The 72,089-nt window shown below is 44.5% G+C and overlaps 2 protein-coding genes and 1 long non-coding RNA gene across 3 annotated transcripts; 2 read left to right on the top strand and 1 right to left on the bottom strand.

Annotated features, from left to right (window-relative positions):
* The first annotated feature begins 23,572 nt into the window (after positions 1-23,572).
* ALYREF (Aly/REF export factor) lies at positions 23,573-26,276 on the top strand. Its single transcript, XM_073588200.1, has 6 exons — positions 23,573-23,910; positions 24,033-24,164; positions 24,345-24,492; positions 24,572-24,635; positions 24,719-24,899; positions 25,867-26,276. Exons 1-6 carry the CDS (start codon positions 23,683-23,685, stop codon positions 25,879-25,881), a joined length of 768 nt encoding a protein of 255 aa, XP_073444301.1. The 5' UTR covers positions 23,573-23,682; the 3' UTR covers positions 25,882-26,276.
* On the bottom strand, positions 25,991-31,581 carry LOC141100025 (uncharacterized). Its single transcript, XR_012234574.1, has 2 exons — positions 31,446-31,581; positions 25,991-28,221 (listed from the first exon to the last, which is right to left on the bottom strand). It is a non-coding gene; the product is annotated as an uncharacterized lncRNA (long non-coding RNA).
* Positions 31,488-46,087, top strand: ARHGDIA (Rho GDP dissociation inhibitor alpha). Its single transcript, XM_073588201.1, has 6 exons — positions 31,488-31,623; positions 40,852-41,058; positions 41,641-41,724; positions 41,820-41,896; positions 41,982-42,045; positions 44,636-46,087. Exons 2-6 carry the CDS (start codon positions 40,869-40,871, stop codon positions 44,833-44,835), a joined length of 615 nt encoding a protein of 204 aa, XP_073444302.1. The 5' UTR covers positions 31,488-31,623; positions 40,852-40,868; the 3' UTR covers positions 44,836-46,087.
* The last annotated feature ends 26,002 nt before the right edge of the window (positions 46,088-72,089 follow it).

The following is a 72,089-nucleotide window of genomic DNA, read 5'->3' as shown; positions in this document are numbered from 1 at the left end:
GTACAGCCTCTCTGGGGTCTGTACGGGCCTTTCGGGGGGCTGTGCCGGCCTGCCAGGGGGTCTGTGCAGGCTCCGGTGGTCTGTGCCGGCCTGCCGGGGGCTGTGCCGGCCTGCCGGTGGTCTGTGCAGGCTCCGGTGGGCTGTGCCGGCCTGCCGGGGGGCTGTGCCGGCCTGCCGGTGGTCTGTGCAGGCTTCGGGGGTCTGTGCAGGCATCGTCCGATGGGACTACAAGTCCCATCGGGCGATGCCTGCTACCATGACAGTGATTGACACATTAGCCAATGATGGGACAGTAGTAGTCCCATCATCCGGCTAATGTGTTGAATGTAAAAAAAAATAAAAAAAAAAAAAATTACATGCTACATACATGCTACATACATACAACATGCATACTACATACATGCTACATTCATACTACATACATGCTACATTCATACTACATATATACTACATGCAACATACATACTACATATATACTACATGCATGCAACATACATACTACATATATACTACATGCAACATACATACTACATATATACTACATGCATGCAACATGCATACTACATATATACTACATGCTACATACATACTACATATATGCTACATACATACTACATATATACTACATGCATGCTACATACATACTGCATGCTACATACATACTACATGCTACATACATACTACATATATGCTACATACATACTACATATATACTACATGCATGCTACATACATACTGCATGCTACATACATACTACATGCTACATACATACCACATATATACTACATACATACTACATGCATGCTACATGCTACATACATACCACATACATACTACATACATACTACATACATACTACATGCATGCTACATGCATGCTACATGCTACATACATAACACATATATACTACATACATACCACATACATACTACATGCTACATACATACCACATACATACTACATACATACTACATACATACTACATGCATGCTACATACATACTACATGCTACATACATGCTACATACATACTACATGCTACATACATACTACATGCTACATACATACTACATATATACTACATGCATGCTACATACATACTACATACATACTACATGCATGCTACATACATACTACATGCTACATACATACCACATACATACTACATATATACTACATGCATGCTACATACATACTGCATGCTACATGCATGCTACATACATACTACATGCATACTACATGCTACATACATACCACATATATACTACATACATACTACATACAATACATTCATACAATACATACATAGACATACAGTACATATAACATAGAGTAACATACTTACCAATACTTGTCACATTGTTCCCCGAAGCCATTGTCTTTTACGGAATAAATATTAACATAACAAACCACAAAAATACTCACCCACGATCCGAAGCAGTCCACGAGTGTGTCCCACGACGATCTTGGGTAGAGAACTGCAGCATCAGCTGATGGTTGCCGTTCTCTACGGGCTGCAGGAATCCAATGACGGAAGGTAGGTATCCTTCCGCACTGTATTCCTCCGCCACTTAAAAAAAAAAAAGTCCCTAGTCTCACTTTATGCCATTGCTGTGTGGGAATTTCCCACGCATGTAGCATGTAGTATGTATGTAGTATGTATGTAGCATGCATGTAGCATGCAGTATGTATGTAGCATGCATGTAGTATATATGTAGTATGTATGTAGCATGTAGCATGTATGTAGTATGTATGTGGTATGTATGTAGCATGTAGTATGTATGTAGCATGCATGTAGTATGTATGTAGTATGTATGTAGTATATATGTAGTATGTATGTAGCATGTAGTATGTATGTAGCATGCATGTAGTATATATGTAGTATGTATGTAGCATGTAGTATGTATGTAGCATGCATGTAGTATGTATGTAGTATGTATGTGGTATGTATGTAGCATGTAGTATGTATGTAGCATGCATGTAGTATATATGTGTTATGTATGTAGCATGCATGTAGTATGTATGTAGTATGTATGTAGTATGTATGTGGTATGTATGTAGCATACATGTAGTATGTATGTAGTATATATGTGGTATGTATGTAGTATGTATGTAGTATGTATGTAGCATGCAGTATGTATGTAGCATGTATGTAGTATGTATGTAGTATGTATGTAGTATATATGTAGTATGTATGTAGCATGTAGTATGTATGTAGCATGCATGTAGTATATATGTAGTATGTATGTAGCATGCATGTAGTATGTATGTAGTATGTATGTAGTATATATGTAGTATGTATGTAGCATGTAGTATGTATGTAGCATGCATGTAGTATATATGTAGTATGTATGTAGCATGTAGTATGTATGTAGCATGCATGTAGTATGTATGTAGTATATATGTAGTATGTATGTAGCATGTAGTATGTATGTAGCATGCATGTAGTATATATGTAGTATGTATGTAGCATGTAGTATGTATGTAGCATGCATGTAGTATGTATGTAGTATGTATGTAGTATATATGTAGTATGTATGTAGCATGTAGTATGTATGTAGCATGCATGTAGTATATATGTAGTATGTATGTAGCATGTAGTATGTATGTAGCATGCATGTAGTATGTATGTAGTATGTATGTAGTATATATGTAGTATGTATGTAGCATGTAGTATGTATGTAGCATGCATGTAGTATATATGTGTTATGTATGTAGCATGCATGTAGTATGTATGTAGTATGTATGTAGTATGTATGTAGCATGCATGTAGTATGTATGTAGTATGTATGTAGTATATATGTAGTATGTATGTAGCATGTAGTATGTATGTAGCATGCATGTAGTATATGTGTTATGTATGTAGCATGCATGTAGTATGTATGTAGTATGTATGTAGTATGTATGTAGCATGCATGTAGTATGTATGTAGTATATATGTGGTATGTATGTAGTATGTATGTAGTATGTATGTAGTATATATGTGGTATGTATGTAGTATGTATGTAGTATGTATGTAGCATGCAGTATGTATGTAGCATGCATGTAGTATATATGTAGTATGTATGTAGCATGTAGTATGTATGTAGCATGCATGTAGTATATATGTAGTATGTATGTAGCATGTAGTATGTATGTAGCATGCATGTAGTATGTATGTAGTATTTTTTTTTTTTTTTTAACATTTAACACATTAGCCGGATGATGGGACTACTACTGTCCTATCATTGGCTAATGTGTCAATCACTGTCATGGTAGCAGGCATCGCCAGATGGGACTTATAGTCCCATCGGACGATGCTTGCACAGACCCCCGGACATCAGCACAGCCCCCCGGCAGGCCGGTACAGACCCCCATAGGGTGCACGTACCACCGACAGGCCGGCACAGCCCCCCGGCAGGCCGGTACAGACCCCGGGCAGTCCACACAGCCCCCCGGCAGGCCGGCAGAGACCCCCGGAAGGCCCGAAATGACGGCGCATCATGATGCGCACACACCGCGCATCATGATGACGTCAGGCTGTCAATCAACTTTGAACTTCCGATTCCGATGCCGACTTCCGATATTGAAAAAATATCGGAAGTCGGTATCGGAATTCCGATACAGCAAGTATCGGCCGATACCCGATACTTGCGGTATCGGAATGCTCAACACTAGCCATGAGTAATGTAGAGAAGTACTTTTTATAGTTGTAGTACTCTGATCCAGTTCTCTTGGGTTTTCTAATCCTGATGTGTTTTCCATCCACCGCACCCAAACAGTTAGGAAAATTGCAGACAGTCCAGAATCTTTCTGTATTTTTAAGCCACTTTTCCACGGTGGGCAGGGGTATAAATTCTGGACAGAGAACGTCCCACAAAGCCCGGCAGGTGTCTTCAACTATAACAGACAAGGTGGATATTCCAAGACGGAACTGGAAGTGCAGAGAAGAGAGGGTCTCTCCAGTAGCCAGGAATCTGGACACAAAGTAACAACAAGAATTTATATTTGTGTATAGTGATTTTTAACACATCAAAAAAACAAAAAAAAGGGGCACACCAATAAATAAATATGCATCCTTTTCTTTAAAAATGGCCTCAAAAGAATGCAGCATACTTTTGTTAAGTACATGGCAGATCAAGAATTCTGCCAGAATATACTAGTACATCAAAGAACCAATACTATCATGCAGTCAGTGGTTTTGCTTACGTACCGTAATGCAACCAGGAGCCGCTCCTCGTTAGGAATCGCACGACGGAGCGGTGTGTCCTGTCTACGGATGACATCTTGTACACGACCAAGTACAGTGGGGAAAAAAAGTATTTAGTCAGTCAGCAATAGTGCAAGTTCCACCACTTAAAAAGATGAGAGGCGTCTGTAATTTACATCATAGGTAGACCTCAACTATGGGAGACAAACTGAGAAAAAAAAATCCAGAAAATCACATTGTCTGTTTTTTTTTTCATTTTATTTGCATATTATGGTGGAAAATAAGTATTTGGTCAGAAACAAGCAATCAAGATTTCTGGCTCTCACAGACCTGTAAATTCTTCTTTAAGAGTCTCCTCTTTCCTCCACTCATTACCTGTAGTAATGGCACCTGTTTAAACTTGTTATCAGTATAAAAAGACACCTGTGCACACCCTCAAACAGTCTGACTCCAAACTCCACTATGGTGAAGACCAAAGAGCTGTCAAAGGACACCAGAAACAAAATTGTAGCCCTGCACCAGGCTGGGAAGACTGAATCTGCAATAGCCAACCAGCTTGGAGTGAAGAAATCAACTGTGGGAGCAATAATTAGAAAATGGAAGACATACAAGGCCAGTGATAATCTCCCTCGATCTAGTGCTCCACGCAAAATCCCACCCCGTGGGGTCAGAATGATCACAAGAACGGTGAGCAAAAATCCCAGAACCACGCGGGGGGACCTAGTGAATGAACTGCAGAGAGCTGGGACCAATGTAACAAGGCCTACCATAAGTAACACACTACGCCACCATGGACTCAGATCCTGCAGTGCCAGACGTGTCCCACTGCTTAAGCCTGTACATGTCCGGGCCCGTCTGAAGTTTGCTAGAGAGCATTTGGATGATCCAGAGGAGTTTTGGGTGAATGTCCTATGGTCTGATGAAACCAAACTGGAACTGTTTGGTAGAAACACAACTTGTCGTGTTTGGAGGAAAAAGAATACTGAGTTGCATCCATCAAACACCATACCTACTGTAAAGCATGGTGGTGGAAACATCATGCTTTGGGGCTGTTTCTCTGCAAAGGGGCCAGGACGACTGATCCGGGTACATGAAAGAATGAATGGGGCCATGTATCGTGAGATTTTGAGTGCAAACCTCCTTCCATCAGCAAGGGCATTGAAGATGAAACGTGGCTGGGTCTTTCAACATGACAATGATCCAAAGCACACCGCCAGGGCAACGAAGGAGTGGCTTCGTAAGAAGCATTTCAAGGTCCTGGAGTGGCCTAGCCAGTCTCCAGATCTCAACCCTATAGAAAACCTTTGGAAGGAGTTGAAAGTCCGTGTTGCCAAGCGAAAAGCCAAAAACATCACCGCTCTAGAGGAGATCTGCATGGAGGAATGGGCCAACATACCAACAACAGTGTGTGGCAACCTTGTGAAGACTTACAGAAAACATTTGACCTCTGTCATTGCCAACAAAGGATATATCACAAAGTATTGAGATGAAATTTTGTTTCTGACCAAATACTTATTTTCCACCATAATATGCAAATAAAATGAAAAAAAAACAGACAATGTGATTTTCTGGATTTTTTTTTCTCAGTTTGTCTCCCATAGTTGAGGTCTACCTATGATGTAAATTACAGACGCCTCTCATCTTTTTAAGTGGTGGAACTTGCACTATTGCTGACTGACTAAATACTTTTTTTCCCCACTGTAAATACATGAAGCTTTGTTGGGACATCCGTGTGTAATCCGTAAATTTATCCGGGTTTGCCTGTAGCTCGCTGTAGAGGGTGTGGTACGCTCCACGGCTCTCCCGGAGTTCAACAATAGGATGAATCCACAAACGCCGCTGCCGTCTTCGCTGTCTCTCTCTCTTTCTCTTTGTTCATGGCAAGCAACTGCGTAAGCTTGAGCCATCCGAATGTCCAGATCCAAGTTGAAGTGAAAGCTCTTCCAGCACAGATCCATGTCTTCATCAAAAAACGCTTTGGAAAAATCAAGATATACCACATCCAATGACTCACCTTGGTCCAGTCTATAGCTTATCTCTTCATAAAAGCTGATTAGATTGGTTTGACAGGAGCGATTCCTCATAAACCCATACTGATATGGAGTTAAACAGTTAAGGCCCCGTTACACACAACGATGTCCCAGCAATCCCACCAACGATCCGACATGGATGGGATCGCTGGGACATAGACAGACTCACCAGCGATCAGGACCAGTGAGCACGCTGGTATCTAGGGTAAACAGCGGGTATCCAAGAGCCGTGCGGCTCTTAGCTACCCGCTGTTTACCCGAGATAACAGCGTGCAGCGTCGCTGATCGTTGGTCTCCCGCTGCCACACACAGCGATGCGTGCTGGCCAGCGGGAGACCAACGATCAAAAAATGGCCCAGGACGATCCTGCACGATCTGCGATACCCGGCGGGGGGGGGGCGATCGCTAGCGATCTCGCTGTGTGTGACGGGCCCTTATTCTCATTGAGATAATCCAGAATAACATCCCTCAGAAACCCTTCAAATATTTTACCAACAATAGAGGTTAGACTTACTGACCTATAATTTCCAGGTTCACTTTTAGAGCCCCTTTTGAATATTGGGAAGAGAAGTACGGCTGATTAGGGCGCTCAGACTAAGACAGATACTTGTTTTGGATGGAAAAGAAACTTCTTTACATGGTCATTATGTCTTCACAAAGCTTTTCGGCAGTGAATCTGCCTTCATCAAGTGAATATTGGTACATTTGCTATGCGCCACTCCTGTGGAACATGTGAAAATGAGGATGAGTGACCTCATTGAGATCAACATCCAACACTGCGGAGACACCATCACATGTTTCTCAACGCAGTGATGCTAGAGCAATGCCCCCATCCCTTATGGGAAATATGCAAAAACATGTAAATCAACAGCCGCGGAGACACCATCACGTTTCTCAACGCGTCTGATATATATAGCCAGGTAAACAGCCTCTGATATATACAGCCTGGCAGCAGCCCCTCATATATATATATAGCCCACTAGCCCAGCAGCAGCTTCTAATATATACAGCCCAGCAGCCCCTCATATATATATATATATATATATATATACAGCCCAGCAGCAGCCCCATATATATACAGCCCAGCAGAAGCCTCTCATACATATACAGCCCAGCAGCAGCCTCTGACATATAGAACCCCGCAGCAGTCTTTGATATAGACAGCCCAAATTTCTACAATATACATACATATGTACATATTTTAATCTTTAATTCCCTTTCAGGACTTCAAGGGTTGACAAGGTCATTTTGTTACTTTTAGATTACCATCATGGACAATCGTGAAGGAGATAGGCACATACATCGCCCAAGAATTTGGGAGTCTGGGGCTTCTAAAAGACATAAGGCAAAAGAAGCAACAATGAAATCAACAGAAGAGATAGCGAAGACAACAAAATTGGACAAGTTCTTCACTGTTCATTCAAGGCAAGTGTCGGAAAGGAGTAATGACCTTGTTGAATCTATCAACCTGACAATACTTCAGTGGAAATGGTTGTTGATCCTGGCAAAGAAAAGGCTGAAGTAGTAATGTGCACAACTGAAGAACACAAAGAAAAGGAGACTGCTAGTGGCACATCTAATGAAGGTGAAGTTGAGGGCCCACCAGGGGGCGATGACATTGGACTTTGGCCATCCATTATTTCGGAACAGATGCAAGATTATTACTGGCTGAAAAGGGGTGTATCAACAATCCAGCACTGTGATGAAAGTTTGTTCATTGCACACTCGGTTCAACAACCTAGAAAGGACCGCAATATTCTGAGGATGTGCACACTTGGGCTTTTCCGTCATCAAAATCATAATGGAGAAGTCATAACGAGGTATTGGTTATGCTTCTCTCCCTCTAAAGGATGCATTTACTGCTTCACATACAAATTTTTGTGCTTTATTACAGCATCTGAGTCTTCTCAGCTTTCGTCTAATGGATTCTGTGATTGGAAACATTCACAAGAACGTATAAAAAGTCATCGGAACATCTGAACTCTACAATTGCTTTCAATATGAGGTTAAAAGCGATTGGGCAAATTGATACGGAGCTAACACAACAGGTCGAGGCTCAGGAGCATTATTGGAGGTCAGGTCAGTATTGAAATGAGTAGTAAATGTTATTCAGTTTATTGCCGAGCGTGGCTTAGCATTTAGAGGAGATAACTAATTGGATGGATCACCTAGAAATGGAAACTTTCTGGGCATTCTTGAACTCATCGCCCAGTATGACGACTTTCTTGCACTGCATATCAAAACTCAAGCCAATCGTGGCAAGGGTCATACAAACTACCTGTTATCTACAATTATGGAAGAAATGATCAATGTAATGGGCGAACAAGTCCTCAGAGAATTTATTTCTCGAGTTAACAAATCAAAATACTACTCCATGGGGCGTGGCTATGTAGCGGTGAGGGAAGGACGCACGCTGCGGGAGCTCCTACTTATCCTCCACATAGCCTGCACTTACCGCCTGTATTAAGCTCAGGACTTGGCAGCGCATGGTGTCTGCTGGTGTTGGGACCCCCCGGGAGCTCTGAGGAGAGGCACAGGACGGCTCCGGTGTGCGGGAGCCTTGGAAGACGGGGGGTGGACGGAGGGGCCCACGGGGAGCAGCGGCCATCTTGGACGCGCGCTCTATCAGAGGGAGCGCGGCGTCCAGTTTACAGTGTTGCAGGGACAGCGACCTATATCCTGCAAGATCTGAGAGGAGTGCGGTGAGTGCCCTGAAAGACGGGCCCTGCATAATTCCCTCTCTCTAAGCTGAACCGCTGGCCTGCTAGTGCCATTACAGTGGGGAACCTGCTCCCTCTCCCATTGCTGCTGTCTCTGGGGGTGGATGTCCCTCCCCCTCCCCCCTGCCATAGGAGCCTTGGTGACATTTTGTCTTCATTTACACAAACTCTGCTCCCAGGCTGTAATTAATGAGTGTGGTCCCTACTGTGTATATATAACTGCAACGGGAAGATTTCTGGACTGTATAACTTCAGCTATACTGGGGTATTTCACAGTTCTTAATCATGAACCGATCTAAAGGATCGACGGCAACAGAAAAATTGAAGGAGTTTGTTAGACCCTACCCTTCTGAGAGTGCATGTACTCTACGAAATGCCCCCTCACAATCTCAGCGTAAAAATCGTCCCTCAGGGGGTGGAGAGGAGATTGAACAGGAAGAAATGACCCTTAAACAGGCATCTGAACAGCTCATGCAGGCTATCTCCCTCACTAGGACATCTCTGACGGAGAAAATAGAGGAAGTCTACACTGAGGTGGGGAGACTCCGTAATGATATGCAGGCCATGAGGGGGCGTATCACAGAGGCGGAGACAAGGGTGTCCCAGGTGGAAGACACCATTACGCTAATGGAGGCTAAGTTAACCAAGGGAGCGGGATCTATGAACGCCTGGAGGCAAAAAGCAGACGACCTAGAAAACAGAATGTGGCGGAATAACATCCGTGTCATTGGTCTGCCTGAACGCTCTGAAGGTCAGCACCCTGAGCAATTCTTAGAGGGCTGGCTTAAGACCTCTCTGGGAGATGAATTCTCCTCGGTGTTCGCCGTTGAGAGAGCCCACTGGGTTCCCACCAAGCCTTTGCCTCTGGGAGCCCCACATAGACCCTTCCTGGCATGTCTCCTCAACTGTAAAGATAGAGACACCATTCTCCGCCTCGCACGACAAAAGAGTCCTATCAAGTTCAGCAACGCCGTGATCTCAATCTTCCCGGATTTCTCCATGGAACTCCAGAAGCAACGTGCGCAATTCATCGACATCAAGAAACGGCTCAGGGAAATGAACATTGTATACTCCATGATCTATCCGGCTTGGCTTCGGGTTGTCCACAGGGGTTCCTCCGTGTTTTTCATGGATCCAGCGGAGGCTACCGAGTGGCTGCGGTCCCATAGAGCAGTGGTCCCCAACCTTTTTTGCCCCAGGGACCGGCTTCAAGCAAGACCATTCTTCCATGGCCCGGCAGGGCGGGGATGGAGGTGTGACAGGGGCGGGGCTATGGACGCGGTTGTAGTTTTGCAGTGCATACTTATTTAATTATAACATTTATAATGTGACTCAACTCACCATAGGTTTTGAATGAGAGGGAGTACCTGGCTTGTTTCTCTGTTTCAGTGGGAGCACTGGGTTACTTCTACTGATGACGTCACTGCTAATGATGATTGGAACCTACAAGGAAATGGAGCATTGAGCACTTAGAAAAAATTGTACTGGAGTACTGTACATGCTGATTATTTTCTAATCATCAGAAAATGTATGTGTGGTTCCCTCCGTCCTGTCCAGCTGTGTGGCTCCCCCTGTTGTATGTATGGCTCCCCTGTCCCATCCTTGCATACATGGCTCCCACCCTCCTCCCTCCCTTGTATATATGGCTCCGCTCCCACCCTCCCTCCCTTGTATATATGGCTCCGCTCCCACTCTCCCTCCCTTGTATATATGGCTCCACTCCCACTCTCCCTCCCTTGTATATATGGCTCCGCTCCCACTCTCCCTCCCCTGTATATATGGCTCTGCTCCCACTCTTCCTCCATTGTATATATGGCTCCACTCCCACTCTCCCTCCCTTGTATATATGGCTCCGCTCCCACTCTCCCTCCCTTGTATATATATGGCTCCACTCCCACTCTCCCTCCCTTATATATATATATATATATGGCTCCGCTTCCACTTTCCCTCCCATATATATATATGGCTCTGCTCCCACCCTCCCTACCTTGTATATATGGCTCTGCTCCCACTCTCCCTCCCTTATATATATATGGCTCCGCTCCCACTCTCCCTCCCTTATATATATATGGCTCCGCTCCCACTCTCCCTCCCTTATATATATATGGCTCCGCTCCCACTCTCCCTCCCATATATATATATATATATATATATATATATATATGCTCCGCTCCCACTCTCCCTCCTTTATATATATATGGCTCCGCTCCCGCTCTCCCTCCCTTATATATATGGCTCCGCTCCCACCCTCCCTTGTATATATGGCTCCGCTCCCACTCTCCCTCCCCTGTATATATGGCTCTGCTCCCACTCTCCCTCCCTTATATATATATATATATGGCTCCGCTCCCACTCTCCCTCCCTTGTATATATGGCTCCGCTCGGCTCCCCCATCCTCCCCCATCATACTTACCCTCACATCGCTGACCTTCCTTCCCGTCGCTGAACTTCCCTCCCTGCATCTCGCGGCGCTTCAGCTCCTGTGTGGAGCGGTCACGTGCTACCGCTCATTAAGCGGTACACTTGACCGCTCAGTACTGGATGAAGCCGCCGGGCCGACAGGGACCGCTAGGTGAGTATCAGCTGCTGCACCGCCGCCGGCTCCCCTTGTGTCCGCGGACCGGCAAGGGCACTGCAACGGCCCAGTGCTGGGCCGCGGACCGGTGGTTGGGGACCCCTGCCATAGAGGATCTCCTGTAAGGGAATCCTAGAGTGTCTACTTTCATCCGGATCCTTTCATTGCAGGCCTAATCGGAGCTCTCCTGGCGGGCACCCAGATATCTACAATACCGGACACTGCGTTCAGTGATGGTATCCCCTTGTTTGTTTTTTGATAGGGGCGCGGGACTTTGCTGCTATATTGCTAGGTTTATATTTTGTTTTCTTTTTTTCAAAAGCTTTAGTTTTAGCTTTAAGTGTTACTTAGGTAGAAGTTGCAGCCAATGGAAGTCTTGCTATTTATGTGATGTCTCTGAGTTCTACTTAGGCGCCGTTCCGCAACATGCCCAGATAAGTGGAGATGGGTTCTGATTTAATATGCATGACATAGAATGTGAGGGGTATCAAGACCCCCCGAAAAAAGGTTAAAGTATTTTCACAGATCAGGCACTATCACCCTCACATTGTGGCTCTGGTCGAGACACACTTGACCAGAGATACAGCTCGGAGTGTACAAAAACTGGGGGTTCAGTGGTCTATACACGCATTTCACACCAGCTACTCCAGGGGGATCTCATTACTAATACACAAGGACGTTAGATGAGAGGTCCGGGAGGCCCGGAGAAACTCTGAAGGACGTTTCATATTCGTATATGCACTGATCAACTCTAGGAAATATGTTATTCTGTGTGTTTATAATCCCCCTCCAGCGAGAACGTCAATTCTCCGGAAAGCACTGAGTTTTGCTTTGAATTACCCAGACACAGATGTCATTTGTATGGGGGACTTTAATTTGGTGATGAATAATTGCCTCGACAGATTGAGACTGGATGATGGGACACAGGGTGGGACCCCGACAGCAGCTACATCCCAATTATCACAGTTTATAGAAGGTAGTGGACGGTTAGACCTATGGAGAACGCGTCACCCAGAGACAAGAGCGTATACTTGCCATTCCTCCACTAGGCGTTCCTTATCCCGTATAGATTACATTTTTGGATCTAGTGGTCTGACAATGTGGGTGGATAGTATTGAACATGGAGGTAGAGGGATTTCAGATCATAGCCCAATCATTCTTAAACTCAGGTATGGCCCGCCAAGTGGTAGGATAACATGGAAATTAAACCCTTTCTGGCTGAAATTGATCAAGTCACCTGACAGAACAACTGACCAATTACATGTCTTCGTGTCCTCCCACCCCGGAATGTTAATTTATTTTGGGACACCCTTAAGGCGTACTTGAGGGGCTGCTTATCTTCTACGATCTCCTACTTCAAACGGGTGATGTCGGGGGAGGATGACGAAATAGAGCAACAATTGAAAGATTCGAGGCCGCTTACATATCCAATCAAACTAGTGGTAATAGAGTGGAGTGGTTGACTTCCCAAAGATTATATACTCAACATATAGACTTCAAGTCCAAACGTAAATTATTTTTTTACTCGCCAGTCCTACTTTGAACTAGGAAACCAGTCTAGTAAATATCTGGCCTATCTGGTGCGGCAGCATAATACAGCTAACACAATATTACAGATCCGCAGCTTAGATGGTACATTGGTGTCCTCGACGGAAGAAATAATGGGATGTTTCCATGATTATTATAGCTCACTGTACAGTTCGAAAAATGATATTGGTAGCCAGGGGTGTCTAGACTATCTATCAGATATAACGTTTCCCTCATTGAGTGCTTCTCAGCGGGCCTTTATGGACGGTGAGTTCACTTTGGAAGAGATAGAAGATGCCATGAGGGATATGGCCTCTGGGAAAGCCCCTGGGCCGGATGGGTTTCCTATTGAGCTGTACAGGAAATACAGGGGGATTTTGGTGCCACTTTTGTTGTCGGTGTTCCAGGGGATCTGGGGGGGGGTCATGCCGGAGTCCTTCTATGAAGCTAATATAATAGTGCTTAAGAAAGAAGGGAAGGATCCTCTGGACTGTGGATCTTATCGCCCCATATCTTTAGTAAATGTGGATTACAAAATTTTTACGAAGATTTTGGCTACTAGGCTAAATTCAATTATTTTGGAACTTATACATCCTGACCAGACTGGCTTTATGCCTGGTAAAAGTACGTCCATTAATATTAGACGGGTTCAATCGGTGGTCCAATATAGTTCCCTGATGCCGGACAATAGGTGGGCATTGGTGTCGTTGGATGCAGCCAAGGCCTTTGACTCCCTTGAGTGGCCTTTCCCCCACGCATGCTTGCAGAAATATGGTTTTGGGGATAGGTTTTTAAAATGGGTTAATACATTGTATATGAAACCTAAGGCCCGTGACATTGTAAATGGTTCCACTTCCGAGTCCTTTTCTCTGCACAGGGGGACTCGTCAGGGGTGTCCCCTCTCCCCGGCCCTCTTTGCTCTTGCAATAGAGCCTTTGGCAATTCCATGAGAACTTCCCCTAATATTATGGGGATAGAGATAGCAGATCGGGTGGATACCATAGGCCTATATGCTGATGACATGGTAAGATTTATGGATAGGGCGGAGGAGACGTTGACGGGGGTGATTGCCACTATAAACAAATTCAGTAGATACTCCGGCCTGTATATAAATTGGGAGAAGTCTGCTCTGATGCCTCTTTCTCATGCCCCGATGACACGACTTGGGAATCTCTCCTTGCTGCCTATTGTACCACATTTTAAATATCTGGGTGTTGAAGTTTCTCAATCCGGCACGCTTGATCTGCAACTTAATATATATCCATTACTAGAGATGGTTAAAGTCAAATTTGCGATCTGGAGCAAACTCCCGCTTTCTGTAGCTGGACGCATTAATTTAATTAAAATGATACTCCCTAAGATCAGCTATTTTCTCCAACATAGTGCTGTGGTGGTACCGAAGTCTTTCTTCACTAATTTAAATTCCCAGATTACGTCTTTTATATGGGGGGAAAACCAGGCCAAAGCTCAAGCTATCCACCCTACAAAGGCCAAAAAAAGGGGGGGGTAGCACTACCGGATTTTTTTCTGTATTATCTGGCTGGACAGGCCAGAGCTATAAATAAGTGGATGCCCGGTAATCATCTTCCTAACTCTGAGAGCCATCTGCTTCATGCCGCACATGCTGATTGCCCACTCGGGTTTTTGGAATTGGAGAAAGTAAAAGTCCCATGTCTGCTACCCATGCTTCGTCTGGCAAGATTAGTGTGGAGACAGATTAAGAGGGTGGTTGGATTTAGTGATATCATAGCTGAAATGCCCTTATGGAATAATAGTTATTTTCCGACACTGCTTGCCCACCCATCTGCTGAATTCTGGCCTCAGTGCAATGTCTCTACGATGGGGGATATATATGAATGTGGTACACTATTATCTTTTGAACAATTACAAGCTAGGTGTGATGTCCCGAGGTCGCAATTCTTCCGATATTTGCAATTAAGATCAGCCTTTCAATCGCACGAGATATGTCGGTATGAATAAGGGTACCGTTACACCTAGCGACTCACCAGCGATCCCGACTAACGATATGACGCGGTCAGGATCGCTGGTGAATCGCTAGGTGGTCGCTAGTGAGCTGCCACTCAGGCAGATCTCACCAGCGACATCGCAGGGGACGGGGATCGCTACTTACCTGTCAGACGCGGCGATCCTGCGTCCTCCCGCCCGGCTCCACGCGTTGCTCGTCGTCACAGCAGGAAGCGCCGCAGGAAGTGGCCGACGAGGAATGGTCCAGCAGCTTCTCGCGCAATCAGCGATAACCAGCGGGGCAGCTGGTCGGAGGTAAGTATCACATGCAGCGATATCGCTAGCAATATCGCTGTAACGTCACAAAATCGGTGACTTTACAGAGATATTGCTAGCGATATCGCAGTGTGTAACGGGGGCTTAATGCTATTTCGTCTCTACCCTTGATAGGCATTCTTAAATCACAAGGTCCCCAGGGTCTCATCTCCTCTCTGTATACACACATGCTATCGGTGGGGACGGAATCTGCCATATGCTTGGTTAGGGGGAAATGGGAAAGGCTCATCCCTGATACACGGGGAGAGGAGTGGGAGGAAATCCTGGAGTCACCAACTAAGGTGTCTCCGGCAATCAACAATAGAATGATACAACTTTATATTATAAACCAATTATATTTGACTCCGACTCGACTTTTTAAGATGGGCCGTTTCCAATCTTTGGAGTGTCTGAGATGTCATACATCAGATGCAGATTTTATTCACATGATTTGGCAATGTCCAATTATAGCACACTATTGGAAAGAGGTGACGTCATTATTAACCTCCCTGGTACGGATTCCTGTTCCTCTTGAGCCATTGGTTTGTCTGTTTGGGGTGTGGGATGATGAGACTTGGGGACATTATATGGGGATTTTCTTACGGGAGACATTGGTCATGGCACGGAAGATGTTAGCATTGCGGTGGATGGGGGGTTCGGATCCCTCCCTTAGGGCCTGGATAGAATTGGTGAACTCGATTATACCATACGAGCGTAAGCTGTACCAAAACAGAGGGTGCCCGAGTAAATTTGAGAAGATATGGGAAGGGTGGAATTCCTCTCATCTCACGCTGTAGGACAGAGATATCGCATGATAAATAGCTAAATATATAGACATAGACTGCAAATAATTGTTTTGTAGTAGTAGTAGTAATGGTTTAGAAGTTTGGCAGGCTTTATTATTTGAATAATAACACACAGACTATTATAAGGCAATTGACAGTATGTTTTATTCTATACACAACTGGTATACATACACTGTTTGACATTAATGCTCTGTGGAATGTATATGTGTTATATGGTATTTTCATCGTTGTCAGTTTGCATATTGTATACCCTGTCTTTGGTTCAATAAACGAATTTAAAAAAAAAATACTACTATATCTCTTTGGACTCCACACTCGATGCAGCTCACGTTGACCAACTAACCCTTGTATTGAGGTATATGGAGAAAGATGGCGCTGTGGAACTCTTGTAACATTCATGGCAAACAAAGGCCATGGCGCTCAAGACATGTTCAATGCCTTGTTGGAATTTTTGAAGAGACATGACCTAGACCTGGGAAATTGCTGCGGTCAAAGTTATGACAATGCATCTGCAAGGAGTGGCAAATACAACGGCCTGCAAGCCAAAGTGAGAGAGAAGAACAATCTTGCATCCTGGAATCCTTGTACGGCACTCCCTTTACATCTGGTTGCTAAAAATGCTGTAGAAAGCTGCTCGAGTGCTTTACATTTTTTTACTTCCTTGAAAAGCTGTTCCTCTTCTTCACAGTGTCAATGCATCGGCATCATCTCCTGATTGAGGCTTTGAAAAATATTGACTCAGCAACAGCATTGACTCTCAAACGTGTCACAACAACGCGTTGGTTCTGCAGAGCAGACGTTACTAAGGCCCTTAAGCATGACTATCAGCAGATTAAAGATGTACTTAAACAGATTGCTGATGACTTTGAAGAAAAAAGCTGTGTACAGTGTGAAGCAAAAGGACTGTTAAGACAAATGAATCAGCTTGAAATTGGTATTAACACCACCTTCTGGAATAAAATCCTGCAAAAAACAGATGCTACTAGTAAAAATCTGCAACACGCAAAACTCGATCTAAACACTGCTGTGGCATCACTGACCAGCTTAAAAAGCTATGTTGCATCAAAGCGTGACTCCTTCAAAATATTTGAGAAGCAAGGAGAAGAGCTGTCTGGTTCATCTGAATGTATTCAGATGATAACTCGACACAGGCGCCGAAGCGTGTGACTCAATCCATTGGATTATGGCCACACGGAAAACGCACAACTCAGCCCTTCTGAAAAATACAGAACAGAAACTTTCTTGCCTATCATTGATCAGTTTATCACTTCTCTTGACCAACATCTTCAAGCATAAAAAGATATATCAAGCAAATTTAGCTTTTTTTTTTAGCCATCTGAAACAACTGTCTTCAGATGAGCTTAAGGCCACAGCAAAGCAACTCGTCAGGTCTTACTCAGATGACTTGGACATTACATTTATCAATGAACTGTGTCAGTTTGTAACATTTGCCAATTTATTCACAGACGAGGAGCCAAAAGATATCAGCACTGAACTTTTCATGTACAAGCTTATCATGGAAAAGGGTGTGCAGGACACTTTCCCAAACACTGAGATAGCTCTAAGGATATATCAAATTTTGATGGTAACAAACTGCAGTGGTGAGCGTTCCTTCTCAAAACTCAAATTAGTTGAAAACAGATTAAGGACATCCATGAAGCAGGAACGACTTGTAAATTTGGCTATCATGAGCATTGAGTCAGATATACTGTGTGAATTGGACTTTAGTGACATCATTAGTGATTTTGCAGCACGAAAATCAAGGAAAGTGCCTGGATTGTAAAAAATGAATGATTTTACCTGAATTACTCTGTGTAAATGATTTTTGTAAATAAACTTGCGTTCTTTTCATTTTGTGTTTTTGCATTACATATTGCAACACCTTGAAAAATGGGCCTCCCACTAAAATGGGCCCCGGGCCACCCACTTCTTAAATCCGGCTCTGGTCATAAGTATTCAGACTCTTTGCTCAGTATTGAGTAAAGCACCCTTTTGAGCTAGTACAGCTATGAGTCTTCTTGGGAATGATGCCACAAGTTTTTCACACCTGGATTTTGGGATCCTCTGCCATTCTTCCTTGCAGATCCTTTCCAGTTCCATCAGGTTGGATGGTGAACATTGGTGGACAGCCATTTTCAGGTCTATCCAGAGATGCTCAATTGGGTTTCAGTTAGGGCTCTGGCTGGGCCAGTCAAGAATGGTCACAGAGTTGTTTTGAAGCCAATGCTTTGCTATTTTAGCTGTGTGCTTAGGCTCATTGTCTTGTTGGAAGGTGAACCTTTGGCCAAGTCTGAGGTCCAGAGGACTCTGGAAGAGGTTTTCATCCAGGATATCTCTGTTATTGGCCACATTCATGTTTCCTTCAATTGCAACCAGACGTCCTGTCCCTGAAGCTGAAAAACACCCCCATAGCATGATGATGCCACCACCATGTTTCACTGTTGGCATTGTATTGGGCAGATAATGAGCAGTGCCTGGTTCTCTCCACACATACCGCTTAGAATTATCACCAAAAAGATCTTTGTCTCATCAGACCAGAGAATCTTATTTCTCATAGTCTGGGAGTCCTTCGTGTGCTTTTTAGCAAACTCTATGCAGGCTTTCATATGTCTTGCACTGAGGAGATGCTTCCGTCAGGTCGACTGGGGGAGGGTTGCAGTGATAGTTTACTTTGTGGAACTTTCTCCCATCTCCCTACTGCATCTGTGGAGCTCAGCCACAGTGATCTTGGGGTTCTTCTTTACCTCTCTCACCAAGGCTCTTCTCCCACGATTGCTCAGTTTGGCTGGACGGCCAGGTCTAGGAAGACTTCAGGTGGTCCCAAACGTCTTCCATTTAAGGATTCTGGAGGCCACTGTGCTCTTAGGAACCTTGAATACTTCAGAAATTCTTTTGTAACCTTGGCCAGATTTGTACCTTGCCACAATTCTGTAGAGCAATAAACCGCGGTCAGGAGGGCGCCAAAGACGAGAGGGAAGTCTGTTTGATCTCTTTATTCCACAATGCGTTTCGACAGCAGGACGCTGTCTTCCTCAGGTGGGTACATGATTAGATAGGGAGGAGGGGATATATATATATATAGGGAACCAATCAAAATTAAAAATCATTTAAAATTAATAAAATCAATATAAAACAAATTAGAAACAATAAAATCACCATAAAAACAATGTGTATACCAGTACATATGGATATATGATAAATATAAGATATAATATAAAATATACTCGTCAAAGGATTTTTTTTTTCTCCAGAAATCATTTTACCTTGCTACATTCTCAATCGTGAGATTCAGAGCATCAGGGGCTAGTGTGCCTAATTTAAATATCCAATAACTTTGTTTTCAGAACATTATATCAGTATGGGTCTAGTAGCAAAAGGTTTAAAAATTGCACAATAATCTTCATTCCCCCAAGATAGTAATTTTACAAAACTGTGGGACTCAATTTTTTTGAAATGTTCTATGGAGATGATGAACCTCCTTATCATTAAGAGGAAATCCCTTGCTGAAAATGCCTCTTCTCAACAGGTTTTGTGACGTTATAGCGATATTGCTAGCGATATCGCTGTGTCTGATACTTACCTACGACCCGCTCCCCCGCTGGTTATCGCTGATCGAGCGAGAACGTCCTGGACCGTTTCTCGTCGTCAGCTTCCTGCGGCGCTTCCTGTGGAGAGATGAGCGACGAGTGTGGAGCCGGGCGGGAGGACGTCAGGATCGCCTAGTGTGACAGGTAAGTAGCGACCCCCGTCCCCAGCGATGTCGCTGGTGAGATCTGCCTGTGTGGCAGCTCACTAGCGACCACTTAACGATGTACCAGCGATCCTGACCGCGTCATATCGCTGGTCGGGATCGCTGGTACATCGCTAAGTGTGACAGTACCTTAACATATTAAGGTTAGTACCATTTCAAACGTGACCTCATCAGGTCTGTGGATACTGTTCAATTGCATTTTTATTTTATAGCACATACATCATCTTTGAGGAATCTCGGCTGGAAACTTCATCCCTTTATGTGGCTTTATTAACCCAGTGTCTTAGCATTAACAAGTGTCAAGATTGGACAATTGATAGATTGTGAACCTAAGAGGCTGTGTTTCCCTACTTCTCTTGTCTTTGTTTAACTAATATCGTTAATCCCCACTGGAATCTTTTTATGTGGCTGCATTAACTCTTTGCTACCACTAAATTGGACTTTTGCTAAACTGTGCACTAAAGAGACTGTTTTCCTTCCCCTTTTATATCTATTACTATTAATTGTTTTTGCATCATCAGCATGGATTACGTTAATTCTCGATCTGAGTCTCTTAGGGTCCTGTTTCACATAGCGACGCTCCAGCGATCCCGACAATGATACGACCTGGTAAGGATCGCTGGTGCGTCGCTACATGGTCGCTAGTAAGCTGCCAAAGGCAGATCTCTTTAACGACGCAGCAACCATCCAGCGATCTGTAGAACGGCCTCGGCGGTCATTGGTACCTTGTCACACAGCAGCGATTCTGACGGCTCACTCCTGCGTCCCTGAGTTGTGTCGCCAACAAGGTCGCTCGTCGGTGTTAAACACAGCGATGCTTGCTGGCCAGCGGGACGCCGACGACTAAAAAATGGCCCAGGACATTTGAGCACCATGAGTGATATCCCGCGAGGGGGGGGGGGTGGGGGTGTTTTCGCAGCTATGAGTCACATGTAGTGAAATCGATGTTGCGTCACATAATCGGTGACGCTTCAGCGATCTCGCTATGTGAGACGAGGCCTTTAGAATATCTAATATATTGGAAGCTATAGGGACATCCCTTCCCCCACGGGAACTCCATAATCCACAGAATTTGGAGGATAAGGATAAAAAAGAAATGTTTAGAATATTTTTTGAATATGAAAATCAGAGCAAGATCGAAATTACTAATAACATAGCCGCTCTGTTTTTAGAACATTATATCAGTATGGGTCTAGTAGCAAAAGGTTTAAAAATTGCACAAAAATCTTCATTCCCGCAAGACAGTAATTTTACAAAACTGTGGGACTCAATTTTTTTGAAATGTTCTATGGAGATGATGAACCTCCTAATCATTAAGAGGAAATCCTTTGCTGAAAATGCCTCTTCTCAACTTGCAACATTAAAGCAAAATCTTGTTAAATATTCAACTTCGATCGAATTTAGTGAGTTCAACAGCAAACTCTACATCAGACTCACTAAATTTGAGGAGGATTTAATAAGAAAAAAGGCTAACAAATTTATAAGGTATAATAAGGACAGTAAAAATGAGGAGCCTGTATCCATGGAGGTTAGTTCACATCACTCATTACTCCATGCCTCCCTAGTAAAAATATACTAGGGAGCAAGGAACAAGTTGATTCTTCACTTTTTTTAAAACAATAAACAACAAATGAATTATTATAAGGAACATAAAAAAACTCTTAAAAAATGTATCAATCATCACTCAGTTACAGACATCGAGTCTTTGCCTACTGAGCGAATGGTGGAAGCTGGGAGTGTAGCAGTTAATTTGGATCCCAGCCCCCATTGTGGCTCGGGTGTCGACTCCCTGTTGGGAACTGTTTGCAGGGAGACCCTCCTGAAACTGAATTCCCATTGTGATACAGGAAAGATGTATATCTTTGTACCGTGTTAGCCAGTAGATAGAAAAATATTCAGAATTGAGAGTCCTCAGTAGTTGATACCTTTTAATGGCTAACTGAAAAGATGGTAACACATTGCAAGCTTTCCAGACTACTCAACTTCACAAGATCACAAATTACAAAGAAGCAAATGAGATGAGAGTAGATTTTGTTGGCAACAATTTTATTTGGGCCTTTTCCCTAATTGGACACAAGGCCGATTAGGTTTCGGGTGGTTCCACACTCAGCATATTCTTTCTGTTGGTACGTGACCTTTCCATACAGTGTATTATATTATCAGATCACAGCATGGCTTCCACAGCATTTACCTCTAGACCACTCTGCCAGGTTCACATTCCCGCCCTGGGGCAAATAGCTGGTAAACAGGACCCTGCCCACAGCTTTGTGGCCAGATCTGGACCACCGATACCATGCAGGTATACTCTCAGCCTCCTGGTCACTCTCAGTAGGGGGCACATTTGCATACATGCTTCAGCCCCACCATCACCATGCAGATGACTGTGCCTCTGAGTTCTGATTAACCCTTTTACACCATCTAAAGCTATAGATATAAAGATCTTTCTGCATTCAGAGATGCCTGCTATATTTATTTTTCTTTTATAAAGAGGACGATGGTCATCAAAGGGCCATACGCACAATATCTGCAATGGGCTGTAGTTTTCCTTTCCATTTTCTTACCTGACAGACTATATATGACCAGTAATGATTGATCATATATATAGTAGTAATAAATGCCTCATATATGCAGATCCCACCTGCAGATAATACATTCTCTTATAGAGGGAAAGTGGCTCTTGTGACCCCTAATCTTCTCCTGGGCTTCATGGTATTCTGCTGGATCTACACTATACGATGCAGCCGGGATATGCCTTCATGTGTGATCACGTCTCATCCATAGTGGTGACACCTAATCATGTGCAAAAGACGAGACAGAGAACCAAAGCCAGATAGAGCGGCCTAAATTGGGACATGCGATACATGGCAGGACCTGATCCATCAAGGGGTTTTTACCAGAATTTTGGCATAAAACAGCTCGAAATATCACATTTTGAAGATGCGCAAAAATGTTGCAAATTTTCTTATTTTAACACCCTCCATTAAGACTGGCATACAAAATGTTCTTCAAATCAGAAAGGAGCACGGACCCCTAAAATATTACTTTTAATATTACCAAGTTAAGAACATTTGTAAACTCTCAATAACATGAAATTATTATTATGCATTTATATAGCGCCATTTATTCCATGGCGCTTTACATGTGAAAAGGGGAAATATAGACAAGTATAATAAAATGTGTAAGACAAGGGAGACACAAGTACATAAGGAGAGGGGGATCCTGCCCGCGAGGGCTCACAGTCTACAGGGATGGGTGAGGATACAGTAGGAGAGGGTAGAGCGGGTCGTGCTGCGGTTCAGTAGACTGAGCATCACTGCAGGCTGTAGGCTTGTCAGAAGAGGTGGGTCTTCAGGTTCTTTTTGGAGGTTTCTGTTGATGGTGAGATATTAGTGGGTGTAAATACGATACGCATGATCTATTATCAGGACTGTATTCCAATAAGCACTGAGCCCTTCACCAGGAGATAAGTGCAGTCTATCACACCCTACAGAAGGTGTCACTTATCACATGGCCTGGCTCCGTACACGTATATTCTATGCAGCCACTATGTATGTGGCCCATCAGAACGTCACGTGTTCTGGCTCTTCACCTCCTCTGCAGCTGATTGGCTGCGGCATCTCCTCAGCTCACGAAGCATGGAACGCAGAACGCCTGATGACGTAGGCGGAAGTGGCGTCGATAGTGGCGGGCTTGTGAGAGGAGGGGCTATATAAGCGCTGCTCAGTGCGGCCGTTGTATTGTTAGAACGGAAACCGCACCCGTGCGCGTGATTCTACAACACCGGGCACCCGCCACCGATACCACCATGGGGGACAAGATGGACATGTCCCTGGACGACATTATAAAAATGAACCGAACCCAGAGGACGGCTGGCAGGGGCCGGGGAGGGCGAGGGGCCCGCGGCGGCGCGGCCCGTGGTGGAGCAATAGGCCGCATTGGAAGCGGTGGCGGCAGTCGGGGAAGCGGAGGACCCGTCCGGACAAGGCCGATGCTAAACCGAGGCGGCAGGAACCGACCCGCACCTTACAGCAGGGTAGGAGGGCCTGCGGCCTAGCAGTGGGGAGGGGGGTGCCGGCCTGTGCTTTCCAGTGTGGAGGAAGGTGGGCTGGGCCTGGTATCGGGGTCCCTGTTCTCACATACTGAATTGTCTTCCAGCCCAAGCAGCTCCCGGACAAGTGGCAGCATGATCTATTTGACAGCGGATTTGGGGCTGGTGCAGGAGTGGAGACGGGAGGGAAGCTGCTGGTGTCCAACCTGGACTTCGGGGTCTCTGATGCTGACATTCAGGTATGCGCTACTTATGGGGGCTCCGTTCTAACCGTAATGACTTGTGGATTATTGTAGCTGTACGACGCCGCTGCTGTGCCTGGCCTGTAATGTTCCTATGTGCGGGGTAGTCTATTCCCAGTGTGAGTGGCAGGCTTGTGGGTTCTCTTGGGGTGCTGATCTCCTTGTTGGTGATTTCAGGAGTTGTTTGCGGAGTTCGGGACTCTGAAGAAGGCAGCAGTTCACTACGACAGATCGGGCAGAAGTTTAGGTACAGCGGATGTGCACTTTGAAAGGAAAGCTGATGCCCTGAAAGCCATGAAGCAATACAACGGAGTACCTCTAGATGGTAAGGTCCTGCTTGTCTTCCCATGGCAGCTTTCTTAGGGGATCAGGAGCAGTTTAGTGATCTGTCCTTGATTCTACAGGTCGTCCTATGAACATCCAGTTGGTCACGTCACAAATAGAAGCACAGAGAAGACCTGTACAGAGGTGGGTAGTAAGCTGGATGGTCGGCTGCGGATGGCGACACTTGTAGAAGGCTCTTGCCCTGTAGTAATTATATCTATTTCTAGTTCGCCTAGGGGTGGCATGACACGACCACGAGGGGGCTCAGCAGGGTTTGGTGCTGGTGGAGGAAACAGAAGAGGTGGCAGGGGAGGAAATCGGGGCCGTGGACGAGGAGCTGGCAGAGACACAAAGCAACAGTTATCAGCAGAAGAACTGGATGCACAGCTGGATGCCTACAATGCCAGGGTGAGTAATGGTGGCAGTGCTTGGCCAATGTATATTACTGTAGGATTTATGCCACAGTTGGGTTATGTCTCTTGCTGCATGATGGCACTGTCTGTAACTGTAATGTTAAGTCCTGGTTATCCAGAGGATGGGAAGGTTTCTAATTCACAGTAATTCTGAATGTGACTTGTGTGCCAAATAGGATGGTGATATAACATCAGCACTTCAGTCATTCTGCTGATACAAAAACTGGTTTCTCTATAGATGCAAGTTTTCATAAGAAACTTTAATTTTATTTTAAAATAAGCAGCAGAGGCACGCTATTAACCTGTATTGCAAAGAGTCATGCATGTAATCAAGCTCCCTCCACATGCAGTAGATGCAAGTAAAGATGTGAGCCTGAATCATCGTTAAACCATCATGGGTCTTGGGGGAAAGGGCAACTTGCCCCCTCTCCCACAGCTACCTGCCTATTCTAGTTTGCAGTTCCAGTAACAGTAGTCCCAAGGTAATTGTCAATGATGTAAATACCACTTATTTTTTATTACTACCAGATTGTAAACTACTTGTCAGAGTGAGCAACTACAGCAAGGTGTTGACTTGTGCTTTGGACTCCCAACACCCATTCTTCCTTGTCCATCCTTGTATTAAAACTGCCTATGTATAGGAGACTTGGTAAAGGGAATCTGTCAGTGGGATAAACCCTCCTAAGCAGTGTAAAGTCTCAGAATATGTAAATGAACTGTTAAATCTATAGCTGGACATGTATCTGCCTGAAGAACTTGTGAGGTTTGATCCTACTGTGATGCCCTCAAAAGTTTTTTTTTTTTTTTTTTTTTTTTTTTTTTTCCCCCCCCAAAAGATTGTGTACATGGTGACCACTGCAGCATTTGTGGTGTTTCTGCAGCTGTTCTCTATAACTTGCAGGCAGCTGATGCTGTGCCAGCTGTTCATTCTTGTTCTTAATCCCATCTCTGCTTCTCCACAGATGGACACCAGCTAATCCTTCCCCATGTTCCTGTGCTGCAGTTCTGTCTCTGGACATCATTTTCTTTCTATTCAACTGTTTTTGCTCTTATTTCTGATAGGTTTTAAACTCATGTAAAGTTGCATTTTTTTTTTTTTTCCTTTTTAATTATGCAGACCTGTATAAAAAAATTTTGTACAAAGTTATTTTCTGGGATATTTTACTGGCTGTCATGAGCAGGGCTATATTTAATAAAAAAAAAAAATCAAGGATTTGATATACTTGTTCTTTGTGGCACATGTCATGTGCACTAAAGGATGAACATTGGGGACATTATCCTGCTTCTCTATGCCAATGTTATATGCTCTTTTTGAAGTAATCTGCCAAGGGGCACTCACGTATTGCATTTATTAAATCCTATTGGGTCTGTAGAGCTTGGTTTGTCGTTTTTTTCTTTTTTTTTTATTAAATATATACTCGGGTTACTTTTTTTTTTTTTTTTTTTTTCTTTTTCATAAAGACCTATATAGGTCCAACCAGTAACTTGATCCTTGTACATCAACATGAGCAGTTGTGGAGTCAGAGGGATGCTTTCTCTGCAAAGGACATGTTCTTTCTGGCTGGTAACCTAATATACAAGGATTTGTCACAGCAGAATCTTACATGTGAAAGCTCTGTGTCTGCATCTGACTCCCAACTTTAACCACCTATATCACTATGTGGGTTTTGATGACGGCTCAACTCCTGTGGCTGTAAGGTACTGACTTCAAAGCTGCATGAGATGTTGCACGCAAAAAAACAACTGATCTACAACTACTCATCCTATAACTCTAGTAAATACCTTTTCAAATAACAATGGGACCACAGATATGATGCTGGTTAAAAAGTGAATAAAATCACCTGAAATCTGCAGTGAAACCACTACATGTCATAAAAAGCCTATAAGTGGAGACTTCTTCCAAGGAAGAATGGATGAAAATCCCTCAAACAAGAACTGAAAGACAAAGAAAAACTGAAAATACAAAACCACACAAGCGCTACCTGACCAGGCAGGAGAAAGTGACAGCTAGAATCCCCTCAGCTGCTAAGGTCAGTAGGGGGTAGGTGTCACCCTAATGACAAATTAACAAGTGTTAAATAAACTGACTGCGCTCCAGGAATGAATAGCACAGCAAACTTTGTAGATCTGATGAATAAAGAATGTATAGAGACTGGTAGCCATTCAAATAAATGCTGGCCCCAGATGGGACTCCAGGAGAGAATAGCAAAGAACAAACTACATAGATCTGATAAACTTTGAAAGACTCTTGTCTGGCTACAAACAGCATTCAGATGCTGTACTACTTTCAAAAGGGGGTGCTACTAGGTACAGACCATGCAGGTTGCCCAAACCTTTGCATCAGCCCATTTGCCTTTCTGTAATTTTTAAAATGTAAAACTTGCCTAAAATACAAAGGAAATGTGTTATCTCTAATGTTGGTTCTTTTACAGATCATTTCAGAACCCTTCCCACTAATAGTAATTATGATCAGGGGTGCTTAAACTTTTCCATGCCACTGTATGGTAGGAAAGGATTTGGGTGAATTTCTGTCTAGTAAAGGGTCTTATAGGAGCAGCTACATCCATCTTTAGGCACATAGTTTGACGTTGAAGACTCTTCAACACCAGTAGTATTCTTCCTAAAGTGTGTCTTATTTTAATACTAGCAGCTGCCAAAAGAATGGTCAGGTCACTTTTTAGTTAAACTGAAGTGGTTAAAAGATGGAACATTATTTTAACATTTATTATGCTCTTTTTCAAGCAATGATATAAATCAGATATATTTTTTGACCCAATATAACTTAACGTGAGATAGTGCTAGGTGGTATGTAGTTAAAATATAATTTTGAATATGTACAACTAAAATATCATCCTTCTGGACATAACATGCAAAGACAAAAATACCTTTATAGGGATACTGCAGAGAACAAGGGTTTAATATATCCTGCCTCTGATAGATCGATGCTCTTTACGGTAAATAAAGATGTGGCCGGTCAGATCCCTATAAAACGGTAGCCAACAAAACCATAATGCAAAGGTTGGCAGAGCTGGGGAGGAGACGGGGGCATGACATCTACCCCAAAAATGCTCTAGTCCCTGACTGCATTGCATGTCCGCAGCAGTGCATGGACTTGCACGCCTCCTACTAGAGGCACCAAATTCATTTAGTGGCATGCACCTGTTAATAATCTTGACAATGTGCCAGTATTGCTGTAGTGTCCACAAGAAGAATATGACCTTCTGCGGCAGAACTTAGGCACTCCGGCCTGGTTTATGAGTTGGGGTTTTATTTTCCAAGTAACTTCTTTTTCGTCTTGTAGTATTCTGCACCAAATTCTAAAAAAAAAAAAAAAAAAAAAAAAAGTGCCACATGTGAGCTGATTAGGTTTGCGCAAAGTCACAGATGCTCTTTATTTCCAGTTTTAACTATTTTGAGCCTTTTAAGAGCAAAAAGTGACACAGTCCTTAAAAAGAAAAAAAAAAAAGGTTGCATGTTAGTACTAGAGTGCAACTGCAATTTTTCGAAAAGTCGCAAGTGAAAAACCACAGCTGCATTGAAAACCAATAAAAGAGAAAGCCAAGTGAATTTAACTTAATAAAAGGGCTCAATTTAAATAATATATAAAGTGCAGACACAGAATTCACTATTAAAACTATTGTTCTCCAGAAATAAGGTGCAAAGACAATGATGAATCAAGGCCTAAGGTGGCACAAATTCAGTAATAACTACATGATGTAATCCAGGCTTTGTGGCTATCATTTGGCATCACATCTCTCAATGTGGCCTTACTATGACCTAAACTAGTGTCACAAGAATGGATGTCGTGGCCACGTGATTTTACATTGCCCCTTACAGATAGTTACCAGTAGATGGCGCTATAAACCCATCCCAAGACTGACTACTGTCAAATGAAGGAACCTCCTGGTGCCACCTAGTTGGGTATGTCACCTGAGTAAGGCCAGGACATACAATATTGTTTTAAACACAAAGAATACCACTGATGGATGTGGGAAAAATTGTATTCATGACCAGACCTGCTATGCCCTGAAATAAAGGGGAGCTCAAATGAGACTGATGGAGGGAGAGAAGTGAACATCCCTTCTGTCACTACCACGATAACTGCTGAATTCCTGGGTTATGTTCACCACAGCAGCATCTTTTAGGCTGCATTCACCCAAATGCATTTGTGATGTATTTTTGCTGCAATTCTTCCAATATGCTTTTTTACATTTTCTGAACATTTCGTAAAAAAAAAGCATCATATGATGACATTCTCAGTGAGGCATGAAGTACACATCGTGAGATCTGAGCAGAAGCTGCTGCGTGCACCCTGCACGACGCCTGTGTACGGACATGCCCAGGGGTGGTATTCAGCTGGTTCTCCCCGGTTCGGTGGAACCGGTTGTTAAAAAAGCAGCCGGTTCCCCGAACCAGAGAGATCCAGAGCCGCGATCCGGTACTCTGGTGTAGCTGAGCAGGCCTGCCAGGCAAGGAGCAGAGGAGGACTCTTGCTCTGCTTCCTAGCCCCGCCCGCCGGATACCGCGCATTGATACGTGCTCTGCTCTGACTCTACTGGTCTGGACAGAGCACAGCACACCCAGGCGGCAGCTATTGGCGGGTAACTGGAGCTGAGCTCGCTAGAGGAGTCACCACTGCCCAGTCAATGTGAGCTGAGCCCAGGCCAAGTGTGATTTGCGTTCTGTGCACACAGTGACCCGGAGGAGCAGGACGGGCGGTGCGGGACCTGCTCATCCAGTAGGCCTCCCTCAACTCAACCTACGCCAGGTCAGTTACTGTATGTGCTGCGGCCTATTGGGGACCTGTGCAGTGCTGCCTAGGCTATTAGGGACCTGTGCCTACCTATTAGGGACCTATGCTGCCTATTGGGGACCTGTGCAGTGCTTCCTAGGCTATTAGGGATCTATGCTGCCTATTGGGGACCTGTGCAGTGCTTCCTAGGCTATTAGGGATCTATGCTGCCTATTGGGGACCTGTTCTGCCTATTAGGCACAGGTCCCTGCCTATTGGGGAACTGTGCTGCCTACTAGCGACCTGTGCCTGCCTATTGGGGACCTGTGCCTGCCTACTAGCGACCTGTGCCTGCCTATTGGGGACCTGTGCAGTGCTGCCTAGGCTATTAGGGACCTGTGCCTACCTATTAGGGACCTATGCTGCCTATTGGGGACCTGTGCAGTGCTTCCTAGGCTATTAGGGACCTATGCTGCCTATTGGGGACCTGTTCTGCCTATTAGGCACAGGTCCCTGCCTATTGGGGACCTGTGCTGCCTACTAGCGACCTGTGCCTGCCTATTGGGGACCTGTGCTGCCAACTAGCGACCTGTGCCTGCCTATTGGGGACCTGTGCCTGCCTACTAGCGACCTGTGCCTGCCTATTGGGGACCTGTGCTGCCTACTAGCGACCTGTGCCTGCCTATTGGGGACCTGTGCTGCCTACTAGCGACCTGTGCCTGCCTATTGGGGACCTGTGCCTGCCTACTAGCGACCTGTGCCTGCCTATTGGGGACCTGTGCTGCCTACTAGCGACCTGTGCCTGCCTATTGGGGACCTGTGCTGCCTACTAGCGACCTGTGCCTGCCTATTGGGGACCTGTGCTGCCTACTAGCGACCTGTGCCTGCCTATTGGGGACCTGTGCTGCCTACTAGCGACCTGTGCCTGCCTATTGGGGACCTGTGCTGCCTACTAGCGACCTGTGCCTGCCTATTGGGGACCTGTGCTGCCAACTAGCGACCTGTACTGCCTATTAGGGACCTGTGCCTGCCTATTGGGGACCTGTGCTGCCTACTAGCGACCTGTGCCTGCCTATTGGGGACCTGTGCCTGCCTACTGGGGAAGAATGCTGTTTATTGGGGACCTGTGCTGCCTATAGGGAACAGCTCCTTGACTGTGCCCCTACTTGTATATGTTTGAGGAAAAGGTGCATGTAAATGGGTGTGGCTTAATAATGGGGGTGGTTTTCCTACACACAAACACAGAACCTGTTGTTAAAAATTTGAATCCCACCCCAGGACATGCCAAATGCACCACGCGTCTTCTCCCTGTGAGGGCACAGGAGGGGAACTGGTTGGCAGCTGCAATGAGATGTGTCGCTTTCTACCAGCCAATGCACAGTAGCGGGCAAAGGTTGCCTACATACACATGGTTCGATCCGGCTAGGACGATCACCAATACACTGTGCCCGATATATGCGACCACCCCACAGATAAGTGGTTTGCTTCTAATGTCAGCTGATTACCGGATACCAGACATGGATGATAGAAACAGCTGCAGTGCAGTCCTGGAGCCTAGGAATACATGGTGCTAGGCAGAGATCTACGCATATCGTGCATTAACCGCCGCATCATGGGAGTTCTAGTTTCCCCACAGCTGGAGCCCACAGAGTGCAGACCACTAAGCTGTAATTCCCAATCACCTGGCCCATTCTCTGACCCGGTCTCCCCTAGCACTATCTGGCCCTGTCCTGGGCTCTGCAGGGTACAGAGGAGACCAGCATACTGTAAGGCTTGCTTTACGGTCACGGCACACTGTGCTGCACTGACCTCACCCTCCTGAACTTGCATCGAGTCTGGCTGCCCGGGTGTACCAACATGGCTGCACCGGGGGGAAATGACGCACATCCCGAAAAGGAAGAGGAGAGCGCACGGCGGGGCGTGTCAGGCCATCATTCGCCATTCCTGAGGGTGGGAGTTGTAAGAGCGGGGAACCGGACCGGCAGCGGTGAGTGTTCTGTTCACATGGGTGCGGCTGTTCAGTGCTGCGGTGACAGCTGACTGAGAGCTCCCTGAGCTGGGATGATGGAGCGCAGCGGGGAGGCTCCGGGTTCTTCCACATGACATGTACCGACAGTACCAGTGTTAACAGCCTCTGCTCACCGTTGGCATCCTGCCCCCGTGTTACCGCTCTACGGATACACCTTGGATTATACACCATGTATTATACACCCTGTATTATACACCTTACATGCATATACACCCTGTATTATACACCCTCCATACATATACACCCTGTATTATACACCCTCCATACATATACACCATGTATTATACACCCTACATGCATATACACCCTGTATTATACGCCTTACATGCATATACACCCTGTATTATACACCCTCTACACATATACACCCTGTATTATACACCTTACATGCATATACACCCTGTATTATACACCCTACATGCATATACACCCTGTATTATACACCCTACATGCATATACACCCTGTATTATACACCCTACATGCATATACACCCTGTATTATACACCCTCCATACATATACACCCTGTATTATACACCCTCTATACATATACACCCTGTATTATACACCTTACATGCATATACACCCTGTATTATACACCCTCCATACATATACACCATGTATTATACACCCTACATGCATATACACCCTGTATTATACGCATTACATGCATATACACCCTGTATTATACACCCTCTACACATATACACCCTGTATTATACACCTTACATGCATGTACACCCTGTATTATACACCCTCCATACATATACACCATGTATTATACACCTTACATGCATATACACCCTGTATTATACACCCTACATGCATATACACCCTGTATTATACACCTTACATGCATATACACCCTGTATTATACACCCTCCATACATATACACCCTGTATTATACACCCTCCATACATATACACCATGTATTATACACCCTACATGCATATACACCCTGTATTATACGCCTTACATGCATATACACCCTGTATTATACACCCTCTACACATATACACCCTGTATTATACACCTTACATGCATATACACCCTGTATTATACACCCTACATGCATATACACCCTGTATTATACACCCTACATGCATATACACCCTGTATTATACACCCTACATGCATATACACCCTGTATTATACACCCTCCATACATATACACCCTGTATTATACACCCTCTATACATATACACCCTGTATTATACACCTTACATGCATATACACCCTGTATTATACACCCTCCATACATATACACCATGTATTATACACCCTACATGCATATACACCCTGTATTATACGCCTTACATGCATATACACCCTGTATTATACACCCTCTACACATATACACCCTGTATTATACACCTTACATGCATGTACACCCTGTATTATACACCCTCCATACATATACACCATGTATTATACACCCTACATGCATATACACCCTGTATTATACACCCTACATGCATATACACCCTGTATTATACACCTTACATGCATATACACCCTGTATTATACACCCTCCATACATATACACCCTGTATTATACACCCTCCATACATATACACCATGTATTATACACCCTACATGCATATACACCCTGTATTATACACCTTACATGCATGTACACCCTGTATTATACACCTTACATGCATATACACCCTGTATTATACACCCTCTACACATATACACCCTGTATTATACACCCTCCATACATATACACCATGTATTATGCACCCTACATGCATATACACCCTGTATTATACACCCTACATGCATATACACCCTGTATTATACACCCTCTACACATATACACCCTGTATTATACACCTTACATGCATATACACCCTGTATTATACACCCTCCATACATATACACCATGTATTATACACCTTACATGCATATACACCCTGTATTATACACCCTCCATACATATACACCCTGTATTATATACCCTCCATACATATACACCATGTATTATACACCCTACATGCATATACACCCTGTATTATACACCTTACATGCATATACACCCTCTACACATATACACCCTGTATTATACACCTTACATGCATATACACCCTGTATTATACACCCTCCATACATATACACCATGTATTATACACCCTACATGCATGTACACCCTGTATTATACACCCTACATGCATATACACCCTGTATTATACACCTTACATGCATGTACACCCTGTATTATACACCCTCTACACATATACACCCTGTATTATACACCCTACATGCATATACACCCTGTATTATACACCTTACATGCATGTACACCCTGTATTATACACCTTACATGCATATACACCCTGTGTTATACACCCTCTACACATATACACCCTGTATTATACACCCTCCATACATATACACCCTGTATTATACACCCTCCATACATATACACCATGTATTATACACCCTACATGCATATACACCCTGTATTATACACCCTACATGCATATACACCCTGTATTATACACCCTCTACACATATACACCCTGTATTATACACCTTACATGCATATACACCCTGTATTATACACCCTCCATACATATACACCCTGTATTATACACCCTCCATACTTATACACCATGTATTATACACCCTGTATTATACACCCTACATGCATATACACCCTGTATTATACACCCTCTACACATATACACCCTGTATTATACACCTTACATGCATATACACCCTGTATTATACACCTTACATGCATATACACCCTGTATTATACACCCTCCATACATATACACCCTGTATTATACACCCTCCATACATATACACCATGTATTATACACCCTACATGCATATACACCCTGTATTATACACCCTACATGCATATACACCCTGTATTATACACCCTCTACACATATACACCCTGTATTATACACCTTACATGCATATACACCCTGTATTATACACCCTCCATACATATACACCCTGTATTATACACCCTCCATACTTATACACCATGTATTATACACCCTGTATTATACACCCTACATGCATATACACCCTGTATTATACACCCTCTACACATATACACCCTGTATTATACACCTTACATGCATATACACCCTGTATTATACACCTTACATGCATATACACCCTGTATTATACACCCTCCATACATATACACCCTGTATTATACACCCTCCATACATATACACCATGTATTATACACCCTACATGCATATACACCCTGTATTATACACCTTACATGCATATACACCCTGTATTATACACCCTCCATACATATACACCCTGTATTATACACCCTCCATACATATACACCATGTATTATACATCCTACATGCATATACACCATGTATTATACACCCTACATGCATATACACCCTGTATTATACACCTTACATGCATATACACCCTGTATTATACACCCTCTACACATATACACCCTGTATTATACACCTTACATGCATATACACCCTGTATTATACACCCTCCATACATATACACCCTGTATTATACACCCTACATGCATATACACCCTGTATTATACACCCTCTACACATATACACCCTGTATTATACACCTTACATGCATATACACCCTGTATTATACACCTTACATGCATATACACCCTGTATTATACACCCTCCATACATATACACCATGTATTATACACCCTCTACACATATACACCCTGTATTATACACCTTACATGCATATACACCCTGTATTATACACCTTACATGCATATACACCCTGTATTATACACCCTCCATACATATACACCATGTATTATACACCCTCTACACATATACACCATGTATTATACACCCTCTACACATATACACCCTGTATTATACACCTTACATGCATATACACCCTGTATTATACATCTTACATGCATATACACCCTGTATTATACACATTACATGCATATACACCCTGTATTATACACCTTACATGCATGTTCACCCTCTATTATACACCTTACATGCATGTACACCCTGTATTATACACCCTACATGCATGTACACCCTGTATTATACACCTTACATGCATATACACCCTGTATTATACACCTTACATGCATATACACCCTGTATTATACACCTTACATGCATATACACCCTGTATTATACACCTTACATGCATATACACCCTGTATTATACACCTTACATGCATATACACCCTGTATTATACACCTTACATGCATATACACCCTGTATTATACACCTTACATGCATATACACCCTGTATTATACACCCTACATGCATATACACCCTGTATTATACACCCTGTATTATACACCCTACATGCATATACACCCTGTATTATACACCCTACATGCATATACACCCTGTATTATACACCCTACATGCATATACACCCTGTATTATACACCTTACATGCATATACACCCTGTATTATACACCCTACATGCATATACACCCTGTATTATACACCCTACATGCATATACACCCTGTATTATACACCCTCTACACATATACACCCTCTATTATACACCTTACATGCATATACACCCTGTATTATACACCCTCCATACATATACACCCTGTATTATACACCCTCCATACTTATACACCATGTATTATACACCCTACATGCATATACACCCTGTATTATACACCCTACATGCATATACACCCTGTATTATACACCCTCTACGCATATACACCCTGTATTATACACCTTACATGCATATACACCCTGTATTATACACCTTACATGCATATACACCCTGTATTATACACCCTCCATACATATACACCATGTATTATACACCCTCTACACATATACACCCTGTATTATACACCTTACATGCATATACACCCTGTATTATACACCCGCCGTACATATACACCCTGTATTATATACCCTCCATACATATACACCATGTATTATACACCCTCTACACATATACACCATGTATTATACACCCTCTACACATATACACCCTGTATTATACACCCTCTACACATATACACCTGTATTATACACCTTACATGCATATACACCCTGTATTATACACCTTACATGCATGTTCACCCTGTATTATACACCTTACATGCATGTTCACCCTCTATTATACACCTTACATGCATGTACACCCTGTATTATACACCCTACATGCATATACACCCTGTATTATACACCCTACATGCATATACACCCTGTATTATACACCTTACATGCATATACACCCTGTATTATACACCTTACATGCATATACACCCTGTATTATACACCTTACATGCATATACACCCTGTATTATACACCTTACATGCATATACACCCTGTATTATACACCTTACATGCATATACACCCTGTATTATACACCCTCCATACATATACACCCTGTATTATACACCTTACATGCATGTTCACCCTGTATTATACACCCTACATGCATATACACCCTACATGCATATACACCCTGTATAATACACCCTACATGCATATACACCCTACATGCATATACACCCTGTATTATACACCCTACATGCATATACACCCTGTATTATACACCCTACATGCATATACACCCTGTATTATACACCCTACATGCATATACACCCTGTATTATACACCTTACATGCATGTACACCCTGTATTATACACCCTACATGCATGTACACCCTGTATTATACACCCTACATGCATGTACACCCTGTATTATACACCCTACATGCATGTACACCCTGTATTATACACCCTACATGCATGTACACCCTGTATTATACACCCTACATGCATGTACACCCTGTATTATACACCCTACATGCATGTACACCCTGTATTATACACCCTACATGCATGTACACCCTGTATTATACACCCTACATGCATGTACACCCTGTATTATACACCCTACATGCATGTACACCCTGTATTATACACCCTACATGCATGTACACCCTGTATTATACACCCTACATGCATGTACACCCTGTATTATACACCCTACATGCATGTACACCCTGTGTTATACACCCTACATGCATGTACACCCTGTATTATACACCCTACATGCATGTACACCCTGTATTATACACCCTGTATTGTACACCCTACATGCATATACACCCTGCATTGTACACCCTACATGCATATACACCCTGCATTTTACACCCTACATGCATATATACCCTGTATTGTACACCCTACATGCATATACACCCTGTATTGTACACCCTACATGCATATACACCCTGTATTGTACACCCTACATGCATATACACCCTGTATTGTACACCCTACATGCATATACACCCTTTATTGTACACCCTACATGCATATACACCCTGTATTGTACACCCTACATGCATATATACCCTGCATTGTACACCCTACATGCATATATATACCCTGCATTGTACACCCTACATGCTGATACACCCTGTATTATACACCCTACATACAGGGTGTATCCGTATTATATACACCCTATACACGGATACACTCTGTATTATACACCCTATATACAGATACACCCTGCGTTTTATTCAACCTGTAGTATAGCTCAGAGCTGGTTTCTCAATTCTGCTGGCTGTCATTGCAGTCAGCAGTTAATGCCTAGCTCATACAGGTAGGCTTCCTCAGTACACTAAAGAGGCCGCAAGTATTAATGATAGATTTCAGCTCTGAAGCTTGCAGAAGTGTGAATGATGCTTGAGACTGTAACAGGCTGTAAGTCAGGGTCAGTACATGAAGAACGCATCACTCAATGTTTTATGTGACTGCGTGCCATGCCCTGCATGCTTGCTGCACTCATTGTGATCTGGGTGCTTGCTGTGCCCTGAGTGCTTTCTGTGTGATGCAGGTGCTCTGTTCACCCCGTGCGATCCGCATGCTCGCTGTGATCCGGGTGCTCTGTTCACCCCGTGTGATCCGCATGCTTGCTGTGATCTGGGTGCTCTGTTCACCCCGTGTCATCTGCATGCTCGCTGTGATCCGGGTGCTCTGTTCACCCTGTGTGATATCCGCATGCTTGCTGTGATCCGGGTGCTCTGTTCACCCTGTGTGATACCCGGGTGCTCTGTTCACCCCGTGTGATCCGCATGCTCGCTGTGATCCGGGTGCTCTGTTCACCCCGTGTGATCAGCATGCTCGCTGTGATCCGGGTGCTCTGTTCACCCCGTGTGATCCGCGTGCTCTGTTCACCCCGTGTGATCTGCATGCTCGCTGTGATCCGGGTGCTCTTTGCACCCCGTGTGACCTGCATGCTTGCTGCACCTCATGTAATTGGGGTGCTGGCTGGGCCCCGGGTGCGGCCTGATCTTCATGCTTGCTCGTGTAATTTTAGCAGCAGTCACCTGTCAGTCTTGTGCATGGCTTTTCTAATGTCTTCTTGAGTCATTGTGTACCTAGCGAGAGGGAACCCCGCTGTCCTGCAGACATGCATGTGTTGGGGTTACCCTCCAGCTCAAGCTGACATGATTCCTGTTTAATGGAAAAAAACCAAACCTGGTTCATCCAGGGATTGTGCATCCCTAAATCTTTATCGTCTGTCTTGTAGATCATACATTCTAGACCTGGTGGAGATCTGACTTCCCCCACTGATCTCGGGAACAAGGGGTCCTAGTTGCACAGTTATGTGATGGTGGCACACAGTGGCTGCTCATCTGTTGTCTCTTGCTATTTTTATGGTACATGGATTGGAGGCATCTGGCTTCTGAATGTTGATAGAAAATAAGCCGAAGATGGTGCAAAGGTTTGTTGTGCCTCGTAAAATGAAATGGGCAAGATAAGGAATCTCATTAGTGCTCAGCAATAGTACCGGCTACGGCCACAGATTGGCTGCAGTGGTTGCGTGACCTAAGTGTCGTGTGACCACTGAGAGAGACAGGAACGGCTCTGGTCCGTGTTTGCCTTTACCCTGACGTTGGTGCCCCAGTGCTGAAGATACTGTATGAGTAATCTGAGGCACACCGGCTGCTAGGACATAAATGCTTGTTAGGCAGAGAATCGCTAGCGACCAGAAGGTAGAATACAACCACTCATCGCATAATTCTGAGAGCTAGGTTGCCACAATGCATGGCAGCAGTGCCGCCGGGTCAGTTTGTGAATATTTCTATGGAGACATTATTGAACTGCACCAAATGTGAGGCATAGTCAGGTTAATGCTGCGGTGTCCGATGCTGCTGCCAGCGTCTGGATGAACAGCATGGTGGTGCTGCCCATCGGGGGGCTTCAGTCTGTCCATTCATCCTGAATTGAGCTGCTGCCCAGTGCTATGCGGATGCCCTATCTGTCCCATGCCATTGCTCATTTTGCCAGTCAGTCCTATCCCCACACGGGTGCACGCAGGGCCGGGGAGGAACGCTGCCAGGGAGCATTGTACGATGCTGTACTTCCTCTTTCAGGGGAAATCCTGTGACCTTGCTGCAGTCACATACACTACTGGGGCCGGCTCATTGTCTGCTGTCGTATGGCGGTGCTTGGCTCCTGAATGTGGAAGCGTACCACAACCCCTCACCCTATAGCAGGGCCTGATTCAGGGCTGAGACCGCTGCAGGGCTAGATCCCCCCAAACGTCCGGCTTTTATCCCGGGAGCAGTAATGTAGAATATTGGGGCAGTTTTATCCTTCAGGTCTTACATTTACACATTGGACAGTATGAGCAGAAACTGCTGCATCAGGCTGATCCGGACGACACAGGTGCATGTTACGCTGGTTTTCTCCATCCATGGCTGGCATTATCTACAACACCAGTGGCATGTGCCAGTCGGCACACAATAGTTGTTTGGTTAATATATTTGCTAGCCAGATTCTTTCACTTGGTAACTCTACCACTCCCAATGCTTCCCATTTATCTTCTGTTTGCAGTTTTAGGTGTTTGATTGTTAATCACTATATGAATGAAAGCTTCTACAAGTTTTGTTTCCTTTCTTCACGATTTCCCAGAGGTTTGCTTGCTGTCAGTGAATGAGGACACGGATTACATTCAGAAGTAGTAGGACTAGACTAGGTTCACATTAGTTCTAGCATTGTATGCTCTGTTGAAATCCCTGAAAAAGTGGATTCTGAAGGGAACCAACGCCTCTGTCCCAGCCGTATTCATTTTTTTTTTTTTGCACATGCACAAAACTTGACATTTGCTCAGGGCTGTAAAGTTAAGTCTGTTTTTTCCCCCACCCTCCCTTCTTAATAAAAGGGTGCCCTCTCTGAAACATGGCTGAGCACGAACCCACTTCAGAGCAACTTGCCCAGATTGCAGCAGAGAACGAGGAGGATGAACATTCTGTGAACTACAAGCCTCCAGCACAGAAAACCATTCAGGAGATCCAAGCCCTGGACAAGGATGATGAGAGCCTGCGGAAGTACAAAGAAGCCCTGCTGGGCCCTGTTCCCACCACATTGGGTAAGTCCAGGCACTTTAAAAGGAATCTGTCTCCAGCTTTATGCCAATTGGAATGCAGCATATAATGACAACAGGGCCCCTGATTCCAGCGTGGATCATTCAATGGGCTCTTTTCTGTGGTTTTGATGATTTTTCTGTTGCAGCTCTTCTCAATAAGATATGTCAAGCCCTGCTTATGCAGTATATTGACAGCTTTCTGCCGACACTGTACATAGGCAGAAAGCTGCTGATCAGTGGTGGGATTCATGTGTAACCAGAACTCATAAATATGGAGGACTACATGTCAGGCGATCATCATGGAGAGGACTAGCATAGCTGCTGCAGATAAGTGTTTTGTCAAAACTACAGCAAGCAGCCCATTAAGTGACACAGCAATAAAAACCTGGTAATTTTCTTTATGCCAAAGCTAACCACAGCATTATCCAAATCCTAATCTGCAGAAAGTTTGTACTGCATGCCTGTTCTCCCTGTCTATCCCTAAGACGCCTCCGTTATCCTATCTTGTATGAGAGAGGGGGACTAATGAATGGTTGCAGGTTATGGAAGAAACTATAAATAATATAGCTTTTTCTTTCCTATAAGATCACAGTGCTCCAAATGTCGTTGTCACCAAACTGACCCTGGTGTGTGCCGATGCTCCTGGCCCCCTGCAGTTGGATCTAACAGGTATGTGAGCCTTGCTGAATGGACAGTGAGCATAGTCATGGCGTCATCACACTCCAGGGGGTGACCTTTTCGTAATTGTTTTCTGTACACATCAGGTGACCTTGAGAAGTTTAAGAAGGAATCGTTCACCCTAAAAGAAGGGGTTGAATACAGAATCAAAATCAGCTTTAAGGTGAAGATGCTGAATGCTGGGTACGAGGTTCTGGGGATGTCAGCTGTCATATAATGAAACTTTCATTGTGTTTTTCGGCTTACAGGTTAACAAGGAGATAGTGTCCGGACTGAAATATCAGCAGCAGACGTACAGGAAAGGTGTAAGACGTAAGTATCTGCTAATACAGAATTCATATACATCCATTCTACTTCTATTTCAACTTGCTCACTTCATACGACGTGGCAGAGCTATCTTCTGATTTCTAATGTATATAAGGGCGGTCTGATCTTCCCACAGAAGTTAAAGGGAACTTTTTACTATGAAGATGCAGTCCAATCTGCAGGCTTGATGTTAAGGGGCAGGGGGAGCTGAGTAGATTGATATATAGCTTTTTGAGAAAAGATTCAGAATAACCCGTGTTGTAGTCATTTAATCCTCTGCTCTTTCTGGGATTTGGGTCCAGTGGGCGGTCTCATCAGTGATAGGACTGCCCACAGGACCCAAAATCCCAGAAAGAGCAGAGGATTAAAAAATGAAAACATAGATTATACTGAAACTTTTCTCACAGTTATATATCAACTATCTATTGAACCCGTTCTACGCCCGGGTGGCGAGCATTTTTTATTGGTATATCGTCTCCCATCCTGGTATGTGCTGCCCACCTCCTATCCTGGTATGCATGGTACCCCTCATCCCTATCCTGGTATGTATGGTCCCCCCCCAATCCTGGTAAGCATGGCACCCCATTCCTCATCCTGGTATGCATGGTACCCTCTCATCCCTATCCTGGTATGCATGGTACCCCGTCATCCCTATCCTGGTATGTATAGTCCCCTCACCCCCCCCAATCCTGGAATGCATGGTACCCCCTCATCCCTATCATGGTATGCATGGTCCCCTCACCCCCAATCCTGGTATGTGCATGGTCCTCTCACCCCCCATTCCTGGAATGCATGGTCCTCTCACCCCCCAATCCTGGTATGCATGGTCCCCTCGCCCCTCAATCCTGGACTGCATGGTCCCCTCACCCACCCAATCCTGGTATACATGGCACCCCTTACCTCCCAATTCTGGTATGCACGGTCCCCTCATCCCAAATCCTGGTATGCATGGTACCCCTCATCTCCCAATTCTGGTATGCATGGTCCCCTCACCCCCCTATCCTGGTATGCATGGTCCCCTCACCCCCCTATCCTGGTATGCATGGTCCCCTCACCCCCCCTATCCTGATATGCATGGTCCCCTGACCCCCCCCCAATCCTGGTGTGCATAGACCTCTCACCTCTCTATCCTGATATGCATGGTCCTCTCACCCCCCTTTCCTGGTATGCATGGTCCTCTCACCCCCCTTTCCTGGTATGCATGGTCCCCTCACCCCCAATCCTGGTATGCATGGTCCTCTCACCCCCCCTTTCCTGGTATGTATGGTCCCCCTCACCCCTATTAAACTGCACACGTACAAAAAAAAATTTATACTCACCTTCGGGGGAGGAGTGCAGCGCCGGAGTACGCGCATGCCCATACTTTGCTGTTCGGCGTCATATTGCTGAAGACACACTGCAAATGTGTCTTCAGTAAAATGGTGCCGGATAGCGCTATGCGCATGCGCAATTTTGATGCCGCACTCTGCCCCAGTCTCTGGCGAGAAGAGAAGCGCCGTGGCAACGCTCCTCCCGGTCAAGTAAGTATGTGCCGGAGATCGTGGTATGCATCCAGTGTCTACCACCATCTCCGGTGCCATACACACTCCTCTTACCTGTAACCGCTGGATGCCTTCTTCTGTCTGGAGCCAGACTGCGCAGTGATCGCCGCGGTCCCCGGTAGCTTTCAAATTAAGTTATATTTTTAAATGCCGCAGGCGTTTCAAAGTCAAACGTACACGGTTGAGATCATAGTCAGTGCCTATTACATGCTACCCTATCCACAAGCACCATGTATCAGCTGTCAGATTCACACTAAGTATGCGTTCTTACAGGTAAGTGTCATCTGCAGCCAAGACCCTGCACACTTATAAGAAGTGATCTTGGGAATTGTATAACATTAGTCAGAATTGGGGGAATGACGAAAAAATGTCTTCTTTGTGTTGTTACACTTTGCCTTGTTCTGTATGCTTTTTGTGGTCGGTGAATGAACACCATCATTGATTACATTGAGAGGCTGAAAACCTGTTTTGTCTGACACAGGAGAGAGCTAAGGGTGGTTTCACATTAGCGTTTAAGGCCGCAGCGTCGGCACCGCCCCCTGCCGCACCTCCGCCTACGGGCGCATGAGGCTGCATGCGTCCTGCGTCCCCTATCTTTAGCACTGGGGACGCAGGCCGTGCGCAGGTATGCGTTTGGCGGCGCATGCGTCCTTTTCACGGGTGCGCCGACCAGCGCCAAACGCAACCTGTTGCAATTTGGTGCGCTCGGCGCACCGTCAAAAGGACGCATGCACCGCCAAACGCATACCTGCGCACAGTCTGTGTCCCCAGTGCTAAAGATAGGGGACGCATGCAGCGTCATGCGCCCGTAGGCGGAGCTATCGGCGGGGGGCGGGGCTTAGCGGCGGCCGTGCGCAGGCCGACGCTGCGGCCTTAAACGCTAATGTGAAACCACCCTTAGACAGACCTAATGAACAGATCCATAGAGTTACTGGTATTGGTGAACGTTTTACCGTAGACTGTGGTTACATGTAGGCTTATGGCTCAAGTTCTAGATTACTGTGTAGTCATTGAGATGTCGTCAACCACAGTAATTAAATCTGTTTTTCTTCTAGTGGACAAGACAAACTATATGGTCGGAAGTTACGGTCCCCGTGCAGACGAATGTGAATTTCTCACTCCGGTCGAGGAAGCGCCCAAGGGTTTGTTGGCCAGAGCCTGTTACAATATGAAGTCTCTTTTCACTGATGACGATAAAACCAATCACCTCTCCTGGGAGTGGAACCTCAACATCAGTAAAGATTGGAAGAACTAGGTCTGCCCAGAGAATACCCCCTTTGGAGTCTGTAACACCCCTCTGTCCTCCTACTCTCTGAGAGAAGCTGCCGGATTGTCTCCCACCTATGTACCATGTGGTCTTCTCCCCCCCCCCCCCACAAGCTCCTACCCATGCTCCTTTAAGAAATGCCAAGTGGGCTTGCTGTTTGCCTCGTGTGGGCACTGTTTGCCTTGCCCCGTGTTATGTATACTGCAGGATGACTGGGAGGAGGGAGTGTTCCCTATCTGCTCACGTTATCGTGCCGGCTTAGTCAAGGTGCCTGGCCTCAGAATTGGCAGTCAGTTTAGGCTGGGAATTCATTCCAGGGACTTCTTTCTGTTTCTTCTTCTCTTCTATTTATTCCACTTCATGGCCGCCTTATGATCGTTGCCTGTTCCATAATTTCTGCCAATGATTCTTTTTTTTTTTTTTTTTTTTCCACTTCTCGTAGCCGTGTTGCCTTAATGATTTTGCATTTGTTGCAGTTGGGGCATTGCCCAATGCCCCACTGGTGTATCGTGTGCCTCATTTTAAAGTCCGCCTGCTGCAGTGTAACGTCCCGGAACGGGGTGACACCACTTGCAAGTTCCTAAGCTGCTTGTATTGCCGCGATGAGATTGCTTTTGAAGGCACTTATCTGTATATCCTGAAGGTTTGTTTTTCACTCCAGCTCAGATTACTATAGGACCAAACGTAAGATGAAGCGTTGTTCACCGTCAGTCCTCTATCCATGGGCAGCAGGGGCTGGATTGCCCACTCACCAGTATATGGGCTTAGTTGTGATGTGCCAGTGTATTGAGACCCGCCAGTACAGAGGTGCTTGTCTGTAGTCAGCCTGCTTCGCCATGCACAATGTCCATATGGCATTTCCAGTAGAGCGATACACCTTTATTCACTCTAGTACTGACATATGAATGTGGGGTTTTAGCTCAGACGGGCTGCTTTCCACCCAGGGGAGATGTTCAAGTTGTGAAAGTGCTCTTCCTTGTGGATTACCAATATTTATTGCCTTGATCCTCCAATCATACTCCCAGATGCACCATTCCACCCTGGGGACTCCTGGGGTATCGGTATTGTTGCAGCCTGGAGAGTCTTGGTGGAAGTAGGGGGGTTGTTTCTCATGGACAGAGAAGAAAATTTGTGGTTTATTTTCTTTTGTATTTTGTCTGTAACATTTCTCAAAAGCCAGAATAGCATGATACAGCGGTCATCTGCTTCCTTTTTCTGAAATAAAGTGATTCCAACTGGCCACACGATGTCTCCCGTTCCTATGTTCCATCTCCGCACCTCCTCAGACGTTACCCTGCTGATAATATCACGGCATGCAACCACTAATTTGTATGTATGTGCAGCCCTCACCAAGATGACCCTGTAAGGAAGCTCTGCAAATACCAGCAGGGCGCGCTGCAAAACTACAATTGATCAAAGGCAAGGTAGCATCGACAACAATTTTTTTTCAACATTTGAAAAATTGTAAAGTACTAAATGTTGTTTTTTTAAATATTAACTTCTGGTTTTTATTTTTGTTTTTTTAAATTAAATCATTTTTATTGATAAACTCCAAATACAAATTTTCCATCTTTCAAATAACATAAAGGACATAATAATTCCAAAGTATAATACATGAACAAAGTAACTCTACTTTAATTCCCTAACCCACCTAAACCCAAGCTCCAACTTTCCAGAAAGGATCATTTTCAGAGCAGTTCTAGAGTAACGGCGTGTAAAATTCATAGAAAAGGAGAAGGAAAAAAGAGGATTAACCATTAAGGGATAGCATCGTAAATATTCTCTCTAATTAGAAGATCTGTGGGCAGCCCTGGGGTATCCAACCAAGGACTCCATATCATTGCAAATTTGCGAACAGAGTTGCATGTATGATAGACTGCTCTTTCCAACCAGATTATATTTATCCTTTGTTGTAGGTCTCCCACAGTTGGAGGTTCTGTGTCTAACCAATGAAATGCAAGAAGTTTGTGCTTGAAATAACATACGAGAGATACCTATGAATAGGGGCAAGTCGGAATCCACTCCATCTTCAAATATTCCCAATATACATATACTTGGATCTGTTAACAATTTCACTCCATATACCAGGGCTGTGGAGTCGGTAAGCCAAACCTGCGACTCCGACTCCTCAATTTCCCTTACTACGAATCCACGACTCCGACTCCCACATATATTGCTTATATTTAAGTGAAAAATGTATTGTAGTAAAATGTTAACATCAGACATTAAATCATTTTTATGATACAATAATCAAGATATTTAGATAGTACATAATATTTATTGGAATACAACTTTAGAACACAAAACTGTAATAAATTGTAAATATGTAATACACTATGTAATATCGATTACATATATATATATACAGTATATATACAACACTATGTAATGAACTATGTAAGTGGCAAAAAACAGTTTTCAACGAAAACATACTAAATAACATTTGTGCAGTCTATGAATTTGTTCTAAGAAATAGAATTGCCTCCATCAGATCCTCCCTCATAGATGACCTAAAATCTCACCTAATAATTTTAAGGCTAGAGAACAACCTTTCTACACTAACTTGGGTTGGAGGCAAAGCCGTAACCACATGGGCAACATCTCTAACAATTTCCGGGTATAAAGGAATTGCCTCATGCACAGTCCTTTTGATGAATGGTTGAATTTTTCAATTTCTTTGAGAGCAAGTGAAACATTTTGCTGAAATATGGTCAATCTGCTTGCTATAGGAGACGGAGTGAAATCTTTTTCCTTGCAGCAACGCTTTGCCTGCTCCATGTCATCCAAATACTTGTCAAAGTCAAACTCCTCATCTGATGAGGATGAAGATATGGCAGCAGTAGCACTGTCAGGACCCGGAGTCCTCTTGCGCCTGGCAGCCCTCCTGTAGGCCACTCTTCCTAACTGCTACCTCAGTCAGAGCTTCTTTTCCTTTAGTAAGCTGTTGATCATCAAGCAATATACGATGACTTGGGTCCACATAAACAGCTGCCAGAAAAATTGTATTTTCAAATAGCTGTGTCTCTCTCCATTTCATTAAAGCAGAAATGCCATCTGCGATTAAACAGCAAAATAGCAAGTTCTTCCACTCCCTGATGAAAATGCCAGGAGTTAAATCCTCAGCTTGTAATTTTTTAGTCACAGTAAATGGGTGATTAAGCAATTCCTTCAATTCAGCCACCTGTGTCCATTGACCTTCATTTAGGGTTACCTGAGGGTTTGCCATATCTATAAGAAATGGTTTTAGTTGATCAACAATTGCTCTTTCCCAGCACGTCTCTTCAAGATGGAATCAATTTTAGGGGTTCTGGCGGCAATAACCAATTTCCTCACTTTTCCAATCAGATTTCCAGCATGTCCCTCTTGCAGACTATCTCTTATTGCCAGCTGCAGCGTGTGCACAACACAGCACATGTGATGAATAGGAAAGTGTTTTGAAGCAGCTTCAACAAGATCATCTATTTCTACAGTATAATTTTGCTGTTCTTCTGTAGTAATATCTGTTTGTTCCTCAGTTACATGAACATCACTGTGGCCTTCCATCTCAAACATACTGAATCCTAAATGTTCTTCTAGCTGTTGTTCATTACTCTCATTCATCAGTGTAATTGTACTTATGTTTGAAGCATTGTCCGTTACAATAGCAAGAACCTGTTCTTTTTTGAGTTCGTAATCTTGCAGAACTTTTTCCACTAAGTCCTGGAGAAACTGGCTGCTGTGATGAGCTTTAGTATCTTTTACTGCCAGCGTGTTGGTAACAATTTTTGTTGTCACAAACATATCGAACATTGATGGCAAAATAGTTCACTCTGTGATGTGTGCAGGCATCCATTTTAAGAAACATGAAGCGTCTTTGGAGAGTCTTTTTAAGATCTTCCTTTTGTTTAAGGGCTTCTTCAATCACTAATTTTCTAATACTTTCTCTTTCCAGAGAAACACCAAGTTTGGGGGCCATTTCTCCATTAAAGGGGGTTTTACACATAGCGATATCGCTAGCAATATCGCTAAAACGTCACTGATTTTGTGATGTTATAGCGATATCGCTATGTGTGATACTTACCTCCGACCGGCTCCCCCGCTGTCCATCGCTGATCGCGCGGCTCCATTTCTCTTCGTCTGCTTCCTGCTGTGTGAGACAAGCGACACTGGACGCGGGCGGGAGGACGTCTGGATCGCAGTGTGTGAAAGGTAAGTATCGTGCGCTGAGTCGCTGCTGCATCGCTGTGAGATCTTTCTGTGTGAAAGCTCACTAGTGATCATTTAGCGATGCACCAGCGATCCTGACTGGGTCGTATCGCTGGTCGGATCGCTGGTGCATCGCGAAATGTAAAAGGGCCTTAAGAGCTGTAAAAGCTGGTCGTGCAAATAATGATAATGGTACACCGTCCTTCACAACAAGCTGTCTGAGCTGTCTTTTAGACATATCTGCTGTCATTGTTACAGTAACTTTGTCACTTACACAATATCTTGTTAATGATGTTTGAGACGCTCTTTCCTCCTCCTTTGCCTGGCAGGAACGGTCAGTCTGTGTGCTACCAGGCTTTCATTCTTTTTGGTTCAGATAAGATATGGAGACAGATATGGATAAATGGATAGAGCAGATTTCTAATCTGCTTTTGATATTGAAAACATTATCTATGAGCTCAAAAACCTTTCAGGTGATGCAGTTTTTTAAAAATCTGATCGGCTTTTGCAGCTGAAAAACGTATCCACAAAAAACGCAGCAAAAATGCTGTGTGTGAATGTAGCCTTAGATCAGGAATAGAATTTATAGGACATTTCATAACTTTCCCAAATTCCTATGAAAAAATATTCAGCACATCCTGCATTGAACTACTGTACCCAATTTATAATATAGTTTAGGAGTCTGAGTCGGTCCATTTTATACCGACTCCAACTTTGACTCCACCAAAATGAGCACCGACTCCACGACTCTGACTCCACAGCCCTGCCATATACCCTTTCTATCAAGGAGATAGGCCTATTTTGGAATGAGGTTACCTGTCTACATTCCGACATCATATGCATCAAATGTGCCTCGTCAATCCCGCACCTAGGGCACTTTTCATCATGGCGATATCCTATCTTTTGTTAAAAGCTTGGGGTTTTGTATACTCTGAATCAAATATAGTTCAGAGCCTTTGGGCCTCACAGAGAGATAACTGGGGAACAGTTTCAAGAATCTCTGTCCATTGCTCCATCGATATAGGGCCTACATCCGCCTCCCATTTAGCTGTAACGGTCAGGGGGTGATTAGTTGGGATGTATGGTAGAAATTAAACCCTTTGAATGACCTGTAGGAGCAATAGTATCTCTTAGGGGATGATGTTGTATGCGAAGATCCATCAGACCCAGATGAGCACGTCGGCTTTGTAGGTGCTGGTAAAAAGTGTTATGCAATAAATTGAATTCCTCTTGGAGCTGTTCAAAACTTTTAAGGACTATGTTTCCAAATAATTGTTCTATCGACCAGATCCCTTTTTGCTCCCAATCAGAAAAGTAGGAATTAGTCCTACCAGTAATCGTATTTCCAGGAGTCCATCATGACAGCACCACCAGGAGGTTGTCCTTCTTGTCCTTGATAGGGACAGGAACACAGAAGAGGTTAAATAGTGGGGAGGGGCTAACGCCCTTCAGTGATTTTCTAAGTACCACACCAGGATGGATGCAAATACATTTAACAAAAGGGGAAACTGAGAGACTCATTGCTAAGGAAAGTAAAACAAACCCCAAACTATTCTTTAATTATATAAACAGTAAAATGATTAAAATTGATGGTGTCGGCTCTTTAAAGAACAATGAGGGTGAAATCATAGAGAGCGATGTGGGAATAGCAAATGTTTTAAATACTTTTTTCTTAAGTGTTCACACAGGAAAAGGATTTGCCAGGGGAAATGCAGAGTGATAATGTAAACTCCCCATTAAGTATTACCTGCCTAACCCAGGAAGAAGTGCAGAACCGCCTTAGTAAGATTAAAATTGACATCACCAGGCCCTGATGGCATTCACCCATGGGTATCAAGGGAGTTAAGTAATGTGATAGACAGGCCTCTATTCCTTATATTTAAAGACTGTATAGAAACAGGGTCTGTTCCTTTTGATTGGCGGCAAGCAAATGTGGTACCAATATTCAAAAAGGGGTGTAAAAGGGAACCTGGAAACTATAGGCCGGTAAGCTTAACATCTGTTGTGGGTAAAATTTTTGAAGGGTTTCTAAGGGATACCATTATGGAATATCTCAATGTTAATAAATGTTTAACTCCATATCAACATGGATTTATGAAGGATCGCTCCTGTCAAGCTAACCTGATCAGCTTCTATGAGGCTGTAACCTCTCAAATGGACCAAGGAGAATCATTGGATGTCATTTATCTCGACTTCTCTAAAGCAGGGGTCCCCAACCACCGGTCCGCGGCCCAGCACCGGGCCGTTGCAGTGCCCTTGCCGGTCCGCGGACACAAGGGGAGCCGGCGGCGGTGCACCAGCTGATACTCACCTAGCGGTCCCTGTCGGCCTGGCGGCTTCATCCAGTGCTGAGCGGTCAAGTGTACCGCTTAATGAGCGGTAGCACGTGACCGCTCCGCACAGGAGCTGAAGTGCCGCGAGATGCAGGGAGGGAAGTTCAGCGACGGGAAGGAAGGTCAGCGATGTGAGGGTAAGTATGATGGGGGAGGATGGGGGAGCTGAGCGGAGCCATATATACAAGGGAGGGAGAGTGGGAGCGGAGCCATATATATATATAAGGGAGGGAGAGTGGGAGCAGAGCCATATATACAGGGGAGGGAGAGTGGGAGCGGAGCCATATATACAAGGGAGGGTGGGAGCGGAGCTATATATATATATAGGAGAGTGGGAGCGGAGCCATATATACAGGGGAGGGAGAGTGGGAGCGGAGCCATATATACAAGGTAGGGAGGGTGGGAGCAGAGCCATATATATATGGGAGGGAGAGTGGGAGCGGAGCCATATATATAAGGGAGGGAAAGTGGGAGTGGAGCCATATATATACAAGGGAGGGAGAGTGGGAGCGGAGCCATATATACAAGGGAGGGAGAGTGGGAGCGGAGCCATATATACAAGGTAGGGAGGGTGGGAGCAGAGCCATATATATATGGGAGGGAGAGTGGGAGCGGAGCCATATATATAAGGGAGGGAAAGTGGGAGCGGAGCCATATATATAAGGGAGGGAAAGTGGGAGCGGAGCCATATATGGGAGGGAGAGTGGGAGTGGAGCCATATATATACAAGAGAGGGAGCGGAGCCATATATACAAGGGAGGGAGAGTGGGAGCGGAGCCATATATACAAGGGAGGGAGAGTGGGAGCGGAGCCATATATACAAGGGAGGGAGAGTGGGAGCGGAGCCATATATACAAGGGAGGGAGGGTGGGAGCGGAGCCATGCATACAGGATGGGACAGGGGAGCCATGCATACAACAGGGGGAGCCACACAGCTGGACAGGATGGGGGGAACCACACATACATTTTCTGATGATTAGAAAATAATCAGCATGTACAGTACTCCAGTACAATTTTTTTCTAAGTGCTCAATGCTCCATTTCCTTGTAGGTTCCAATCATCATTACCAGTGACGTCATCAGTAGAAGTAGCCCAGTGCTCCCACTGAAACAGAGAAACAAGCCAGGTACTCCCACTCATTCAAAACCTATGGTGAGTTGAGTCACATTATAAATGTTATAATTAAATAAGTATGCACTGCAAAACTACAACCGCGTCCATAGCCCCGCCCCTGTCACACCTCCATCCCCGCCCTGCCGGGCCATGGAAGAATGGTCTTGCTTGAAGCCGGTCCCTGGTGCAAAAAAGGTTGGGGACCACTGCTCTAAAGCATTTGACACTGTCCCACATAAAAGATTGGTAAGATGAGAAAGCTTGGGCTAGGGGACAATGTGTGTAGATGGGTAGGTAGCTGGCTTAGTGATAGAAAACAAAGAGTGGTTATTAATGGTGCATACTCAGATTGGGCCAGGGTTACTAGTGGGGTACCACAGGGTTCTGTATTGGGCCCCCTACTATTTAACATATTTATTAATGATCTAGTGGATGGCTTACACAGTAAAATATCAGTATTTGCAGATGATACAAAACTATGTAAGGTAGTTAACACAAAGGAGGACAGTTTGCAACTACAGACAGATTTGAGTAAATTGGAGAATTGAGCTGAAAAATGGCAAATGAGGTTTAACACAGATAAGTGTAAGGTTATGCACATGGGAAGGAAAAACAGATGCTACAATTACTTACTAAATGGGAAACTTCTGGGGAAATCAGACATGGAAAAAGACTTAGGCATCTTAGTCAATAAGAAGCTAAATTGGAGTGCCCAGTGTCAGGCAGCTGCCACCAAAGCAAACAGGGTCATGGGATGCATTAGAAGAGGTCTGGGGACACGAGCTGAAAACATAATTCTCCCTCTGTACAAATCACTCGCCAGACCACACTTGGAGTATTGTGTGCAATTTTGGACGCCGATGCTCAAGAAAGTCTTTACTGAACTTGAAAGGGTTCAAAGGCGGGCTACTAAAATGATAAATGGAGTTGGTTCACTACAATACCCTGAAAGGTTATCAAAATTAGGTCTATTTACTCTAGAAAAGAGAAGACTTAGAGGAGACCTAATATATATGTACAAGTATATCAGAGGGCAATACAGAGATCTCTCCAATGAACTGTTTGTACCAAGGACTGTGACAAGAACAAGGGGGCATTCTCTTCGTTTGGAGGAAAGACAATTTCTGCACCAGCATAGAAGAGGGTTCTTCACGGTAAGAGCAGTGAGTCTCTGGAATTCTCTTCCTGAGGAAGTGGTGATGGCCAACTCACTGAATTTAAGAAAGGAATGGATGCTTTTCTTGTGAGTAACAGTATAGAAGGTATAGGTAGATGGTTGACCCAGCTTAGGAGTCGGGAAGGAATTTTTTTCCCTATGGAGAAAATTGGCTTCTACTCTGTGGGTTTTTTGCCTTCCCCAGGATCAACAATGCAGAACAGCTGCACTAAAAATAGGCTGAACTAGATGGACATAAGGTCTTCCTTCAGCCTTCAAAACTATGTTACTATGTAACATTTAATTTATAATGTTTACAAAAGGTATTAAATTAAGACCAGGTTGCGGCCTTGCATATCTGGTCCATGGATGCTCCCGCTCTCTGCCCATGAGGCAGAAATGGCTCTTAGAGAATGAGCCCTAAGATTTTCTGGCGGAGTCTCCCCCGCCGACACATATGCTGCGCTGATAGATATAGTAACATAGTAAGGCCGAAAAAAGACATTAGTCCATCCAGTTCAGCCTATAAAATTTTGTCAGAATAAATCCCCAGATCTACGTCCTTCTAAAGAACCTAACAATAACTAAGATACAATATCGTTACGCTCCAGGAAGACATCCAGGCCTCTCTTGAACCCTTCGACTGAGTTCGCCATCACCACCTTCTCAGGCAGGGAATTCCAGATTCTCACTGCCCTAACTGTAAAGAATCCTCTTCTATGTTGGTGGGAAAACCTTTTCTCCTCCAGATGCAGAGAATGCCCCCTTGTGACCGTCACCTTCCTTGGTATAAACAGATCCTCGGAGAGATATTTTATTGTCCCCTTATATACTTATACATGGTTATTAGATCGCCCCTCAGTCGTCTTTTTCTAGACTAAATAATCCTAATTTTGCTAATCTCTCTGGGTATTGTAGTTCCCCCATCCCCTTTATTAATTTTGTTGCCCTCCTTTGTACCCGCTCTAGTTCCATTATATCCTTCCTGAGCACCGGTGCCCAAAACTGTACACAGTACTCCATGTGCGGTCTAACCAGAGATTTGTACAGAGGCAGTATAATGCTCTCATCATGTGTATCCAGACCTCATTTAATGCACCCCATGATCCTGTTTGCCTTGGCAGCCGCTGCCTGGCACTGGCTGCTCCAGGTAAGTTTATCATTAATTAGGATCCCCAAGTCCTTCTCCATGTCAGATTTACCCTGTGGTTTACTGTTCAGTGTGTAATGGTGATATTGATTCCTTCTTCCCATGTGTATAACCTTACATTTATCATTGTTAAACTGCATCTGCCAACTTTCGGCCCAAGTTCCCAACTTATCCAGATCCATTTGTAGCAGAATACTATCTTCTCTTGTACTGACTGCTTTACATAGTTTTGTATCATCTGAAATATCGATATTTTACTGTGTAAACCTAACATCGTTAATAAATATGTTGAAGAGAATAGGTCCCAACACCGACCCCTGCGGTACCCCACTGGTCACAGTGACCCAGTTAGAGAATATACCATTTATAATCACCCTCTGTTTTCTATCACTAAGCCAGTTACTTACCCATTTACACACATTTTCCCCCAGACCCAGCATTCTCATTTTGTGCACCAACCTCTTGTGTGGCACGGTATCAAACGCTTTGGAAAAATCAAGATATACCACATCCAATGACTCACCTTGGTCCAGTCTATAGCTTATCTCTTCATAAAAGCTGATTAGATTGGTTTGACAGGAGCGATCCCTCATAAACCCATGCTGATATGGCGTTAAACAGTTATTCTCATTGAGATAATCCAGAATAACATCCCTCAGAAACCCTTCAAATATTTTACCAACAATAGAGGTTAGACTTACTGGCCTATAATTTCCAGGTTCACTCTTAGAGCCCTTTTTGAATATTGGTACCACATTTGCTATGCGCCAGTCCTGTGGAACAGACCCCGTCGCTATAGAGTCTCTAAATATAAGAAATAATGGTTTGTCTATTACATTACTTAGTTCTCTTAGTACTCGTGGGTGTATGCCATCCAGACCCGGAGATTTATCAATTTTAATCTTATTTAGCCGGATTTGCACCTCTTCTTGGGTTAGATTGGTGACCCTTAATATAGGGTTTTCTTTGTCTCTCGGCATTTCACCTAGCATTTCATTTTCCACCGTGAATACCGTGGAGAAGAAGGTGATTAATATATTAGCTTTTTCCTCATCATCTACAACCATACTTTCCTCACAATTTTTTAATGGGCCTACACTTTCACTTTTGATTCTTTTACTATTGATATAGTTGAAGAACAGCTTGGGATTAGTTTTACTCTCCTTAGCAATGTGCTTCTCCGTTTTCTTTTTGGCAGCTTTAATTATTTTTTAGATAAAGAATTTTTCTCATAGTTTTTTAGAGCTTCAACGGTGCCATCCTGCTTTAGTAGTTTAAATGCTTTCTATTTACTGTTAATTGCCCCTCTTACTTCTTTGCTTAGCCACATAGGAAAAACCCAATTTCTTGTCCGTTTATTCCCACAAGGTATAAACCGCTTACAGCGCCTATTTAGAATGTTCTTAAACATTTCCCATTTATTTTCTGTATTCTTATTTCTGAGTACATTGTCCCAGTCAACCAGATTAAGGGCATCTCTAAGCTGGTCAAACTTTGCCTTCCTAAAGTTCAGTGTTTTTGTGACTCCCTGACATGTCCCCCTAGCGAAAGACAAGTGAAACTGTACAATATTGTGGTTGCTATTTCCTAGATGCCCAACAACCTGCAGATTTGTTATTCTGTCAGGTCTGTTAGATAGTATTAGGTCTAAAAGTGCTGCTCCTCTGGTTGGATTCTGCACCAATTGTGAAAGATAATTTTTCTTGGCTATTAGCAGAAACCTGTTGCCTTTATGGGTTTCGCAGGTCTCTGTTTCCCAGTTAATATCCGGGTAGTTAAAGTCCCCCATAACAAGGACCTCATTATGGGTTGCAGCTTCATCTATCTGCCTTAGTAGTAAACTTTCCATGATTTATGTTTTATTTGGGGGTTTGTAACAGACCCCAAAGAGAATTTTGTTACTATTTTTCCCTCCATGTATTTTGACCCATATGGACTAGACATCCTCATTCCCTTCAACCATCTAGCCAGGGTAGCTTTCGATGCCTTCTTCCCTCTGTTTTTGCCCGCCATCTGGATAAAGAGGTTAGAGTCTACTCTCCAGTCTTTTGTAAGTTCTGAGTATTGGAGGACGGCTCTTTTAACGTCCAAGAGCTGGAGAGAGCGTTCTTTCTCGTTGTTGTAATTCTGGCAGAAAGCAGGTAGTACTATTTCTTGACTCCGGTGGAAATCTGTAACCACCTTGCGAAGAAAAGCCGGATTTAATTTTAAGACGATGCAGTCTTCCTGGATATTTAAATATGGATGCGCTAAAGACAGGGCTGAATCTTCCCTATGCGTCTAGCAGTAGTTATTGCTACTAGAAATAGGGTTTTAAATGTCACTGATTTTAAGAGGGCCTGCTCAAGTGGTTCATATGGATTCTTGCGTAGCTCATTTAGGACCAAGCTGAGATCCCAAGGTGGTATCGAGCTACGGATTGTGGGTCTCATACGCTGTGTGGCTTTTATGAACCTCACTACCTAGGGATAATTGGCTAGGGGAAAGTCAAAGTATGAACCTAAGGCTGACACTTGTACTTTCAGCGTACTAAGCCTTAGTCCTTTGTCGAAGCCTGCCTGGAGAAAGTCAAGAATATAAGGAATATTTGGACCCTGGGTGACTGATACTGGCACCTTACATTGAGAACAGGATGTTTTCCAGATTTTCCGGTATATGGCTGACGTTACCGGCTTCCTATTATTCTGCATAGTAGATATTACTGGGTCAGAGAGTCCCTTTGATTTTAGGCTCTCCGCCTCAGGATCCAGGCCAATAACTGTAGCATTTCTGGTCTCTGATGTACTAGGGATCCTTGAGTTAAAAGGTCCCTTCTCGCTAGTAGTAGTATCAGATCTTCCCGTGCCATCCGTTTTAGTAGGGAGAACCAGCTTCTTTTGGGCCAGTAAGGAACAATCAATATTACTGATGCTCTGCTTTCCTGGATCTTTCTTAAGACCCTTGGTATAAGAGGGAGTGGTGGGAAGGCGTAAGCGAGCTCCATGTTCCATTCCTGAGCCAAAGCGCCTACTCCTGTTGGGTTGTCTGCCGGGTTGAGAGAAAAGAATTACTTTTGTTTTTTAATTTTTCTTTGTGGCGAATAAATCGATCTCCGGTGTCCCCCAGTGTTGGAATAGCTGTCTGTAGGCTTCCTCGCTTAGTGACCATTCTGAAGGTTGGACCTTCTCTTTGCTCAGGAAGTCCGCTACCTGATTTCTGGATCCCTTCAGGTGGACTGCCGTAATTGATGTTATCGTCTGTTCTGCCCAGCGAAAGATTTCGTGTGCTAGGTCCTGTAGGTGACTGTGTCTGGGGCCTCCTTGATGTTGAAGGAAGGCAACTGTAGTTGAGTTGTCCGAGAAGATCTTGACATTCTGACCCCTCAGTTCTTCTTGGCATGTCTTTATTGCCTCCCAGACCGCTATGAGCTCTCTGTAATTCGAGGACTGGTTGCGAATTGATGGGCCCCATGTCCCTTGGAGGTATCGATCTTCCATGTGAGCCCCCCAACCTCTGAGATTGGCGTCGGTAGTGATGTTTGTACATGGCAACAGTCTCCAGGGTCTTCCTTTTCCTAGGTTTTGTGTGTTCGTCCACCAGGAGAGGGACTGCTTTCCTTCCTCGGAGAGTCTCATGTTTTTGTCCAGTGATGCTTCTCTGCCATCCCAGGTCGCCAAGACTTCTTTTTGCAAGATTCTTGAATGAAATTGGCACCACTGGATATGCATGAAGTCATGAGACCCAGGACTCTCATGGCCTTCCTTATGGAGACGTACTTGGGTCTCTGGACCATCTGGACCTCTTGTTTGATTGCCTGCTGTTTGTGCAGGGGAAGGAAGGTACATTCTTTTCCCGAGTTTAGTATGACTCCGAGAAACACTTTCTTTTTCTGATTTTAGACTTGACTTCTTCCAGTTTATTACCCATCCTAGGTTCTGTAGGATTGATACGGTGGATGTACGGTCCTGCTCCATCTGTTTTTGGAGAGTGTGCCACTAGCAGCAGGTCATCCAAGTACGGTATGATGAGGGTATTGCTTTCCCTTAGGCTACTTTCACACTTGCGTTTTCTTGCGTTGCGCACCGTGCGCAGTGCAAACGCACAAAAAACGCATCATGCGTTTGTGTGCGTTTTTTTGCGGGTTTAAGCGCGTTTTTTTTTTTTTTTAAATTCATGCGTTTTTTTGCGGACGTGCGCACTACTATGCGCACGGCAGCGCACCCATAGACTATGATGGGTGTTTGGGTGAAAAAAAACGTATTGCGTGCGCATGTGTTTTTATGGGACAGGTCGGACGCACAAAAAATGCACCAAGATTCATTTTGTGCGCCCGAGTGCACACTACAAAAAACACATGCGCGTACAAACGCATGTGTGTGCGCACCCATGTAAAAGATAGGAAAAAAAACGCATGCGTTTTTTTGCGCAAAAAAACGCAAGTGTGAAACCAGCCTTAGATGGGCCATGATCTCTGCTATAAGCTTTGTAAAGATCTGGGGCGCTGAGGCGAGTCCGAATGGTAAGCAACGGAACTGGTAGTGTTGTATCCTCCCGTGATCTTTTATCGCGAACCTGAGGAATTTCTGGTGAGATATGTGGATGGGCACATGATAATAGGCACTTTTTAAATCTAGGGTGCTTATGACCGAGTCCTTTATTAATGGTATGACTGCTTTCTGTCACGTGTACCTGTCCTGTGTGACACGACCCGCAGATCAGTAACTGAAACAAGACAAAAGGGGAACACAGGGGAAACAGTTACAACGGAGGGCCTGCAATAGGAAAAGGGGACGTGGAGACCACCTGCACTCCCCTGAGGCAGTATCCCTGAACACTCCTAAAGTTCCCTATACAGGCTCTTCACCTGTTGCCGACTAGGATACCTGAATCGCTCACTAGCCCTGCACATGTCCCTCACTAGGGAACTGGCTAGTGCGGACACTGGTCCAACCACTGCACTAATACACATGAAGGAAAATACAACAAATGGGGGGAAAACAACAAAACACTTATCTTTCTCTGCTGCAGTCACCGGACAGCAGAGTTCATCACTGGATTAGCTTTCAGCAGTGGCTCGACACCTCAGAGCCAGCTGCTACCTTCACCATCTTTCTCTGCTGCAGACACCGGGCAGCAGAGTTCAGCACCAGATCAGCTTTCAGCAGTGGCTAAACACCTCAGAGCCAGCTGCTAACTTCACCGTGGGTGGAATCCACAAAGGACTTGCTATTACCAACACCAGCTGATACACCAGGTGACCTGTGACCTTATATAGCAAAGGAGGAGTGGTCACCATCAGCAGAGAAAGTAACAGACAGGTAATAACCCCAGTGACCACCGGGGGCAAAAACCCATAATAAGGCCCCAAAGGCTTGAAAGGGAAAAAAAAAGGTTTAAATGAGGGAATCCAGAATCTGACACAGATCCAAGAATTGGACTGTGACACTTTCAGAGATTCCATCTTGAATCTCTTGTAGGTCACCCACCGATTTTAGTGGTTTTAGATTTATTATGGTTCGGTATTCTCCTGGGTTTTTTATGGAGAATAATGTTGAGTAGTGACCCTGAAAACTCTGAGCATGGGGAACCTGAGTTATGGCCCCTATCTCTATTAGGTCTCGTACGTCCTTTAACAGTCTTTTGTGGGTCACTTGAGACTGGGTCTGAGTTACGCAGTATCTCCTGGGCAGTCGCTCAGTGAACTCGATTTTGTAACCTTCTGCGACCGTATTCCGAATCCACGGGTTTTGGGTAATATCCTGCCAGTTGTTTTGGAAGTAACGTAGTCTCCCTCCTATCTTCCTGGCGTCATTCTCTGTTAGGTCTTGCCTTCTGCTCTTGAGGAGAACTTCTCCCTCTTCCTCCTTTTGGTAGCTCCACTTACCGGACTTTCCCTTTCCCTTATAGTCCTGTCTGGGATGGGAGTGGGTCCTCCGAAAAAAGGCATTCTTTTAGGCTTTTTCTCCGGAAAGCCCTTCTTTTTGTCGGAAGCTTTCTCGAGTAGCTCGTCTAATACGGGCCCGAAAACGTGGAGTCCTGAAAATGGTATAGAGCACAGTTTGTTTTTCAACTGAGTGTCTCCTGTCCAAGATCTCAGCCACAGCGCTCTTCTTGCTGCATTAGACAGGGCATTATTTCTTGTGGCAAAACGGACTGATTCCGCCGAGGCGTCCGCCATGAAGTCGGTAGCCTTTCTTAGGAGAGGCAATGATTTTAGGATCTCCTCTCTGGGGGTTTTGTCCCTAATTTGGTCTTCTAGCTCGCTCACACATAAGCTCATTGATCTGGCTACTGAGGTGGCTGCTATGTTAGCCTTCATAACGGCTGCTGATGCTTCCCAGGCTTTCTTGAGGAGGTCCTCCTGTAATCTCTTATCCATCGGATCTTTCAGGCCGGACGAATCCTCGAAGGGGATAGCCGTTTTCTTTGACACTCTGGCTACGGGTATGTCGATCTTCGGAAGTGTCTCCCACACTTTTATCTCTTCTGGATCAAAAGGAAGACGGTACCTGAAGTCCTTTGGGACTATCAGTTTCTTTCCCAATTCTTCCAATATCATCGCTGTTATATGTTTATTAACAGGGAACACAGTATTTCTGCGGGCTCTTAGCCCTCCGAACATCTCATCTTGGGTTGTTCGTGGTTCTGTAGAATCTTCTACATTCATTTTATTCCGGACCACCTGTAGGAGTGTGTCAGTGTCTTCCTCGGAAAAAAGGTATCTCTTCCTTTCTTCTGGACGAGCTGCCAAGGAACATTCGCCGCAGTCAGGATCAGAGTAGTCTGACACCTCTCCTTCCTCTGAACTCTGTTCCAGTTCCAAACTTGGCCTCTTAGGACGTGGAGACTGTGCTTGGACAAGAGCTGCGACTGTGGACTGCACCTCTTCTCGGATCATAGAATTTATATTGTCCAGGAGAGAGGACTGCTCCTGTTTGAGGAGTCCTGATATGCAATCCTCACACAATTTTTTTGTATGTACCGACAGGAACCTGGCCGAGCATAGGGGGCATTTATTAGGTTTCTTCCTGGTGGCCGAGGTGGGTTGCTTAGGTGCTTCCTTGGCCTGCAAAACATATATAGGAAAGAGGGTCCTGTCTGTCTGTCTGTCTATGGAGACCTGTAACAGACCCTACTAACCCCCTTCACTCACATGGTCCGGAGCTGGCTCTAGGGACTGGACGTCTGGATGGCTACCACTTTCCAGCTTTACTGAGTCAGTGTGCTGTCCGTCAGTGTCTTAAGTAGTCGCCTTACCCGACTTCAAGACATCTGATTCGTCCTCCTTCCGAGCTCAGCTGCTGCTAATGATGTGGCTGCCCTACTGCGCATGCTTCCGGTGCGCCAATCTGAATCCCCGCCTTTCCCGACAGTGGAATCCCTTTTGCCCGGGACCGCGTCGCGCTGGGCGCCGCCATGTTTTCCTGGCCCCGTCCCCGGAAGTCGTCACCGGCGCTCCCCTCGATGACGCGGCGCACCGGAAACCAGGGCACAAAGCGCCGGCGTCTTGCAGCCTGGAGCAGCAGCTGCCGCGGCGCAGAGCCCTCTGAGGGGATGCGGCTCCATGGGGAGCAGCCAGCTCGACCCTAGCGCTGAGGGACCTCCAGCGATATCTGCGCTGCTGAGGAGGGGGATCCGTTCTGCCTCCTCCACCGGGAACCCTATGGAGAGGACACCGCTTCTCCCGGGAGCTCCTGCCACTGGGTCCCGACGCTTCCAAGCCGGCCTAACAGGTACTCTTGCACCCGCGCTCCTCTGATCAAACACGATCGCGGTGTACCGGGGGTTAAAGGGAAGAATCGGCAGGGACGGGGCTCCCTCCGTGCTTCCCTGAGCCCCCCCACAGCAGCGCAATATGCAGCGCTGCTGCGGGGGTCTCCTACCCTGCAGGTCCCCGGATCCAATATGGTGGCGGGGGCCTGCAGGGAGCTGGCTTCCTCATGCCTGCAAAGCGCAGGCAAGGAGGAAGCCTGTGTAGTGCCTGTGACAGATTGCTGATCTGTCACAGCAATCTGTGAAGTGACAGATCAGCGATCTGTCACAGGACAGTGATGTCCCACCTGGGACAATGCAATAAAGTTAAAAAAAAAATAAAAAAAGTGTAAAAATAATTTAAAAAAAAATAGCTAAATGAATTAAAAAAAAAAAAAAAAAATTTCCCTAAAAAATTCATTGTTTGGAAATAATAAAAAAAAAAGCAATAAAAGTACACATTTGGTATCGCTGCGTCCGTAACGACCCGCCTTATAAAACTGTCCAATTAGCGAACCCCTTAAAAAATAAAAATAAAAAACGACGCAAAAAATAATGATTTATCATACTGCCGAACAAAAAGTGCAATAACGCGCGATCAAAAAGACGCATATAAATATCCATGGCATGGTACCGCTGAAAACGTCATCATGTCATGCAAAAAATGAGCTGCCACACAGCGTCATCAGCGAAAAGATAAAAAAGTTATAGCTTGCAGAATAAAGCGATGCAAAAATAATTATTTTTTATATAAAATTGTTTTCATTGCATAAAAGCGCCAAAACATAAAAAAAAGACAAATGAGGTATCGCTGTAACCGTACTGACCCGAAGAATAAAACTGTTTTATCAATTTTACCGCACACGGAACGGTGTAAGCGCACCCCCCAAAAGAAATTCATGAAACGCTGGTTTTTGTTCATTCTGCGTCCCAAAAATCGGAATAAAAAGCGATCAAAAGATGTCACGTAAGATGTCAAGCAATTGTCTGATCGTGTGGAGCAGCTCGCTGCTGAAGTGCAGGGAATTTCCGCCTATCTCGCTCAGTCACATGCTGTTGAACCCAAGATCCCTACTGTGTTTTCTGGGGATCGGTCTAAATTTTTGAATTTTAAGAATAATTGTAAATTATTTCTTGCTTTGAAGCCTAACTCATCGGGAAGCTCTGCGCAGCAGGTTAAAATTGTCATCTCCTTGCTGCGCGGCGATCCCCAGGATTGGGCGTTTTCTCTGACACCTGAAAATCCTATTCTGACTAATGTGGATGCATTTTTTCAGGCCTTGGGGTTGTTGTATGATGAACCTAATTCCGTTGATCAAGCAGAGAGAACCCTGTTGGCATTAAACCAGGGTCAGGATCCTGCAGAGTTATATTCTCAAAGATTCCGAAAGTGGGCGGTCCTTACTACATGGAATGATAGTGCATTGGCAGCCCTCTTTCGGAAAGGTTTATCAGAGACAGTAAAAGATGTTATGGTGTGATTTCCTGTTCCCTCTGGTCTGGATGGCTCTATGGCATTAGCCATTCAAGTTGATCGGCGTTTACATGAACGTAAAAATACACGGGAGGCGCTGCCACCTTTTGAACAAATGTCTGAACCTATGCAATGTGATGGGGTTTTGCCTAGGGCGCAACATCGGGAGTTTAGAAGGCATAATAAGCTGTGTTTTTTCTGTGGAGAAGCCTCTCATACTATTTCTGTCTGCCCTAAACGAGAGAAACGTTTTGCACACACAATTGCTGTGGGCAGTATACATCCTAAGTTCCTTTTGGCAATTACACTGATCTGCTCCTTGTCCACATTTTCCACTAAGGCTTTTGTGGATTCAGGAGCAGCTCTGAATCTGATGGATTTGGACTTTGCTAAACGCTGTGGTTTGTCCATGACGCCTCTGCAGACGCCTATTCGTTTGAGGGGTATTGATGCCACTCCTTTGGCGGAGAATAAACCTCAGTTTTGGACCCAGGTGAAAATGCGAGTTGCCCCAGACCACCAGGAAAATTACAAATTTTTGGTGCTGCATAATTTGCATGATACTATTGTTCTGGGGTTCCCCTGGTTGCGAACTCATAACCCAGTTTTGGATTGGAAATCTGTGTCTGTGGTGAGTTGGGGTTGTCAGTGAGTTCTTAGGGACGCTCCTGTTTTCTCCACCTCTCCTCAGTCTCATGATATTCCTGATTATCTGGCTGAATTCTCTGATGTATTTAGTGAGAGTAAGTCTGCGTCTTTGCCCCCTCATAGGAGTTATGACTGTGCAATTGAGTTGATGCCTGGGTGTAAATTTCCCAAGGGTCGGCTTTTTAACTTATCTGTACCCGAACATGATGCTATGCGATTCTATATTAAGGAGTCGTTGGAGAAGGGTCATATTAGACCATCCTCATCACCTTTAGGTGCTGGGTTTTTTTTTTTTGTGGCCAAGAAAGATGGTTCATTAAGACCGTGTATTGATTATCGTTCCCTTAACAAAATGACTGTTAAATATCAGTACCCGTTACCTCTGATGTCTGCTTTATTCTCCAGAGGTAAGAGTGCCTGCTGGTTTACTAAGCTTGACCTCAGGGGGGCGTATAATCTTATTCGCATCAAGCATGGGGATGAATGGAAGACAGCGTTTAATACTCCGGAGGGACATTTTGAGTACCTGGTGATGCCTTTTGGGCTCTCCAATGCCCCTTCTGTCTTCCAGTCGTTTATGAATGATATTTTCCGAGACTTTGTGGATAAGTTTTTGATCATCTATCTGGATGATATTTTGATCTTTTCTAGTGATTGGGATTCCCATGTGGAACATGTCCAGACCGTGTTTCGGATCTTGAGGGAGAATTCCCTGTTTGTTGAGGGATCGAAATGTCTCTTTGGTGTACAGAGGATTTCATTTTTGGGATTTATCTTATCTCCATCGACTATTGAAATGGACCCGGCCAAGGTACAGGCCATTTATGATTGGGTTCAGCCTACTTCTTTGAAGGCTCTTCAGAAGTTTTTGGTTTTGCTAATTTCTATCGTAAATTTATAGGTAATTTTTCTAGTATTGTCAAACCACTGACTGATCTGACCAAGAAGGGAGCTGATGTGCTGAATTGGTCTCCTGAGGCTGTTTCAGCATTTCAGGAGCTTAAGCGGAGGTTTACTTCAGCTCCAGTTTTACGGCAACCTGATGTCTCACTTCCATTTCAAGTGGAGGTAGACGCTTCTGAGATTGGTGCAGGAGCTGTTTTGTCCCAAAAAGACCCTGTGACTTCTAAGATGAATCCCTGTGCCTTCTTTTCTCAAAAGTTCTCCCCATCTGAACGCAACTATGACGTGGGGAATCGGGAATTGTTGGCCATGAAATGGGCATTTGAGGAGTGGAGACATTGGTTGGAGGGAGCTAGACATCAATTTGTGGTCTTCACCGATCACAAGAATCTGACTTATCTGGAGTCGGCCAAACGCTTGAATCCTAGACAGGCTAGATGGCCCTTGTATTTCACGCATTTTAATTTTGTGGTCTCTTTTCTTCCGGGCACTAAGAATGTTAAGGCAGACGCCCTTTCTATGAGTTTCTTTGCTGATTCTCTTAATGTGACCGAGCCTACTACTATCCTAGGTGAGGGGGTAGTTCTTTCTGCCATTTCGCCCGATTTGAGACGCGCCCTGGAGGAATTTCAGGAGGATAAACCTGAGCGTTGCCCTATGGGAAAATTGTATGTTCCGGACCAGTGGAGAAAGTGAGTGATGTCTGAAATCCATTGCTCCGCATTGGCTGGTCATCCAGGTATTTTTGGTACCAGAGATTTGGTGAGTCGGTCGTTTTGGTGGCCTGCCTTGTCTCGTGATGTCAGGAATTTTGTGCAGTCCTGTGGGACTTGTCCTCGGTCTAAACCCTGTTCTCGTTCTAGTGGGTTGCTGATGCCCCTGCCGGTGCCCAAGAGGCCATGGACCCATATCTCAATGGATTTTATTTCTGATCTTCCTGTCTCTCAGAGAATGACTTATCTGGGTAATTTGTGATAGATTTTTGAAGATGGTCCATCTTGTACCACTCCCAAAGTTGCCATCTTCCGCTGAGTTGGTACCCTTGTTTTTACAACAGGTGGTTCGGTTACACGGGATTCCTGAGAACATTGTGTCCGATAGAGGGGTCCAGTTTGTTTCCAGATTTTGGAAAGCCTTTTGTTCCAATCTGGGAATTCAGTTATCCTTCTCCTCTGCGTTTCATCCCCAGACCAATGGGCAGACTGAGAGAACAAACCAGACATTGGAGTCTTATTTAAGATGTTTTATATCTGCTGATCAAGATGATTGGGTCTCATTTTTGCCCTTGGCAGAATTTGCGCTGAACAATAGAGCTAGTTCTGCCACCTTGATGTCACCCTTTTTCTGTAATTTTGGGTTTCATCCTCGATTCTCTTCAGGGCAAGTGGAATTTTCGTCCTGCCCAGTTGTGGACACTGTGGTTGTTAGAATGCAGCAGATATGGGACCAAGTGGTGGATAAATTGTCACTCTCTCAGGAAAAGGCCCAGCATTTTTCCAAGCGGCATAGGACCATTGGTCCCCGGTTTAAAGTGGGTGATATGGTTTGGTTGTCGTCTAAGAATATTCCTATGAAGGTTGCATCTCCAAAATTTAAGCCAAGATTTATTGGACCTTATAGGATTTTGGAGATTCTTAATCCTGTTTCTTTTCGACTGGCTCTTCCAGTTACGTTCAAAATCCATAACGTATTTCACAAATCACTGTTGAAGAGGTTTGTTGAGCCAGTAGTTCCTGTGGCGGCACCTCTTGACCCTGTGTTGGTTAAAGGCAATATGGAATATGAGGTAGAGAAAATATTGGATTCTCGTTTGGTTAGACGGAGACTCCAGTATTTGATCAAATGGAAGGGTTATGGCCAGGAGGATAATTCTTGGGTCTCTGCCTCTGATATTCATGCCAATAAATTGGTTCGAGCTTTTCACCGGGCCCATCCTGATCGGCCTGGTGGCTTGGATGAGGGTTCGGTGACCCGTCCTCAAGGGGGGGTACTGTTATGAGCTAATTTTCTGCTCCACCAGTTGAGTTCCCCTTCTGTTCTCCCTCTGGTGGTGACAGGAGGTACAGAGGTTGGCTTAAGTGGTAGTGATCTGCCAACTGGTGAGGAAGATAACGATTGGATCTCTGGAGGATCAGAATGGATATAAGACAGCCGAAGCCCTATCCTAGTGCTGGTGATTCAGTCTGCTTCACAGGTCTAGGACTCAGCTCTGTTCCAGTCTTCTCAAGATAAGTTTGTTTTTTGCTAATGTTCACACTTGCTCTTGTTGGTCATTTCAGTTTTTTGTATGGTCAGCCAGCCCGGCTGAGCTGTGCTGAATTTCCACACTTATTTGCCAAATTGTCTTTTTGGTCCCTTACTAGATTGGCCTCTTTTTGCTCTGTCTCAGAATATTTCAGAGTGCTGATATAGTGGGAGAAGTCTAGTGACTTCAGGGTTAATTTTGCTATCAGTTGTGTTGGATACTTTTGTAGGGTTTTTTGGCAGATTGCAGACAATATCTTTCTTTTCCTGTCCTTTCTAGTTAGTTTGGCCCCATCGTTTGCTCAGCCTATTTTCCTGCTTTTGTTTGTGATTTCATCTCGTTTAACCGTCAATACATGTGGGGCGCTGTCTCTCCTTTGGGGTCTGCTCTGGGGCAGTTAGTTTTCCTTTTTTCCTGCTTTAGGCTTATTTAGTTCTCCGGTTGTGACGAGGCATCTAGGACCACCGTAGGAACGCTCCACGACTGCTGCTAGTTGCGTGTTAGGATCAGGGGTGTTATGAATGAGTCACCGGAGGAGAAAAAAACAAAAATGCAAGCTAAGTCCAGAAAACCGGAGAGGTTGGTAGCTAGCGGATTGCAGACCCCTGATCCTATTCACAACAACTAACAGTAGCCGTGGAGCGTTCCTACGGTGGTCCTAGACGCCTCTTCACAGCCAGAGAACTAAATAAGCCTAAAGAAAGAAAGGGGAAATCTAAACCGCCCCAGAGCAGACCCCAAAGCAATAGACAGCCCCCAACATGTATTGTCGGTGAAAACAGATGAAAACACAAACACAGACAGAAAGACAGGCAGAGCAAACGATGGGGCCCAACTAACTAGATAGGAAAGGACAGAAAAGATGCTGGCTGCAATCCGCAAAAACCCTACCAAAAATGTCCCAACACGTCTGATAGGAAAAACGGCCCTGAAGTCACTAGACTTCAAAATCCCTATATCAGCACTCCGATATATTCTGAAGACAGAGCAAAAGAGATTTAACCGATCAGGGACAAAAATGAAAATTCAGCAAAGCCCCAGCCGGGGCTGGCTGAACACAAAACTAAGCAAATCAGACAAAATCTCATGGAACAATAACAGAGCAAAACTTAGCTTTAGAAGACAGGAACTGAACTGGAGGCCAGAGCTCAGAGCAGAGAAATCACCAGCAACCCTACAGGGCGTCGGCTGCCTTATATCCACTCAGATTCCGGATGTCCAATCGCAATCTACCTGTTCAGGTGACAGGTCTCTCCCATCCAAATCAGTTTCACGACCTCCCTTCACCAGCAGAGGGAGTGCATCAGACATCAAAGGTGAACGAGAAAATGAGCTCACAACAGTACCTCCCCCTTGAGGAGGGGTCACCGAACCCTCATCCACGCCACCAGGCCGATAAGGATGGGCCCGATGAAAAGCACGAATCAATCTTTCGGCATGAATATCAGATGCAGAGACCCAAGAATTATCCTCCTGGCCATAACCCTTCCACTTAACCAAATACTGGAGTCTCCGTCTAGCCAGGCGAGAATCCAGTATCTTCTCAACCTCATATTCCACATTACCTTCAACCAATACAGGGTCAGGAGGTGACATCACAGGAACTACTGGCTCAACAAACCTCTTCAACAAAGACTTATGAAACACGTTATGGATCTTAAATGTAACAGGAAGAGCCAATCGAAAAGAGACCGGATTAAGAATCTCCAAAATCTTGTAAGGTCCAATAAATCTAGGTTTAAACTTAGGAGAAGCCACCTTCATAGAGATATTATTTGATGATAACCAAACCATATCACCCACCTTAAACCGGGGACCAATGGTCCTATGCCGGTTGGAAGACCGGTGGGCCTTTACCTGGGAGAGAGACAACTTATCCACCACTTGGTCCCAAATCTGGTGCATTCTCTCCACCACAGTGTCAACACCTGGGCAGGCAGAAGACTCCACCTGCCCTGAAGAGAATCGAGGATGAAACCCAAAGTTACAAAAAAAAAGTGACATCAAAGTGGCAGAACTAGCTCTATTATTTAAAGCAAATTCGGCCAAGGGCAAAAATGAGACCCAATCATCCTGATCAGCAGAGATAAAACATCTCAAATAAGACTCCAAAGTCTGGTTTGTTCTCTCCATCTACCCATTGGTCTGAGGGTGAAACGCAGAGGAGAAGGACAACTGAATTCCCAGCTTGGAACAAAAAGTCCTCCAAAATCTAGAGACAAACTGAACTCCTCTGTCAGATACAATGTTCTCAGGAATCCCATGCAAGCGAACCACCTGTTGCAAAAACAAGGGCGCCAACTCTGAGGAAGATGGCAACTTAGCGAGTGGTACAAGATGGACCATCTTAGAGAATCTATCACAAATCACCCAGATAACAGTCATTTTCTGAGAGACAGGCAGATCAGAAATAAAATCCATTGAAATATGGGTCCATGGCCTCCTGGGCAGCGGCAAAGGCATCAACAACCCACTAGAGCGAGAACAAGGTTTAGACCGGGAGCAAGTCCCACAGGACTGCACAAAATTCCTGACATCACGAGATAAGGCGTGCCACCAAAAAGACCGACTCACCAAATCTCTAGTACCAAAAATACCTGGATGACCAGCCAATGCGGAGCAATGAACTTCAGACATCACTCTCTTCCTCCACTGGTCAGGAACATACAATTTTCCAATGGGACAACGCTCAGGTTTGTCCTCCTGAAACTCTTCCAGAGCATGTCTCAAATCGGGCGAGATGGCAGAAAGAACTACCCCCTCACCTAAGATGGTAGCAGGCTTGGTCACAATAGGAGAATCAGCAAAGAAACTCCTAGAGAGGGCGTCTGCCTTGACATTCTTAATGCCTGGAAGAAAAGAGACCACAAAATCAAAACGTGTGAAAAACAAGGCCCACCTAGCCTGTCTAGGATTCAAGCGTTTGGCCGACTCAAGGTAAATCAAATTCTTGTGGTCAGTGAGGACCACGACTTGATGTCTAGCTCTCTCCAACCAATGTCTCCACTCGTCAAATGCCCATTTCATGGCTAACAGTTCCCGATTCCCCACATCATAGTTGCATTCAGATGGGGAGAACTTTCGGGAAAAGAAAGCACAGGGATTCATTTTAGATGTTACCGGATCTTTTGGGGACAAAACAGCTCCTGCACCAATCTCAGAAGCGTCCACCTCTACCTGAAACGGGAGTGAGACATCAGATTGCCGCAAAACCGGAGCAGAAGTGAATCTCTGCTTCAGCTCCTGAAAGGAAGAAACAGCCTCCGGAGACCAATTCAGCACATCAGCACCCTTCTTAGTCAAATCAGTCAATGGTTTGGCAATACCAGAAAAATTAGCTATAAATTTACGATAAAAATTAGCAAAACCCAAAAACTTCTGGAGGGCCTTCAAAGAAGTGGGCTGAACCCAATCATAAATGGCCTGTACCTTGGCCGGGTCCATTTCAATAGTTGACGGAGACAAAATAAATCCCTAAAATGAAATCCTCTGTACACCAAAAATAATTGAAACTGCAAGGAAAAAAAGCGCAATAGGGTCTTATCTGAGAAAACCAAGATATCAAATAGTAATTTATACTCACCGTATATAGGAGAGTAACAAGCATAAAGAAATGCGGTCAGCTTGCTGCACATCCAAATGACCACGCTGTGGCCATAAATCTTCAGATTCACTAGTGGGATTTTTATGGATTAAAACGTGCGCTGCCAGACCATCAATCCTCACAAGTTGTGTACTTAATATATTTATTTCCCAACGCGTTTCGAGGTCATAAAACCTCTTCCTCAGGGGATGACATGTACAGGCAGGTAAAGACATTGCCGGTTTTATACATACACAGTTCAAATATTGGCGCCAAGAGTCACATGTTGGGAAGGGGATAAAGGTCAGAGATCATCAGTGTAAATGTTTAAAAACTTAGTACATCCAACAGAATTAATTCATTTGGTGTGAATTAATCTCTTCTCTTTCTCTTCTCTATCTTTTACCTGGGAACACACCAAATGAATTAATTCTGTTGGATGTACTAAGTTTTTAAACATTTACACTGATGATCTCTGACCTTTATCCCCTTCCCAACATGTGACTCTTGGCGCCAATATTTGAACTGTGTATGTATAAAACCGGCAATGTCTTTACCTGCCTGTACATGTCATCCCCTGAGGAAGAGGTTTTATGACCTCGAAACGCGTTGGGAAATAAATATATTAAGTACACAACTTGTGAGGATTGATGGTCTGGCAGCGCACGTTTTAATCCATAAAAATCCCACTAGTGAATCTGTACACCAAAAAGGCATTTCG

This window comes from Dendrobates tinctorius, unplaced genomic scaffold (assembly GCF_039654945.1).
Source record: "Dendrobates tinctorius isolate UK_male_01 unplaced genomic scaffold, ASM3965494v1 ptg000103l, whole genome shotgun sequence".
Lineage (NCBI taxonomy): Eukaryota > Metazoa > Chordata > Amphibia > Anura > Dendrobatidae > Dendrobates > Dendrobates tinctorius.
The sequence above is the reverse complement of the archived record's forward strand: the minus strand, read 5'-3'. Positions and strand labels throughout refer to the sequence as shown.

Excerpts from the sequence above, each read along its gene's own strand:
- ALYREF (XM_073588200.1), top strand. The coding sequence starts at position 23,683 with ATGGGGGACAAGATGGACATGTCCCTGGACGACATTATAAAAATGAAC. Across the intron at positions 24,165-24,344 it reads TCTCTGATGCTGACATTCAG|GAGTTGTTTGCGGAGTTCGG; the intron begins GTATGCGCTACT and ends TGGTGATTTCAG. Across the intron at positions 24,493-24,571 it reads CAACGGAGTACCTCTAGATG|GTCGTCCTATGAACATCCAG; the intron begins GTAAGGTCCTGC and ends TTGATTCTACAG.
- ARHGDIA (XM_073588201.1), top strand. The coding sequence starts at position 40,869 with ATGGCTGAGCACGAACCCACTTCAGAGCAACTTGCCCAGATTGCAGCA. Across the intron at positions 41,725-41,819 it reads CCTGCAGTTGGATCTAACAG|GTGACCTTGAGAAGTTTAAG; the intron begins GTATGTGAGCCT and ends TGTACACATCAG. Across the intron at positions 42,046-44,635 it reads GTACAGGAAAGGTGTAAGAC|TGGACAAGACAAACTATATG; the intron begins GTAAGTATCTGC and ends TTTTTCTTCTAG.